Source organism: Leuresthes tenuis, unplaced genomic scaffold (assembly GCF_036924035.1).
Source record: "Leuresthes tenuis unplaced genomic scaffold, fLeuTen1.0.hap1 SCAF_22, whole genome shotgun sequence".
Lineage (NCBI taxonomy): Eukaryota > Metazoa > Chordata > Actinopteri > Atheriniformes > Atherinopsidae > Leuresthes > Leuresthes tenuis.
Genome location: NW_027325376.1, coordinates 1141591 through 1211396, shown reverse-complemented (window position 1 = coordinate 1211396; position 69806 = coordinate 1141591). Strand labels below are relative to the sequence as shown.

The 69806-nt window shown below is 49.9% G+C and overlaps 2 protein-coding genes and 1 pseudogene across 5 annotated transcripts; all 3 read left to right on the top strand.

The window, feature by feature from the left end:
* Nucleotides 1-8840: 8840 nt before the first annotated feature.
* LOC140282319 (alpha-tectorin-like) lies at nt 8841-18806 on the top strand (annotated as a pseudogene).
* A 6585-nt stretch (nt 18807-25391) lies between these two features.
* Nucleotides 25392-38794, top strand: cnga1b (cyclic nucleotide gated channel subunit alpha 1b). The gene is made up of 12 exons (XM_072376900.1): nt 25392-25459; nt 25586-25729; nt 25810-25914; nt 28603-28709; nt 31498-31672; nt 33371-33507; nt 34519-34691; nt 35498-35623; nt 35709-35861; nt 35942-36173; nt 38256-38431; nt 38514-38794. The coding sequence occupies exons 1-12, from the start codon at nt 25392-25394 to the stop codon at nt 38739-38741; spliced, it is 1824 nt and encodes a 607-aa protein (XP_072233001.1). The 3' UTR covers nt 38742-38794.
* A 1658-nt stretch (nt 38795-40452) lies between these two features.
* nfxl1 (nuclear transcription factor, X-box binding-like 1) lies at nt 40453-68529 on the top strand. 4 transcript variants are annotated; one of them, XM_072376465.1, is made up of 26 exons: nt 40453-40515; nt 40666-40762; nt 41070-41239; nt 41316-41501; nt 44007-44116; nt 44912-45042; nt 47906-47950; nt 48212-48345; nt 48442-48527; nt 48605-48680; nt 48753-48850; nt 50234-50348; nt 50556-50680; nt 50754-50876; nt 52708-52798; nt 57220-57340; nt 57418-57574; nt 57791-57882; nt 60419-60440; nt 60865-60987; nt 62214-62368; nt 62452-62521; nt 66340-66444; nt 67697-67777; nt 67893-67946; nt 68063-68529. In XM_072376465.1, exons 3-26 carry the CDS (start codon nt 41089-41091, stop codon nt 68249-68251), a joined length of 2640 nt encoding a protein of 879 aa, XP_072232566.1. In that variant the 5' UTR covers nt 40453-40515; nt 40666-40762; nt 41070-41088; the 3' UTR covers nt 68252-68529. The 4 variants fall into 4 exon arrangements, with proteins under 4 accessions (XP_072232566.1, XP_072232569.1, XP_072232567.1 ...); XM_072376466.1 differs by having other exon boundaries at nt 40482-40538; nt 40678-40762; XM_072376468.1 differs by lacking the exon at nt 40666-40762 and having other exon boundaries at nt 40472-40538.
* The last annotated feature ends 1277 nt before the right edge of the window (nt 68530-69806 follow it).

Here is a 69806-nt window from a genome sequence, read left to right as displayed (position 1 = left end):
ATAAAAGTGTTTTACCTTTTGTCAGGGTGAGGCCACGTCCCAGCCTGGAGCCCTGAGGCGCCCCTGAGTGTGTTGGACTCTTTCCCCTCACCATCCTGGACACATGCCTGAAGTCTCTGAAGGACAATGTCTCCATTTCTAACATTCAGTCACAAAACAAAAGAAACTCCTTAAGGCTAAAATAACTTTAATGATCTGTGGAGGTCTGCTCGGGGCCCAAATGCGAATTATTCCTTTCAACGGAGGCATTCCTCATCAACTGTGACAAACAGGCATTTGTAAAGTCATTAATAAAGATGTAGGAGGATCTCCGGGTAGGAAGGAGCAGGAGCAACGAGGGCAAAAGGTGATGGAACAGAGTCGGTGACCTCCAGGTGAACTCTGAGTGATGGCAGAGCATCTCACAATGTTTTCTTGTCCAGTTACATTCCACAGCACATGATAACCATCCTTTAACCATCTACAAACAACCTGCTGACGTTTCTGTAGATTTACACACTTTGCCTGAGTATTGATAAGCCACTTGTCTTCTGCCACACCTGCTGCTGTCACACAGGTGTTGTGTCCTGAGGAAATTCACCCTGTTCCCATCGGGTGGCTCCAGCGTGACTCCACCTCCTCTGCTGCAGGGAGGAGGTGGAGGAGGTGGTGGTGGAGGTGGAGTATAAAGAGGCAGATGGAGAAGGACAGACACAGCGGCGTCCTCCTCACCGAGATCAGTCCAACATCTGCTCAGAACAGCAACCCCCTCCATCAGAGGGTAAGATCCAGAACAGCACCCCCTCCATCAGAGGGTAAGATCCAGAACAGCACCCCCTCCAACAGAGGGTAAGATCCAGAACAGCACCCCCTCCAACAGAGGGTAAGATCCAGAACAGCACCTCCTCCATCAGAGGGTAAGATCCAGAACAGCACCTCCTCCATCAGAGGGTAAGATCCAGAACAGCACCTCCTCCATCAGAGGGTAAGATCCAGAACAGCACCTCCTCCATCAGAGGGTAAGATCCAGAACAGCACCCCCTCCATCAGAGGGTAAGATCCAGAACAGCACCTCCTCCATCAGAGGGTAAGATCCAGAACAGCACCTCCTCCATCAGACCACTGATTTTAAACTGCTGCCATTAGTGTTTAAAGCTTTATCAGTCTGTCTCAGCACAGCTTTTCACTGACCTGAACTCATCACTGCGAGTGCTGAGAGGGAACAGCTGAGGTCAGCTGAGGTCAGACGGCTGAAAGTCTGTCAGCTTAAAGTTCCTGCTTCCTTCCAGCACTGCTGTAGTTATTTAAAACATTTAAAGGTTGAACTTCACTGAGCTGAATCCAACACATCAGCCATGTGGCTGGTGTTAAATGGATGAATAACGTCAGAGAGTCTTCGTCCTCGCTCTGATTATCTGAGCTGAAGCAAACTTTGGTTCCTCCGTTTGGGAAACAATCACAGACTGTAGGAGGATCAGATCTCTGATTCACAGACTGTAGGAGGATCAGATCTCTGATTTACAGACTGTAGGAGGATCAGATCTCTGATTCACAGACTGTAGGAGGATCAGATCTCTGATTCACAGACTGTAGGAGGATCAGATCTCTGATTCACAGACTGTAGGAGGATCAGATCTCTGATTTACAGACTGTAGGAGGATCAGATCTCTGATTCACAGACTGTAGGAGGATCAGATCTCTGATTTACAGACTGTAGGAGGATCAGATCTCTGATTTACAGACTGTAGGAGGATCAGATCTCTGATTTACAGACTGTAGGAGGATCAGATCTCTGATTTACAGACTGTAGGAGGATCAGATCTCTGATTTACAGACTGTAGGAGGATCAGATCTCTGATTTACAGACTGTAGGAGGATCAGATCTCTGATTCACAGACTGTAGGAGGATCAGATCTCTGATTTACAGACTGTAGGAGGATCAGATCTCTGATTTACAGACTGTAGGAGGATCAGATCTCTGATTTACAGACTGTAGGAGGATCAGATCTCTGATTCACAGACTGTAGGAGGATCAGATCTCTGATTTACAGACTGTAGGAGGGTCAGATCTCTGATTTACAGACTGTAGGAGGATCAGATCTCTGATTCACAGACTGTAGGAGGATCAGATCTCTGATTCACAGACTGTAGGAGGATCAGATCTCTGATTCACAGACTGTAGGAGGATCAGATCTCTGATTCACAGACTGTAGGAGGATCAGATCTCTGATTCACAGACTGTAGGAGGATCAGATCTCTGATTCACAGACTGTAGGAGGATCAGATCTCTGATTCACAGACTGTAGGAGGATCAGATCTCTGATTCACAGACTGTAGGAGGATCATATCTCTGATTTACAGACTGTAGGAGGATCAGATCTCTGATTTACAGACTGTAGGAGGATCAGATCTCTGATTTACAGACTGTAGGAGGATCAGATCTCTGATTTACAGACTGTAGGAGGATCAGATCTCTGATTTACAGACTGTAGGAGGATCTCTGCCTCTCTGCTGATTCACAGACTATTACAGACTCGCCGTTTTTAGGTCACACTTCAGATGTTTTTGGGGTAACTTGAACATCTGTGTGATTATTGTCCTGATATTCTGATATTCTACATGTGCTGCCTTCACGCTTTCTGACAGTGGAGCATCGGGCTTTACCTGAAACGGTGTGACTCTTCTTCTGTTGTTTATTAAATGATGAGCCACAAACACATCGGCTCATCTCAGAGGTTAACGTCTGCTTAAAGAAAGCCTGAAAATCAAAACATTCACAGCTTTGGTGAGTTTTAAATCGCTTTCAGATCTATTTCTACATTATTTATTGGCAACAACTCGTTGTTGTTGTCCTAGTTTCGTCCAAATTACTGTGCCGGGCGTAGACGCCGCCGTGCCATTTGAAGCGTGTTTGAGCTCCGCCCCGTCAGTGCAGCGCTGATGTCATCATTACTGACTCTGACTTTCTGTCCAATCAAACATTTCCACCTGTGTCCTCCAGCCTCCAGCATGCTCCGCCCCCTGCTCTACCTGTCTGCCCTCGTCACTCTGGCAGGTGAGTTCACACCCATCAGTGTCCCGAAAGACCAGAACCAAGCCCTCGCTGTCTGATGATGTCACAGCAGAAGACCTATCGTCCCTCAGCTCACACGTCTCCGTGTCCTCAGGTGCTCGGCAGACGTTTACGGCTTCCTCAGAGTTCGACATCAGCTCGTGTCCCGTCACATTTTATGGACAGGAGTATGAACAAGTCTATGTGAGTCAGATGAGATCTGCTTGGTCTCCACAGTGTGAGCTCTGAGAGGCCGAAGCTGTTGTTTGACTCGCCGTCTTTGGTCTGAACAGGTGAACTTCACCGGGGAAAACTTTGTGGTTTGTTTCACTCATTTCTCCAACGCTGAACCCCAGAACGACTGCCTGGTGGGGACTCCACCCGACTCAGAGAAGGCCGGATTTGAGATATTTCCACGTTTAGCCATCCTGGAAAAGCTCGTCCTGAACAACGTGCCGACCATCGGGACCAGAATGGAGTGCTTTGTTGGACTTTCTTTGGAACAGAACGGGGCCTATGTGAGTACAGTGAAATACAACCAAGTTATCCTCACAAACAGAAAACAGTTTAAGTACTGTCACTTCTCTAAAATGGAGGTCCGAACACTCTTCACAGGCAACCTTGGCTCTGATCAAGTTTGGGACGCAGTCAGCCGTGTACGTTTACTCTCCTGGTGTCGGCACAGTGGTGAGTGATGATGGGACACTTTGACCTGTTAGAAAAGGACAGCAAGTTAAAAGTGACGGTTATCGGGAAATAAAGGATGATGTGGAGGCCAGAATCCGCTGATCTGCAGCCATAATTCAGATTATTATGACTATGATAAGATAAGATGGAGGGGAGTTTAAAGGAGGGCCAGTTAGGTGCATGATGAGGTTATAACTTTACATTTTCTGTGACGGCTGGAGCTCACTGATTCAAGAGTAGACACTTTGTGTTTATAGGTAATCGCACTTCCTCAGGGTTCAGTTACACGCTCTAAATATACCACCATATAGTTCTGAGTTAGACCAGAATATCCAGTGGATCATATCCCTCCTTTCTGAGGTCTCTAGGTCTGAGGTGTAAAGCTTTAAATGGTTTCACCTCAGATCTTCTGCTACGTTTAGGTTTAGGGATCATATCCCTCCTTCCTGAGGTCTCTACACTGGCTTCCTGTCCATCAGACCGTTGGTTTTAAACTGCTGCCGTTAGACTTTAAAGCTTTAAATGGTTTCACCTCAGATCTTCTGCTACGTTTAGGTTTAGGGATCATATCCCTCCTTTCTGAGGTCTCTACACTGGCTTCCTGTCCATCAGACCGTTGGTTTTAAACTGCTGCCGTTAGTCTTTAAAGCTTTAAATGGTTTCACCTCAGATCTTCTGCTACGTTTAGGTTTAGGGATCATATCCCTCCTTCCTGAGGTCTCTACACTGGCTTCCTGTCCATCAGACCGTTGGTTTTAAACTGCTGCCGTTAGTCTTTAAAGCTTTAAATGGTTTCACCTCAAATCTTCTGCTACGTTTAGGTTTAGGGATCATATCCCTCCTTTCTGAGGTCTCTACACTGGCTTCCTGTCCATCAGACCATTGGTTTTAAACTGCTGCTGTTATACTTTAAAGCTTTAAATGGTTTCACCTCAGATCTTCTGCTACGTTTAGGTTTAGGGATCATATCCCTCCTTTCTGAGGTCTCTAGGTCTGAGGTGTAAAGCTTTAAATGGTTTCACCTCAGATCTTCTGCTACGTTTAGGTTTAGGGATCATATCCCTGTGTCATCATTACTGACTCTGACTTTCTGTCCAATCAAACATTTCCACCTGTGTCCTCCAGCCTCCAGCATGCTCCGCCCCCTGCTCTACCTGTCTGCCCTCGTCACTCTGGCAGGTGAGTTCACACCCATCAGTGTCCCGAAAGACCAGAACCAAGCCCTCGCTGTCTGATGATGTCACAGCAGAAGACCTATCGACCTATCCCTGTGACCCTCTGTTCAGCTTTAAGACTATCTGGGCAGACAGAGACTGCAGACAGAGCGCTAACAGTAAAGGAGGAGGATCACAGAGCTGGTTAACAACAGATGGTGGAATCCTGGACCTGGCTGCAGGAACAACTCTAACAGCTCTCTGCTCAGCTTTAAGACTATCCGGGCAGACAGAGACTGCAGACAGAGCGCTAAAAGTAAAGGAGGAGGATCACAGAGCTGGTTAACAACAGATGGTGGAATCCTGGACCTGGCTGCAGGAACAACTCTAACAGCTCTCTGCTCAGCTTTAAGACTATCCGGGCAGACAGAGACTGCAGACAGAGCGCTAACAGTAAAGGAGGAGGATCACAGAGCTGGTTAACAACAGATGGTGGAATCCTGGACCTGGCTGCAGGAACAACTCTAACAGCTCTCTGCTCAGCTTTAAGACTATCCGGGCAGACAGAGACTGCAGACAGAGCGCTAACAGTAAAGGAGGAGGATCACAGAGCTGGTTAACAACAGATGGTGGAATCCTGGACCTGGCTGCAGGAACAACTCTAACAGCTCTCTGCTCAGCTTTAAGACTATCCGGGCAGACAGAGACTGCAGACAGAGCGCTAACAGTCTTTAATAACATTTTTTTAATAATTAAAACTGCAGGGAAATAATTTACCTTCAGGATTAATGAGTACTTTTGAGTTGAATTCAACTGACCACATTTACGAAACAGATTTTGTTTGATTAATTTAAATTTTGATTAAAAGTTTAGCATAAAAGCAGAGTCACGTCGTTAATTATAAAGTTTCACGTCTCATGGCCTCCCACCGAGATACTGTGAGGTGTGGCTGTGGTGCAGCTTTGAGTTTCTTTCTGAGGGGCAGAAACTCGGTTCATAAAAGTGTTTTACCTTTTGTCAGGGTGAGGCCTCGTCCCAGCCTGGAGCCCTGAGGCGCCCCTGAGTGTGTTGGACTCTTTCCCCTCACCATCCTGGACACATGCCTGAAGTCTCTGAAGGATAATGTCTCCATTTCTAACATTCAGTCACAAAACAAAAGAAACTCCTTAAGGCTAAAATAACTTTAATGATCTGTGGAGGTCTGCTCGGGGCCCAAATGCGAATTATTCCTTTCAACGGAGGCATTCCTCATCAACTGTGACAAACAGGCATTTGTAAAGTCATTAATAAAGATGTAGGAGGATCTCCGGGTAGGAAGGAGCAGGAGCAACGAGGGCAAAAGGTGATGGAACAGAGTCGGTGACCTCCAGGTGAACTCTGAGTGATGGCAGAGCATCTCACAATGTTTTCTTGTCCAGTTACATTCCACAGCACATGATAACCATCCTTTAACCATCTACAAACAACCTGCTGACGTTTCTGTAGATTTACACACTTTGCCTGAGTATTGATAAGCCACTTGTCTTCTGCCACACCTGCTGCTGTCACACAGGTGTTGTGTCCTGAGGAAATTCACCCTGTTCCCATCGGGTGGCTCCAGCGTGACTCCACCTCCTCTGCTGCAGGGAGGATGAAGGTATAAAGAGGCAGATGGAGAAGGACAGACACAGCGGCGTCCTCCTCACCGAGATCAGTCCAACATCTGCTCAGAACAGCAACCTGCACCTCCTCCATCAGAGGGTAAGATCCAGAACAGCACCTCCTCCATCAGAGGGTAAGATCCAGAACAGCACCTCCTCCATCAGAGGGTAAGATCCAGAACAGCACCTCCTCCATCAGAGGGTAAGATCCAGAACAGCACCTCCTCCATCAGAGGGTAAGATCCAGAACAGCACCTCCTCCATCAGAGGGTAAGATCCAGAACAGCACCCCCTCCATCAGAGGGTAAGATCCAGAACAGCACCCCCTCCATCAGAGGGTAAGATCCAGAACAGCACCCCCTCCATCAGAGGGTAAGATCCAGAACAGCACCTCCTCCATCAGAGGGTAAGATCCAGAACAGCACCTCCTCCATCAGACCACTGATTTTAAACTGCTGCCATTAGTGTTTAAAGCTTTATCAGTCTGTCTCAGCACAGCTTTTCACTGACCTGAACTCATCACTGCGAGTGCTGAGAGGGAACAGCTGAGGTCAGCTGAGGTCAGACGGCTGAAAGTCTGTCAGCTTAAAGTTCCTGCTTCCTTCCAGCACTGCTGTAGTTATTTAAAACATTTAAAGGTTGAACTTCACTGAGCTGAATCCAACACATCAGCCATGTGGCTGGTGTTAAATGGATGAATAACGTCAGAGAGTCTTCGTCCTCGCTCTGATTATCTGAGCTGAAGCAAACTTTGGTTCCTCCGTTTGGGAAACAATCACAGACTGTAGGAGGATCAGATCTCTGATTCACAGACTGTAGGAGGATCAGATCTCTGATTTACAGACTGTAGGAGGATCAGATCTCTGATTCACAGACTGTAGGAGGATCAGATCTCTGATTCACAGACTGTAGGAGGATCAGATCTCTGATTCACAGACTGTAGGAGGATCAGATCTCTGATTTACAGACTGTAGGAGGATCAGATCTCTGATTCACAGACTGTAGGAGGATCAGATCTCTGATTTACAGACTGTAGGAGGATCAGATCTCTGATTTACAGACTGTAGGAGGATCAGATCTCTGATTTACAGACTGTAGGAGGATCAGATCTCTGATTTACAGACTGTAGGAGGATCAGATCTCTGATTTACAGACTGTAGGAGGATCAGATCTCTGATTTACAGACTGTAGGAGGATCAGATCTCTGATTCACAGACTGTAGGAGGATCAGATCTCTGATTTACAGACTGTAGGAGGATCAGATCTCTGATTTACAGACTGTAGGAGGATCAGATCTCTGATTTACAGACTGTAGGAGGATCAGATCTCTGATTCACAGACTGTAGGAGGATCAGATCTCTGATTTACAGACTGTAGGAGGGTCAGATCTCTGATTTACAGACTGTAGGAGGATCAGATCTCTGATTCACAGACTGTAGGAGGATCAGATCTCTGATTCACAGACTGTAGGAGGATCAGATCTCTGATTCACAGACTGTAGGAGGATCAGATCTCTGATTCACAGACTGTAGGAGGATCAGATCTCTGATTCACAGACTGTAGGAGGATCAGATCTCTGATTCACAGACTGTAGGAGGATCAGATCTCTGATTCACAGACTGTAGGAGGATCAGATCTCTGATTCACAGACTGTAGGAGGATCATATCTCTGATTTACAGACTGTAGGAGGATCAGATCTCTGATTTACAGACTGTAGGAGGATCAGATCTCTGATTTACAGACTGTAGGAGGATCAGATCTCTGATTTACAGACTGTAGGAGGATCAGATCTCTGATTTACAGACTGTAGGAGGATCTCTGCCTCTCTGCTGATTCACAGACTATTACAGACTCGCCGTTTTTAGGTCACACTTCAGATGTTTTTGGGGTAACTTGAACATCTGTGTGATTATTGTCCTGATATTCTGATATTCTACATGTGCTGCCTTCACGCTTTCTGACAGTGGAGCATCGGGCTTTACCTGAAACGGTGTGACTCTTCTTCTGTTGTTTATTAAATGATGAGCCACAAACACATCGGCTCATCTCAGAGGTTAACGTCTGCTTAAAGAAAGCCTGAAAATCAAAACATTCACAGCTTTGGTGAGTTTTAAATCGCTTTCAGATCTATTTCTACATTATTTATTGGCAACAACTCGTTGTTGTTGTCCTAGTTTCGTCCAAATTACTGTGCCGGGCGTAGACGCCGCCGTGCCATTTGAAGCGTGTTTGAGCTCCGCCCCGTCAGTGCAGCGCTGATGTCATCATTACTGACTCTGACTTTCTGTCCAATCAAACATTTCCACCTGTGTCCTCCAGCCTCCAGCATGCTCCGCCCCCTGCTCTACCTGTCTGCCCTCGTCACTCTGGCAGGTGAGTTCACACCCATCAGTGTCCCGAAAGACCAGAACCAAGCCCTCGCTGTCTGATGATGTCACAGCAGAAGACCTATCGTCCCTCAGCTCACACGTCTCCGTGTCCTCAGGTGCTCGGCAGACGTTTACGGCTTCCTCAGAGTTCGACATCAGCTCGTGTCCCGTCACATTTTATGGACAGGAGTATGAACAAGTCTATGTGAGTCAGATGAGATCTGCTTGGTCTCCACAGTGTGAGCTCTGAGAGGCCGAAGCTGTTGTTTGACTCGCCGTCTTTGGTCTGAACAGGTGAACTTCACCGGGGAAAACTTTGTGGTTTGTTTCACTCATTTCTCCAACGCTGAACCCCAGAACGACTGCCTGGTGGGGACTCCACCCGACTCAGAGAAGGCCGGATTTGAGATATTTCCACGTTTAGCCATCCTGGAAAAGCTCGTCCTGAACAACGTGCCGACCATCGGGACCAGAATGGAGTGCTTTGTTGGACTTTCTTTGGAACAGAACGGGGCCTATGTGAGTACAGTGAAATACAACCAAGTTATCCTCACAAACAGAAAACAGTTTAATTACTGTCACTTCTCTAAAATGGAGGTCCGAACACTCTTCACAGGCAACCTTGGCTCTGATCAAGTTTGGGACGCAGTCAGCCGTGTACGTTTACTCTCCTGGTGTCGGCACAGTGGTGAGTGATGATGGGACACTTTGACCTGTTAGAAAAGGACAGCAAGTTAAAAGTGACGGTTATCGGGAAATAAAGGATGATGTGGAGGCCAGAATCGGCTGATCTGCAGCCATAATTCAGATTATTATGACTATGATAAGATAAGATGGAGGGGAGTTTAAAGGAGGCCCAGTTAGGTGCATGATGAGGTTATAACTTTACATTTTCTGTGATGTGAGAGTTTATTAGAGCAAACAGATCAACATTTAGTGTGACTTCATCAGAGACTTTCTGCCTGCGCACTAAACTGAGTAGACAGACACTTTGTGTTTATAGGTAATCGCACTTCCTCAGGGTTCAGTTACACGCTCTAAATATACCACCATATAGTTCTGAGTTAGACCAGAATATCCAGTGGATCATATCCCTCCTTCCTGAGGTCTCTAGGTCTGAGGTGTAAAGCTTTCAATAGTTTCACCTCAGATCTTCTGCTATGTTTAGGTTTAGGGATCATATCCCTCCTTCCTGAGGTCTCTAGGTCTGAGGTGTAAAGCTTTAAATGGTTTCACCTCAGATCTTCTGCTACGTTTAGGTTTAGGGATCATATCCCTCCTTTCTGAGGTCTCTAGGTCTGAGGTGTAAAGCTTTAAATGGTTTCACCTCAGATCTTCTGCTACGTTTAGGTTTAGGGATCATATCCCTCCTTCCTGAGGTCTCTACACTGGCTTCCTGTCCATCAGACCATTGGTTTTAAACTGCTGCCGTTAGACTTTAAAGCTTTAAATGGTTTCACCTCAGATCTTCTGCTACGTTTAGGTTTAGGGATCATATCATATCCCTTCTTTCTGAGGTCTCTACACTGGCTTCCTGTCCACAGACCGTTGGTTTTAAACTGCTGCCGTTAGACTTTAAAGCTTTAAATGGTTTCACCTCAGATCTTCTGCTACGTTTAGGTTTAGGGATCATATCCCTCCTTTCTGAGGTCTCTAGGTCTGAGGTGTAAAGCTTTGAATGGTTTCACCTCAGATCTTCTGCTATGTTTAGGTTTAGGGATCATATCCCTCCTTTCTGAGGTCTCTACACTGGCTTCCTGTCCATCAGACCGTTGGTTTTAAACTGCTGCCGTTAGACTTTAAAGCTTTAAATCGTTTCACCTCAGATCTTCTGCTACGTTTAGGTTTAGGGATCATATCCCTCCATCCATAGAAAATGAATGAATGCTGTAAATCACATTTTCTGTTTAATCCTGACTTTGTAGAATTGAAATCCATGTTCACAACAATAAAATACACATATGAGCTTTAAATTAAACTAACCCTAAACCTCCATTTCTTTCTCTTTTTCCTCCAACTTGTATGTTTAATATAACATAAGAGCTAAAACAACATCTTCTCTGAGCTGAAATCAGGTGTCTTTGGGTTTTTAAGGTGGTTGATGTTCAGGTCGACGGCAACTCTGTCGACTCGCTGAGCGTCACAAACACTCCTGAAAAGAAAGAAAGTCGCGGATACTTGGATATCAGCGGATGCAGACATTCAGGTTGGTTTTATTTGTGCTTTTGGTTAAAACAGTGAGTGACGTGTGTTCTTAACCTTCCTTCCCTTCTCAGGTGTTCTGTATAAGCCTGGTTCAGAGGTAAATTCCCCAGAAACCTGCCTGTTTCTTACCTGTGATGATACCGCGGTCCTCCGGTACTCTGCCTGTGGTCCCCTGGAGCGTTGTCAAGGCAACGGCAGGTAAACATGCTCACAACAGAAACTCGTTAAAGCAGTTTAGTGAAGTTATTTGTCCGTAAACAAGAAGCTTTGAACGTGTACAGCAGCAGGAAGAGTTAAGTTTATGTCAGGTGTGACCTGCTGTGACCTGATCTGACCTGATCTGACCTGATCCGACCTGATCTGACCTGCTGTGACCTGATCCGACCTGATCTGACCTGATCCGACCTGATCTGACCTGCTGTGACCTGATCCGACCCGATCCGACCTGATGGAGCTCAGATGGCAGCAGACCAGTGACACACTGAGGCTGATTGCATCATCAGGATCATGGTTTGGGTTTAACCTTTGTGGTTGTTTGGGAACCTCTCTGCCTCCACCAGCTGCATCCCTGGAACCTCGTTCAAACCCACACTGGGGACCACATTGGGCGCCATGGTGGACACCCCTCAGGAAGTCCTGTTGGAGCCCGTATCGGTCTGCACCTGCACTGTGATTGGCCCCGCCATCATCGACATCCACGGCCATGTGAACTTTGTTGGGGATAGGTGTGCGTACTCGATGCTGTCATCTCCATCCGTCCCTGACTTCCACATGTTGGCCAACTTCCAGGAGCGGCGTCGTAAAGACGTGAGCTTCCTGGACAGCGTGACGATTCAACTGGACGGACCAGGTGTTCACATTCACCTGGAACAAGGCAGAAGAGTCCGGGTGAGGTGCCTGCAGCCACAGTTGTATCAGAACAGAGTTTAATGTCAGGGCTTATTTTTGTGTGACTGCTGTTCCTCTTGCTGTTCCTCTTGCTGTTCCTCTCACTGTTCCTCTTGCTGTTCCTCTTGCTGTTCCTCTTGGTGTTCCTCTTGACGTTCCTCTTGCTTTTCCTCTTGCTGTTCCTCTTGCTGTTCCTCTCGCTGTTCCTCTTGGTGTTCCTCTTGCTGTTCCTCTCGCTGTTCCTCTTGCTGTTCCTCTTGCTGTTCCTCTTGGTGTTCCTCTTGGTGTTCCTCTTGCTGTTCCTCTTGGTGTTCCTGTTGCTGTTCCTCTCGCTGTTCCTCTTGGTGTTCTTCTTGCTGTTCCTCTTGCTGTTCCTCTTGCTGTTCCTCTTGCTGTTCCTCTTGGTGTTCCTCTTGACGTTCCTCTTGCTGTTCCTCTTGCTGTTCCTCTTGGTGTTCCTCTTGCTGTTCCTCTCGCTGTTCCTCTTGACGTTCCTCTTGCTGTTCATCTTGGTGTTCCTCTGGCTGTTCCTCTAGGTGTTCCTCTTGCTTTTCCTCTTGCTGTTCCTCTTGGTGTTCTTCTTGCTGTTCCTCTCGCTGTTCCTCTTGGTGTTCCTCTTGCTGTTCCTCTTGCTGTTCCTCTTGGTGTTCTTCTTGCTGTTCCTCTTGCTTTTCCTCTTGCTGTTCCTCTTGCTGTTCCTCTCGCTGTTCCTCTCGCTGTTCCTCTCGCTGTTCCTCTCGCTGTTCCTCTCGCTGTTCCTCTCGGTTTTCTTCTTGCTGTTCCTCTTGCTGTTCCTCTTGGTGTTCCTCTTGCTGTTCCTCTTGGTGTTCCTCTCGCTGTTCCTCTCGCTGTTCCTCTTGGTGTTCCTCTGGCTGTTCCTCTTGGTGTTCCTCTTGGTGTTCCTGTTGCTGTTCCTCTTGCTGTTCCTCTTGCTGTTCCTCTTGCTGTTCCTCTTGGTGTTCTTCTTGCTGTTCCTCTTGCTTTTCCTCTTGCTGTTCCTCTCGCTGTTCCTCTTGGTGTTCTTCTTGCTGTTCCTCTTGCTTTTCCTCTTGCTGTTCCTCTCGCTGTTCCTCTTGGTGTTCCTCTCGCTGTTCCTCTCGCTGTTCCTCTTGGTGTTGCTCTTGGTGTTCCTCTTGGTGTTCCTCTTGCTGTTCCTCTTGGTGTTCCTGTTCCTGTTCCTCTCGCTGTTCCTCTTGGTGTTCCTCTTGCTGTTCCTCTTGGTGTTCCTCTTGCTGTTCCTCTTGCTGTTCCTCTTGGTGTTCCTGTTGCTGTTCCTGTTGCTGTTCCTCTCGCTGTTCCTCTTGGTGTTCCTCTCGCTGTTCCTCTCGCTGTTCCTCTTGGTGTTCCTCTTGCTGTTCCTCTTGCTGTTCCTCTCGCTGTTCCTCTCGCTGTTCCTCTCGCTGTTCCTCTCGCTGTTCCTCTCGGTTTTCTTCTTGCTGTTCCTCTTGCTGTTCCTCTTGGTGTTCCTCTTGCTGTTCCTCTTGCTGTTCCTCTTGCTGTTCCTCTTGGTGTTCCTCTTGGTGTTCCTCTTGCTGTTCCTCTTGCTGTTCCTCTTGCTGTTCCTCTTGGTGTTCCTCTTGGTGTTCTTCTTGCTGTTCCTCTTGCTGTTCCTCTTGCTGTTCCTCTTGGTGTTCCTGTTGCTGTTCCTCTTGCTGTTCCTCTCGCTGTTCCTCTTGCTGTTCCTCTTGGTGTTCCTCTTGGTGTTCTTCTTGCTGTTCCTCTTGCTGTTCCTCTCGGTGTTCTTCTTGCTGTTCCTCTTGCTGTTCCTCTTGCTGTTCCTCTCGGTGTTCTTCTTGCTGTTCCTCTTGGTGTTCCTCTCGGTGTTCTTCTTGCTGTTCCTCTTGCTGTTCCTCTTGCTGTTCCTCTCGGTGTTCTTCTTGCTGTTCCTCTTGCTGTTCCTCTCGGTGTTCTTCTTGCTGTTCCTCTGGCTGTTCCTCTTGGTGTTCCTCTTGGTGTTCCTGTTGCTGTTCCTGTTGCTGTTCCTCTCGCTGTTCCTCTTGGTGTTCCTCTTGGTGTTCCTCTGGCTGTTCCTCTTGGTGTTCCTCTTGGTGTTCCTCTTGCTGTTCCTCTTGGTGTTCCTGTTCCTGTTCCTCTCGCTGTTCCTCTTGGTGTTCCTCTTGCTGTTCCTCTTGGTGTTCCTCTTGCTGTTCCTCTTGGTGTTCCTCTTGGTGTTCCTGTTGCTGTTCCTCTCGCTGTTCCTCTTGGTGTTCCTCTCGCTGTTCCTCTCGCTGTTCCTCTTGGTGTTCCTCTTGCTGTTCCTCTTGGTGTTCCTCTTGGTGTTCCTGTTGCTGTTCCTCTCGCTGTTCCTCTTGGTGTTCCTCTCGCTGTTCCTCTCGCTGTTCCTCTTGCTGTTCCTCTGGCTGTTCCTCTCGCTGTTCCTGTTGCTGTTCCTCTTGCTGTTCCTCTCGCTGTTCCTCTTGGTGTTCCTCTCGCTGTTCCTCTCGCTGTTCCTCTCGGTTTTCTTCTTGCTGTTCCTCTTGCTGTTCCTCTTGACGTTCCTCTTGGTGTTCCTCTTGGTGTTCCTCTTGCTGTTCCTCTTGGTGTTCTTCTTGCTGTTCCTCTTGGTGTTCCTCTCGGTGTTCTTCTTGCTGTTCCTCTTGCTGTTCCTCTTGCTGTTCCTCTCGGTGTTCTTCTTGCTGTTCCTCTTGCTGTTCCTCTTGCTGTTCCTCTTGGTGTTCCTCTTGCTGTTCCTCTTGCTGTTCCTCTTGCTGTTCCTCTCGGTGTTCTTCTTGCTGTTCCTCTTGCTGTTTCTCTTGGTGTTCCTCTTGGTGTTCCTCTTGGTGTTCCTCTTGCTGTTCCTCTTGCTGTTCCTCTCGGTGTTCTTCTTGCTGTTCCTCTTGCTGTTCCTCTTGCTGTTCCTCTTGGTGTTCCTCTTGGTGTTCCTCTTGGTGTTCTTCTTGCTGTTCCTCTTGCTGTTCCTCTTGCTGTTCCTCTTGGTGTTCCTCTTGCTGTTCCTCTTGCTGTTCCTCTTGCTGTTCCTCTTGCTGTTCCTCTTGCTGTTCCTCTTGGTGTTCCTCTTGACGTTCCTCTTGCTGTTCCTCTTGCTGTTCCTGTTGCTGTTCGTCTCGCTGTTCCTCTTGGTGTTCCTCTTGGTGTTCCTCTTGCTGTTCCTCTTGCTGTTCCTCTTGGTGTTCCTCTCGCTGTTCCTCTTGCTGTTCCTCTTGGTGTTCCTCTTGCTGTTCCTCTCGCTGTTCCTCTTGACGTTCCTCTTGCTGTTCCTCTTGCTGTTCATCTTGGTGTTCCTCTTGCTGTTCCTCTTGCTGTTCCTGTTGCTGTTCGTCTCGCTGTTCCTCTTGGTGTTCTTCTTGCTGTTCCTCTTGCTTTTCCTCTTGCTGTTCCTCTCGCTGTTCCTCTTGCTGTTCCTCTCGCTGTTCCTCTTGGTGTTCCTCTTGCTGTTCCTCTTGCTGTTCCTCTCGGTGTTCTTCTTGCTGTTCCTCTTGCTGTTTCTCTTGGTGTTCCTCTTGGTGTTCCTCTTGCTGTTCCTCTTGCTGTTCCTCTCGGTGTTCTTCTTGCTGTTCCTCTTGCTGTTCCTCTTGCTGTTCCTCTTGGTGTTCCTCTTGGTGTTCCTCTTGGTGTTCTTCTTGCTGTTCCTCTTGCTGTTCCTCTTGCTGTTCCTCTTGGTGTTCCTCTTGCTGTTCCTCTTGCTGTTCCTCTTGCTGTTCCTCTTGCTGTTCCTCTTGGTGTTCCTCTTGACGTTCCTCTTGCTGTTCCTCTTGCTGTTCCTGTTGCTGTTCGTCTCGCTGTTCCTCTTGCTGTTCCTCTTGCTGTTCCTCTTGCTGTTCCTCTTGGTGTTCCTCTTGCTGTTCCTCTCGCTGTTCCTCTTGACGTTCCTCTTGCTGTTCCTCTTGCTGTTCATCTTGGTGTTCCTCTTGCTGTTCCTCTTGCTGTTCCTGTTGCTGTTCGTCTCGCTGTTCCTCTTGCTGTTCCTCTTGCTGTTCCTCTTGGTGTTCCTCTTGCTGTTCCTCTTGCTGTTCCTCTTGCTGTTCCTCTTGCTGTTCCTCTTGGTGTTCCTCTTGACGTTCCTCTTGCTGTTCCTCTTGCTGTTCCTGTTGCTGTTCGTCTCGCTGTTCCTCTAGGTGTTCCTCTTGACGTTCCTCTTGCTGTTCCTCTCGCTGTTCCTCTCGCTGTTCCTCTTGCTGTTCCTCTTGCTGTTCCTCTTGCTGTTCCTCTTGCTGTTCCTCTTGCTGTTCCTCTTAATGTTCCTCTTGCTGTTCCTCTTGCTGTTCCTCTCATTGTTCCACTTGCTGTTCCACTTGCTGTTCCTCTTAATGTTCCACTTGCTGTTCCTCTTGACGTTCCTCTTGCTGTTCCTCTCGCTGTTCCTCTTGGTGTTCCTCTTGGTGTTCCTCTTGGTGTTCCTCTTGGTGTTCCTCTTGCTGTTCCTCTTGCTGTTCCTCTTGCTGTTCCTCTTGCTGTTCCTCTTGCTGTTCCTCTCACTGTTCCACTTGCTGTTCCTCTTGCTGTTCCTCTTAATGTTCCTCTTGCTGTTCCTCTTAATGTTCCTCTTGCTGTTCCTCTTGCTGTTCCTCTCACTGTTCCACTTGCTGTTCCACTTGCTGTTCCTCTTAATGTTCCACTTGCTGTTCCTCTTAATGTTCCTCTTGCTGTTCCTCTTGACGTTCCTCTGTGATGCAGGTGAATGAGTCGACGCTGATACTCAACAGCTCTGCTCAGCTTGTTCATGGTGTGGAACTCTCTCAGGATCAGACCGGACTCAGAGCCAAGCTGTCGCTCACCAACCTCACCGCCTCTGTCTTCTTTGATGGCAACATGGTACAGATCCACCTGGAAGGTAAAGTAAATACGTTGCTGCCTTCAGGTCACGTTCACCTGGTCTGACTGCGGATCGAACTCTAATTCCCACCTGAACCTGTCCAGGACCGGCTGCTTCGTCTCTTCGGGGTCTGTGTGGAAACTCCAGCGGGTCTTTGGGTGAGCTGAGGCTGTCCGAGTTCAGCTCCACCAGGTAAGACCCCTCAGTGCTGCTGCTGTGATGTCAGAGAAGGTCAGGGCTGACCCTGTGTTGTGTCGCCCCCTAGCTGTGAGGCGCAGCACAGCGACGCCGCTGACAGCACGATCAACTGCACCAGGATGAGCAGACGGTGAGCAGACCTCTGCCTGTGTTACCGCTGCCATTAGCACGGATCATCAGTGCATTTTCTCCCTGTGTGCACCAGCTGCCGCCTCCTGGAGGGGGCGCCCTTCTCCTCCTGCAGCGTTGACCCGGAGCCCTACATCACCGCCTGCAGCCACACTTTGTGCAGATATCCTGCGCTGGACGGCCTGAGCTGTCAGTTCCTGGAGGCCTACAGCAGAGCCTGCAGCCTGCACAGCGCCCCCCCGGAGGGCTGGAGGTCCAAGGCTGAGTGCTGTAGGCCCTGCTTCACTCGCCATCTTATTCCAGAGAGCTGAGATGTGTCAGAATGACATGTCTGTGTTTCACTGCAGCCTCCGAGGCCCTCTGCCAGAGTACGACCTGCAGCGCTCATGAGTTCTGCGGACAGGAAGCAGCCGGCGGTGAAGCTCGCTGCTTCTGTCGGGCGCTTTATGCCTCCACGCACACCGGGGCCCACTCTTTGGGTACGACAGCAGTTACAACATGAAGCTTTCCCTCCAGCATCTGCTGTGACTTCCTGTTTCTTTTCAGTCTGCCGGCGGAACTCTGCTTCTCTCACGCTGGCTGTTTGTCTGCTGGAGGACAAAGGCGTCGCCTACACCGACTTACACCTGCAGGACCGCGCCTGCCGGGGTCAGCTGGACGAGCCGACCCACACCGTGGCTTTCAGCTTCAGCAGCAGCAGCTGCGGGACGCACACCACGGTGGGTCGGCCCCTCCAGCTTTATCTCGCTGGGATCGTTCTGATTAATCTGAATGTGCAACTCTTCAGACCAACAGCACCCACATAATCCACAAGAACGCCCTCATGGTCCAGACCAGCTCCTCCGACCACGACCGGGTCTTCATGGACTTCTCCTGCGTCTACGATCGGGATGACAGCGAGACCGTGATGATCAGAAACAGGTGGGGGGGGCAGCTCTTGCTGCTCTGAGGTTTCCAGTCAAACGCTGACGGTGGATCTGTTCTGCAGCTCTGTTATCCACGTGGTCACATCTGGAGTTTGGGACTACACTCTGACCCTGAAGGCCTTCCTCGACGCTGAGCGCACACAAGCTGTGGAGTCCGACACCGAGGTGCGGCTGAACCAGAGGGTCTGGGTGGAACTGGACGCCGACGGGCTGGACGGAGACACGGTCGCCGTGGTGATGGACTCCTGCTGGGCGACCGAGGAGGCATCGCAGGACGGAAGTAGGAGATACGACCTGATCAGGAACGGGTGAGATGTGCTCAGAGCTGCTGCTCAGGGCTGCTGCTCAGAGCTGCTGCTCAGAGCTGCTCCTCAGGGCTGCTGCTCAGGGCTGCTGCTCAGAGCTGCTGCTCAGAGCTGCTGCTCAGGGCTGCTGCTCAGAGCTGCTGCTCAGAGCTGCTCGGAGCTGCTCATTCATCTGCTGGACTGCTGTTGGACGTGTTTTCCTCTGTGAACAGCTGCCCAAACCCTGGAGACGCGGCGGTGAAGGTGGAGGGAAACGGCCTGGGAACCTCCAACTTCTTCTCCTTCGACATGTTTGAGTTCTCCGAGAGCTCCGAGGACATTTACCTGCACTGCAAACTGCTGCTGTGTTTCAAACAGGAGGACAGCTGCGTCCCGGTAAGCTTCAGACGCCAAGCAGCTCAGAAAGAAAGGCACAGAGAAAAGATTTCTGTCAGACTGCTGAATGCAAAGCGTTTAGAGTCAGCAACAAGCTCATTTTTCTTATTCCATCCAGTTCTGAAGTAAAGCTGAATGAGTGGAAGTGGTAACATTTCCCTTTAGAGCCTCATGTGGCATCAAACAGCTGCATCCTATAATAATATAGATATAATATATATATAAGAATAAAGAAAGGACTGAAGGGTTAAACTTTAAATTCTGCTCTCTTTAGAGGCTGAGAAATGAAAGGTTTTGGTGTTAAATATGTACAGAAACTGTGTTTTAGGGCTTCTCCTGCAGTACGATGTGACTGATTAAAGCTCAGCATGGACTCATCTGGCCTCTCTGACCCGTTCAGCAGTGCAACAAAGCTGGGAGACGCAGGTCTGTGGGGTCCAGACATGAAGCTGGAACCTTCCTCAGCTTGAGATGGACCAACCAGGTGAGACCTGTGTGTTTATGATGGGATGGTCTCCAGAGGTGTTACAGCAGCACTCACCCTTCTGATGTCCTCTCAGGTGGTTTCCACGGTGACGCAGACTGACTGACGGCGGCTGTGTGGCAGCTGGAGGAAGCAGATGTTTACCGTGAGAGTAAAGCCCTGAAACTGCTCTGTGTCTAATCCTCAGAGTCAAAGGAAGGCGTTTCCTAACTGTGTTTAAGCTTCTTTATAAGGAAAAGGATGATTCCAGGTGGGCGGGGGAAGGCTTCTCTTATGAATAAAAGGCAGATGAAAACGTGTGACGGCGTGTTATTTCTGGGGAGGGAACATGAGGAAGGAGTTACGCTGAAGCGCAGTCACATGTCCTCTGAGGCGGGCCGGCACCATCCACCTGTTTGACCTCACGGCGCCCCCAGAGGACGCCGCTGGGCCCGTTCTGTGTCAGAAACTGAGCTGCTGAAGGCTGTTCAGGGGAAGCAGGAGGCTGGTGAGCTTCAGCTGAAAGATGAGCAACACAACATGATCATGACACAGCTCAGCTGTCGTTCTGTCAGACTACCACCAGGGGGCGTGAGAGTGTTTCCACCACACAGAGCGGCCCAGCTGAGGTATTAACTCAGAACCGGGCCGGGTGACGTTCTGCAGAACTCTCCCTGGACTGTCAGGGAAATACTGCTGCAGATGGATTCAGTCCGACCATGTTCCCACAGCTAAGCCCTCCTAAGCCAATCAAAGCTGCCTGTGTGTGTGTGTGTGTGCATGTGTGTGCATGTGTGTGAGTGTGCATGTGTGTGAGTGTGTGTTATTAGGGTAACGCTGCTGACTCAGGAGGATCAGAGGAAAACCAGCACCACTGTTTATAATCTGCTCCTCCTCACTTTTCACCGTCTCCTCCCTTCTCACATTTGGACCTTTCCTCCTCCCCCACCTTCCTTCCTCCTCTGCTCATTATGTTTCCTCCTCCTTTATTGTTCTGTTTCCCTCTTAACGCAGACTTTCAGCTGTTCCTCCATACTTTACTCCCTCCCTCCCCCTTTATCTTCCTGTGATGTCACTAAAACACAGTCTGTGACACCTTTTCTGGTTTTCAGCCGCTCAGACCTGTAGAATTGGCTGAATTCACCTGCAGATTTGGCTGAATTCACCTGCAGATTTGGATGAATTCACCTGCAGAATTGGCCGAACACACCTGCAGAGTTGGGTGAAACCCACCTGTAGAGTTAGTTGAATTCACCTGTAGAGTTAGCTGAATTCACCTGTAGAGTTAGTTGAATTCACCTGTAGAGTTGGCTGAATTCACCTGCAGAATTAATTGAATTCACCTGCAGAATTAGTTGAATTCACCTGTAGAGTTAGTTGAATTCACCTGTAGAGTTAGTTGAATTCACCTGTAGAGTTGGCTGAATTCACCTGCAGAGTTAGCTGAATTCACCTGCAGAGTTGGCTGAATTCACCTGTAGAGTTAGCTGAATTCACCTGCAGAGTTGGCTGAATTCACCTGTAGAATTAGCTGAATTCACCTGCAGAATTAGCTGAATTCACCTGCAGAATCAGCTGAATTCACCTGCAGAATTGGCTGAATTCACCTGCAGAGTTGGCTGAATTCACCTGTAGAATTGGCTGAATTCACCTGTAGAATTGGCTGAATTCACCTGTAGAGTTGGGTGAAACCCACCTGCAGAATTAGCTGAATTCACCTGCAGAATAGGTTGAACCCACCTGCAGAATTGGCTGAATTCACCTGCAGAGTTGGGTGAATTCACCTGCAGAGTTAGCTGAATTCACCTACAGAATAGGCTGAATTCACCTACAGAATAGGTTGAATTCACCTGCAGAATTGGCTGAATTCACCTGCAGAATAGGTTGAACCCACCTGCAGAGTTGGCTGAATTCACCTGTAGAGTTGGGTGAATTCACCTGCAGAGTTAGCTGAATTCACCTACAGAATAGGTTGAATTCATCTGCAGATTTGGCTGAATTCACCTGCAGAGTTGGGTGAAACCCACCTGCAGTGATGCCTTTAACCTCCACCTGGAGCAGGTGAACGTGGCTGAGGGTGAAGGCTCTGAGTGCAGCTGTGAGACAGACGGTATCATCCCTCCTCTAATCTCTTTATCCTTGTCAGGGTGACAGAGGAGACTCTTCTGCTGGGAACCTCCGAACGCTCCAGTCATCTCTCCTTCCCTACATCCCTCCATTTCCTCCTCTTTCCTCCAAACCGTGAGGGATTTTAGGGCCCCGGGGCAGTTTATGAGTGTGTGCAGGGGGGGCTACTCCTCATTTTCCACAGTGATGAGTTTGGGGGGCAGTTGGTGGATCTAGGCCACGTAACCCAGGCTGACGGATTATCAGCTGACAGGTAAGGAGATAATGGAGACGGGGCAGAGTGCATTATACAAGAGGTATTCATATCCGTATGTGCAGCACGATAGATTTAATGTAGATGTTGGATGGATGATAGAAATCTGGGATACAAACACAGATAAACTCCATCTTGTATGAAATCTTTAACTTGTCTGTGAGATTTGATCTAAAAGCACATTTCCCTGTGGTCACATGTTGGAATCTCAAAAGATTCACAATCTAACATGTTATATGTGCAAAAGCTGGAAAAACCTTCGTCGAATGTGTTCAAAATGGCTGTTTTTATGTGTTTCTGTTGTGGCTCAAAGACAGACGTGTTGGACCTGCCTCGGTTATATTTGCATGTGGCACCGCAGAACCAGGAATATCCACCGTCTGACTCGTTTTATGAGGTTTTATGAGGTTTTAACCATCCTCCCAAACACCAGTTCACAGCTTTGTGTGAGTTTCCTGCTTTAGATGAGGAAGCATCGGTAGATCAAACTTAGACTGAGGACACGGCTTTGTTTTCCATCAGAGATCCTGACGCTGTTGTCTGTTAGTTCAGGTTCTTTATTTCAGGTGATTGTTGATCACTTGCTGATTGGATGGATCAGCACACAAACACACTTGGTTAGGTTTAGGAAGGACAGGTTTTCATTCATCCATGCAGTCACTCTGTGGTGTTAACCTTTAGGCTGTTCCTTTGTCTTTAACTGACCGGCTTCCTCTGTCCGTTGGTCAGTTTCTTCCTTTTTACCTGACATCTGCACTTTAATGATGATGAAATCATCAGCAGCTCCAGTTCTGCTGAGACACTCACAGAAGTGTAACTCTTTGCTTCGGTGGTAAACTACGGTTTATATAATTTACAGAGAAGACTTTTATCTGATTTACTATTGAAGATGAAGATATTCTCTCTGAGAACTGGTTCTGCTAACGGAAACTACTTTGTGTGTTTTGGTCATCTTTAACTGGTTTCATCTCAGACCTTCTACTGGTTTCTGAAGCTTTAACTGGTTTCTGAAGCTTTAACTGGTTTCTGAAGCTTTAACTGGTTTCATCTCAGATCTTCGGCTGGTTTCTGAAGCTTTAACTGGTTTCATCTCAGATCTTCGGCTGGTTTCTGAAGCTTTAACTGGTTTCATCTCAGTCCTTCTGCTGGTTTATGAAGCTTTAACTGGTTTCTGAAGCTTTAACTGGTTTCTGAAGCTTTAACTGGTTTCATCTCAGACCTTCTGCTGGTTTCTGAAGCTTTAACTGGTTTCTGAAGCTTTAACTGGTTTCTGAAGCTTTAACTGGTTTCATCTCAGATCTTCGGCTGGTTTCTGAAGCTTTAACTGGTTTCATCTCAGATCTTCGGCTGGTTTCTGAAGCTTTAACTGGTTTCTGAAGCTTTAACTGGTTTCATCTCAGTCCTTCTGCTGGTTTCTGAAGCTTTAACTGGTTTCTGAAGCTTTAACTGGTTTCTGAAGCTTTAACTGGTTTCTGAAGCTTTAACTGGTTTCATCTCAGACCTTCTGCTGGTTTCTGAAGCTTTAACTGGTTTCTGAAGCTTTAACTGGTTTCTGAAGCTTTAACTGGTTCCATCTCAGACCTTCTGCTGGTTTCTGAAGCTTTAATTGGTTTCATCTCAGACCTTCTGCTGGTTTCTGAAGCTTTAACTGGTTTCATCTCAGATCTTCTACTGGATTTTGAAGCTGTAACTGGTTTCATCTCAGACCTTCTGCTGGTTTCTGAAGCTTTAACTGGTTTCTGAAGCTTTAACTGGTTTCTGAAGCTTTAACTGGTTTCTGAAGCTTTAACTGGTTTCATCTCAGACCTTCTGCTGGTTTCTGAAGCTTTAACTGGTTTCTGAAGCTTTAACTGGTTTCATCTCAGACCTTCTACTGGTTTCTGAAGCTTTAACTGGTTTCTGAAGCTTTAACTGGTTTCTGAAGCTTTAACTGGTTTCATCTCAGACCTTCTACTGGTTTCTGAAGCTTTAACTGGTTTCATCTCAGACCTTCTACTGGTTTCTGAAGCTTTAATTGGATTCATCTCAGACCTTCTGCTGGTTTCTGAAGCTTTAACTGGTTTCTGAAGCTTTAACTGGTTTCTGAAGCTTTAACTGGTTTCTGAAGCTTTAACTGGTTTCTGAAGCTTTAACTGGTTTCATCTCAGATCTTCTACTGGATTTTGAAGCTGTAACTGGTTTCATCTCAGACCTTCTACTGGTTTCTGAAACTTTAACTGGTTTCTGAAGCTTTAACTGGTTTCTGAAGCTTTAACTGGTTTCATCTCAGATCTTCGGCTGGTTTCTGAAGCTTTAACTGGTTTCTGAAGCTTTAACTGGTTTCTGAAGCTTTAACTGGTTTCATCTCAGATCTTTCATTCCAGATCAGTTAGAACCAAACATGCAGAAGCTGCTTTCAGGTTTAATGGATCATATATGAGGAACTTCTATGTAGTTTATTGTTAGCTTTTTATATAGCTTGTTATATCTTCATTTGTACATCGCTTTGGATAAAAACATCTGCTAAATACAGAAACATAAACATAAACAAACTCCATATAACTGCAGGTCTGTTAGCTCTTCTTCTTTTAAACCAAACCTGAAGACTTTCCTGTTCACCACTGTATTTATCAGCTGATTTAATTGAACTGAAGGACTTTGATTAGTAACTGCGCTGTTGTTTTAATGCCTTTATGTTCTATGTAAAAAAGCTCTTTGAATTTCCTCGTTGTTGAAGCCGAAAGAATTAACAAACTGCATGATGCAATATTTCTTTATATATATGTCTTTGTAAAGTTGCTCTGAATTTATCACCAGGAAATAAACCACAAAGGAGCTGAAATCTACCAAAAGTCCATTTAAACAGCTTTAATGTTTACCTCGTTATGACTTTGAGAACCAGTGCCAGTGGGCTATAAGCGGCGTGTTGGATCAGTTGAAATGTGCAGTCCCAGCAGAGTCATTGTGATCCTTTCTGTGGGACACCAGCCGAGCCGGTACCACCAGGTTCTACTCAGTGTTCAACACAGTATTGTTTCTCTCTGACCACAGACAGCCGGAGGAACTGTGTCACCATGGCTAAAGTGGCGCCATTAGTCTCACCTGCTGCCTCAGGGTTAACTTCACCCACCATCATTCTACCAGATATGGAGGAGGAGCCAGGTGACATCAGGTGAGTCCTCTGGTTTCATTGGCTTCGGAAGAGACTCATCTTATCGATAGCAATGTTTATACCAATGGGCCAAAACAGCACTTCATCAGGGCTCCCTCAGGGCTTTAGACTCTTTTATAAGCCGAACTCTTGGGTCAGACTGGGCCACTCTGGGATGCCAAAGGTTCAGCAGCTAAGTGATTCTTTTTCTCAGCTACAACAGTTTGAAAGAAACGACAGCAGTGGACAGGGTGAACTGAGGAACCCAGCGCTGGACTGTAGAACATAATGTCCTCTGACATCAACCTGCAGTCAGCAGAGGAACCGGCAGGACGGCCCGGTTCTGCTGCAGAACCAAATGATTCAGCCAAAAGACAAAAATGTCTGTCTGAAGCTCATGAAGCTGCCCTGCAGTTTGTGTCACCCTCATTTCCTGAGGTCATCCTCCATGTGTATTACCTGGATGCCGTCCTCCGGCTGGTTTAAGTCGGGTAAAGGTGGTCATAAGGTGGTGAAGTTTACTCACGTCATCTTCTGCTTGTTTGTTCCAGACGGACTCAAAGAGCTGGACCAGGGGCTCTGTTCAACGTCAATAACAGCAACAACAATGAGGAAGACGAGTAAGACACTGTCAACCATGTCAGCTGAGACATCTGTAACCACATCTGTCGAGTGTGATGGTTCAACCAGACCATGAACGGCATTAACTGAGAGTTTGTGGCTTCAAAGTGTTTTTATGTTTTCTTCCAGGGAGGAAAAGAAGAGAAAGAAGAAAGAGAAGAAGGAGAAAAAAGAGAAGAAGGAGTATGTTTGGCGCCTCTTTTCCATCAGCTACTGAACACTAAAATCAGTGTTTTTCTGTTTTTATCCTCTGGAATCGAACCGATTCCAATCAGAGATCATTAATCTGTCGTCTGTTTGTCTCCCCAGGAAGGAAAAACAGGAGAAAAAGGAGAGGAAAGAGAAAAGGCAGAGGGAGAAAGAGGAGAAGCAAAAGGAGAAAGAGGAGAAAGAGAAGGAAAAACAGAAAGAGAAAGAAAAACTGGAAAAAGAAAAGAAGGCCAAAGAGGAGGCGTGAGTTCAGACATGAGATGCGAATGACTACGATCCATGATGAGAAATCTCATTCTAATCAGCTCATTATGTGTGTGCAGAGCTAAAGAGATCACAGTGATTGATCCGGCAGGAAACACTTACTACCACTGGCTCTTCATCATAACCATCCCTGTCATGTACAACTGGACCCTGATCATAGCCAGGTAACATGAATGCATGAACAACAACGTGCCAAATCCAAACTACACTGGTTCTTTTTCTCTTTGTTCAAAGAAAATATTCCATTAGGTCCCATTTTGGTTCTGATACTGAAGTTATTGATCCCATCGTACTGAGAAACATCTGATACCAGTACCAACCTTGGTATTGATACAATCGGTATTTAGATCTATTCAGCCACCTCTACTTCACTCTGTCAGTGAGGGGCCGGTGTTGGCGCCCATCAGGCGTTGGGGTCCTTCAGGTGTTGGGGTCTTTCAAGTGTTGGGTCCATCAGGTGTTGGGGTCTTTCAGGCATTGGGGTCCTTCAGGCGTTGGGGTCCTTCAGATGTTGGAGTCTTTCAAGTGTTGGGTCCATCAGGTGTTGGGGTCTTTCAGGCGTTGGGGTCCTTCAGGTGTTGGAGTCTTTCAAGTGTTGGGTCCATCAGGTGTTGGGGTCTTTCAGGCGTTGGGGTCCATCAGGTGTTGGGGTCTTTCAGGCGTTGGGGTCCATCAGATGTTTGAGTCTTTCAAGTGTTGGGTCCATCAGGTGTTGGGGTCTTTCAGGCGTTGGGGTCCTTCAGGTGTTGGGGCCCACCAGGTATTCTGGTCATTCAGGTGTTGGGGTCTTTCAAGTGTTGGGGTCATTCAGGTGTTGGGGTCCATCAGGTGTTGGGGTCTTTCAGGTGTTGGGGTCATTCAGGTGTTGGGTCCATCAGGTGTTGGGGTCTTTCAGGTGTTGGGGTCCTTCAGGTGTTGGAGTCTTTCAAGTGTTGGGTCCATCAGGTGTTGGGGTCTTTCAGGTGTTGGGGTCCTTCAGGTGTTGGAGTCTTTCAAGTGTTGGGTCCATCAGGTGTTGGGGTCTTTCAGGCGTTGGGGTCCTTCAGGTGTTGGGGTCTTTCGGGCGTTGGGGTCCTTCAGGTGTTGGGGTCCTTCAGATGTTGGGGTCCTTCAGATGTTGGGGTCTTTCAAGTGTTGGGTCCATCAGGTGTTGGGGTCTTTCAAGTGTTGGGGTCCTTCAGGTGTTGGGGCCCACCAGGTATTCTGGTCATTCAGGTGTTGGGGTCTTTCAAGTGTTGGGGTCATTCAGGTGTTGGGGTCCATCAGGTGTTGGGGTCTTTCAGGTGTTGGGGTCATTCAGGTGTTGGGGTCCATCAGGTGTTGGAGTCTTTCAAGTGTTGGGTCCATCAGGTGTTGGGGTCTTTCAGGCGTTGGGGTCCTTCAGGTGTTGGAGTCTTTCAAGTGTTGGGTCCATCAGGTATTCTGGTCATTCAGGTGTTGGGGTCTTTCAAGTGTTGGGGTCCATCAGGTGTTGGGGTCCATCAGGTGTTGGGGTCTTTCAGGTGTTGGGGTCATTCAGGTGTTGGGGTCCATCAGGTGTTGGAGTCTTTCAAGTGTTGGGTCCATCAGGTGTTGGGGTCTTTCAGGCGTTGGGGTCCTTCAGGTGTTGGAGTCCTTCAAGTGTTGGGGTCATTCAGGTGTTGGGGTCATTCAGGTGTTGGGGTCCTTCAGGTGTTGGGGTCCTTCAGGTGTTGGGGTCCATCAGATGTTGGGGTCCATCAGGTGTTGGGGTCCTTCAGATGTTGGGGTCTTTCAAGTGTTGGTGTCCTTCAGGTGTTGGGGTCCATCAGATGTTGGGGTCCATCAGGTGTTGGGGTCCTTCAGGTGTTGGGGTCCTTCAGGTGTTGGGGTCCATCAGGTGTTGGGGTCCTTCAGATGTTGGGGTCTTTCAAGTTTTGGGGTCCTTCAGATGTTGGGGTCCTTCCGGTGTTGGGGCCCATCAGGTATTGGGGTCATTCAGGTGTTGGGGCCCATCAGATGTTGGGGTCCTTCAGATGTTGGGGTCTTTCAGGCGTTGGGGTCCATCAGGTGTTGGGGTCCTTCAGATGTTGGGGTCTTTCAAATGTTGGGGTCTTTCAAATGTTGGGGTCCATCAGGTGTTGAGGCCCATCAGATGTTGGGGTCCTTCAGATGTTGGGGTCTTTCAAATGTTGGGGTCCATCAGGTGTTGAGGCCCATCAGTGTCATTGAGCACAAGGTTGGTCCAGTGGAAACGGATACAATGACATCACCGAGCTTTTAACGTTTTACTTCAAGCAGAACGTAGGATTTTAGACCCACAAACACTGTATAAGTAGTGTGGCACCGGTAATGTCTGCAGGGCCATGTTCTGGAAGCTCTAGTGTCTCTCTGTCAGTTCCTGGTCCCTGTGTGCCAGTGGTTATTGGGTCGGGTCTGGTCCCTGTGTGCTAGTGGTTATTGGGTCGGGTCTGGTCCCTGTGTGCCAGTGGTTATTGGGTCGAGTCTGGTCCCTGTGTGCCAGTGGTTATTGGGTCGGTTCTGGTCCCTGTGTGCCAGTGGTTATTGGGTCGGTTCTGGTCCCTGTATGCTAGTGGTTATTGGGTCGGGTCTGGTCCCTGTGTGCCAGTGGTTATTGGGTCGGGTCTGGTCCCTGTGTGCCAGTGGTTATTGGGTCGGTTCTGGTCCCTGTGTGCCAGTGGTTATTGGGTCGGTTCTGGTCCCTGTATGCCAGTGGTTATTGGGTCGGTTCTGGTGCCAGTGGTTATTGGGTCGTGTCTGGTGCCAGTGGTTATTGGGTCGGTTCTGGTGCCAGTGGTTATTGGGTCGGGTCTCACAGAGGACTGAATTCACAGTTAAAGCTCCTTTTAAAGTAACATTTCTTACTCTTTCAGGGCGTGTTTTGAGGAGCTGCAGACCGACTATTTGATCTTCTGGTTCATCATCGACTTCATCTCTGACGCTGTCTATATTTTGGACATGGTCTTCAGAACCAGAACCGGTCTGTAGATGCACAGATAGGTGTACACACTCATCAGGGCCAGATGCATTCGTAACATGGAAGATATTTAATGTCTGAGTTTGAGAAACAACCAGGGCGACAAAACCCAGAAACATTTTATCTTATAATAGAGATCATTTAGGTACATTTAGTCAATTTAAATGTTAAATTCCACTAAAGTTTTGTCACCTGCTGACATAAAGTGGGATAAAATGCAGAAACATTACAGTTCAGACTAAGAAAACAGCTGATGCAGGGTTTTAAGACATATTATCACTGATCCAAGCATACATTTTTCTATCTGTTGATGACGGCTAAGATGGAAGGTCCCCTCAGATCTGTGTGTTCAGATGGATCTCACACTGCTTCTGTTCATGTGTTCTGGCCTTTATGCACCTGTTTACACACCTGTTTACACACCTGTTTACGCACCTGTTTACGCACCTGTTTACGCACCTGTTTACACACCTGTTTACACACCTGTTTACACACCTGTTTACGCACCTGTTTACACACCTGTTTACACACCTGTTATAACCCCATCGTGTGCTTACAGGTTACCTGGAGCTGGCCTTTACACACCTGTTTACGCACCTGTTTACACACCTGTTTACACACCTGTTTACGCACCTGTTTACACACCTGTTTACACACCTGTTTACACACCTGTTTACGCATCTGTTTACACACCTGTTTACACACCTGTTATAACCCCATCGTGTGCTTACAGGTTACCTGGAGCTGGCCTTTACACACCTGTTTACACACCTGTTTACACACCTGTTTACACACCTGTTTACGCACCTGTTTACACACCTGTTTACACACCTGTTATAACCCCATCGTGTGCTTACAGGTTACCTGGAGCTGGCCTTTACACACCTGTTTACGCACCTGTTTACGCACCTGTTTACACACCTGTTTACGCACCTGTTTACGCACCTGTTTACACACCTGTTTACACACCTGTTTACGCACCTGTTTACGCACCTGTTTACACACCTGTTTACGCACCTGTTATAACCCCATCGTGTGCTTACAGGTTACCTGGAGCTGGCCTTTACACACCTGTTTACACACCTGTTTACGCACCTGTTTACGCACCTGTTTACACACCTGTTTACACACCTGTTTACGCACCTGTTTACACACCTGTTTACACACCTGTTTACGCACCTGTTATAACCCCATCGTGTGCTTACAGGTTACCTGGAGCTGGCCTTTACAGACCTGTTTACACACCTGTTTACGCACCTGTTTACGCACCTGTTTACGCACCTGTTTACACACCTGTTTACGCACCTGTTATAACCCCATCGTGTGCTTACAGGTTACCTGGAGCTGGCCTTTACACACCTGTTTACACACCTGTTTACGCACCTGTTTACACACCTGTTTACACACCTGTTTACACACCTGTTATAACCCCATCGTGTGCTCACAGGTTACCTGGAGCTGGCCTTTACACACCTGTTTACACACCTGTTTACGCACCTGTTTACGCACCTGTTTACACACCTGTTTACACACCTGTTATAACCCCATCGTGTGCTCACAGGTTACCTGGAGCTGGCCTTTACACACCTGTTTACACACCTGTTTACGCACCTGTTTACGCACCTGTTTACACACCTGTTTACACACCTGTTATAACCCCATCGTGTGCTCACAGGTTACCTGGAGCTGGCCTTTACACACCTGTTTACACACCTGTTTACACACCTATTTACACACCTGTTATAATCCCATCGTGTGCTCACAGGTTACCTGGAGCTGGCCTTTACACACCTGTTTACACACCTGTTTACACACCTGTTTACGCACCTGTTTACACACCTATTTACACACCTGTTATAACCCCATCGTGTGCTCACAGGTTATATGGAGCTGGCCTTTACACACCTGTTTACACACCTGTTTACACACCTGTTTACGCACCTGTTTACGCACCTGTTTACACACCTGTTTACACACCTGTTTACACACCTGTTATAACCCCATCGTGTGCTTACAGGTTACCTGGAGCTGGCCTTTACACCCCTGTTTACACACCTGTTTACACACCTGTTTACACACCTGTTTACACACCTCTTTACACACCTGTTTACACACCTGTTTACACACCTGTTTACACACCTGTTTACGCACCTGTTTACACACCTGTTTATACACCTGTTTACACACCTGTTTACACACCTGTTATAACCCCATCGTGTGCTTACAGGTTACCTGGAGCTGGCCTTTACACACCTGTTTACACACCTGTTTACACACCTGTTTACGCACCTGTTTACACACCTGTTTACACACCTGTTATAACCCCATCGTGTGCTTACAGGTTACCTGGAGCTGGCCTTTACACACCTGTTTACACACCTGTTTACGCACCTGTTTACACACCTGTTTATACACCTGTTTACACACCTGTTTACACACCTGTTATAACCCCATCGTGTGCTTACAGGTTACCTGGAGCTGGCCTTTACACACCTGTTTACACACCTGTTTACACACCTGTTTACGCACCTGTTTACACACCTGTTTACACACCTGTTATAACCCCATCGTGTGCTTACAGGTTACCTGGAGCTGGCCTTTACACACCTGTTTACACACCTGTTTACGCACCTGTTTACACACCTGTTTACGCACCTGTTTACACACCTGTTTACACACCTGTTTACACACCTGTTTACACACCTGTTTACGCACCTGTTTACGCACCTGTTTACGCACCTGTTTACACACCTATTTACACACCTGTTATAACCCCATCGTGTGCTCACAGGTTACCTGGAGCAGGGACTGCTGGTGAAGGATGAGCAGAAGCTCCGTGAGCGGTACATGAAGAGTTTCCAGTTCAAACTGGACATGGTCTCCATGATTCCCACCGATTTGCTGTACTTTGTTTTTGGTGTCACCTTCCCTGAGATCCGGCTCAACAAACTGTTCAGGTTCAACAGGTATGCAGAGCTGATCTATCGTTCCCTTTTGTTCTCCGGTGAGAGGATTACAAACTGGAGCCCACCAGAGTCATCTTTAAAGGAAATGTTAATATGAAGTATCAGTCATCTTTACAGACACCGAGAAAAGGGAAAAAACTAATGAAAAACTACGATTCCAACGTTTTCTTTCACTTTTATTTCATGAACCCAAATATTTCAGGTTTTGATGAACTTCATTTCATTTGAGGCCTGCAACAAGTTCCAAAACATGTCCGGATCAGAGCAATTTATGGCTAATATTGAGAAAAAAGTTATTTCAAACAGCTGATATGTTTGTAACCCTGATCTGGTCCTGAAGCAGCCTCCAGGACAGTCTGAGCAGCAAAGATGTTCAGAGGAGCTCAGTGATGATGTCACAGCGAGGCCCGATTCTGAGTTTAATTCTTTTTATCATGAGAATAAGATTATTTTAAAGCTGCTGAGAAGATCATCCTGATAAAAAGTTTCTTTCTTTGTTCATCTTAAAACCCTGAATCATGAGAAGTTGGTTGGATAAGAGTTCATTTAAGTCAATATTTAATCCTTCGGTTCTGTGTTGAAATGCATCAGTTTTTACATTTCAGGCTGCAACACATTCAAGTGAAGATGCTAACATTTAGGGTTTGTTACTGAGTCTGATGCTAACATGCTAACATGCTAACAACACCGACTGTGACCCTGCTCTGGTCCTAAAGCAGCCTCCAGGACAGTCTGAGCAGCAAAGATGTTCAGAGGAGCTCCAGTTTGAGTTTAAAACAATGTTCCTCAGAGAAAGACTGGAAGGGATCTGCATATTTCTGCCTCTACAGAGCAGAAAATCATTAAAGCATTCAGGGAACCTGGAGGAGTTTCAGTGCAAAGGACGAGGGAGCAAGCCTAAGCTGGACCCCGTGACCTCTGACCCCTCAGACGCTGCATCAAGAACCGTCATTCATCAGCAGCTGATAGAAGCACATGGACAAGGGATTACTGTGGAAACCTTTGTCCAGCACCACAATACAGAGTTCCATTCACAAGCTTTACTGTGCAGGAAAGAAGCCTGATGTTAACCTCGTCCACTTCTCTGGGCTCGGAGGCGTCTGGGATGGACCGTCACACGGTGGAAACGTGTGCTGTGGTCAGACCCATCAGTATTCCACATCTTTGTTGGAAGAAATGGAGCAAAGAGCAAAAGCAGCATCCAGCCTGCTGTCAGCAGCCAGTCCCTGCAGCCAGGCTCTGTGATGGTATGGGGTTGGATCAGGGGGCAAAGCTCATTTCCACTTCTGTGACGGCAGCATTAATGCAGAAAAGCTCACATTTTGAACAGGGTGACAGTCTTTAACAGTCAGAGACTCACCAAACTGTGTGTAGAGGAATATCTGAAGTGTTTTAGTTCATTTCACAGACTGTTCCTCTGAACTCACGTAGCTGAACTGGACTGATTGAGGCTAAATGTGGTTCCCCCAGATGTGCTGTGGCTCACTTCAGCTGAGGTCCTGTGATGGTTGTCGGTATTAGCTACCTAAGAAACTGCTCCTTTGTCCACTTTCAGATCCAGATGTGTGCAGCTGTGTGGGTGTAAAGCCCCTACAGGCCCAAACCGTTTAGACTGCTTTCATATTCCATGTGAAAAAACTGCAGCGTATTCTTCAAATGTGTCTCTAACGTGACTTCACGGTTCCTCCTTTGCTTCAGAATGATGGAGTTCTTCCAGAGGACGGAGACCAGAACAAATTACCCCAACGCTCTTCGTATCTCCAACCTCGTCATGTACATCCTCATCATCATCCACTGGAACGCCTGCCTCTACTACTCCTTCTCCAAGGCCATCGGTGAGCTGGAAACACCTGTGGTTGGATGTTTCAGCTCAGATCAGCTTATTCTTGCTCCAGTTCAGCTCAGATCAGTTTATTCTTGCTCCAGTTCAGCTCAGATCGGTTCATTCTTGCTCCAGTTCAGCTCAGATCGGTTTATTCTTGCTCCAGTTCAGCTCAGATCGGTTTATTCTTGCTCCAGTTCAGCTCAGATCAGTTTATTCTTGCTCCAGTTCAGCTCAGATCACTTTATTCTTGCTCCAGTTCAGCTCAGATGAGTTTATTCTTGCTCCAGTTCAGCTCAGATCGGTTTATTCTTGCTCCAGTTCAGCTCAGATGAGTTTATTCTTGCTCCAGTTCAGCTCAGATCAGTTTATTCTTGCTCCAGTTCAGCTCAGATCGGTTTATTCTTGCTCCAGTTCAGCTCAGATCAGTTTATTCTTGCTCCAGTTCAGCTCAGATCACTTTATTCTTGCTCCAGTTCAGCTCAGATCAGTTCATTCTTTCAGATCAGTTTATTCTTGCTCCAGTTCAGCTCAGATCGGTTTATTCTTGCTCCAGTTCAGCTCAGATCAGTTTATTCTTGCTCCAGTTCAGCTCAGATGAGCTTATTCTTGCTCCAGTTCAGCTCAGATCAGTTTATTCTTGCTCCAGTTCAGCTCAGATCAGTTTATTCTTGCTCCAGTTCAGCTCAGATCAGTTTATTCTTGCTCCAGTTCAGCTCAGATGAGTTTATTCTTGCTCCAGTTCAGCTCAGATGAGTTTATTCTTGCTCCAGTTCAGCTCAGATCAGTTTATTCTTGCTCCAGTTCAGCTCAGATCACTTTATTCTTGCTCCAGTTCAGCTCAGATCACTTTATTCTTGCTCCAGTTCAGCTCAGATCGGTTTATTCTTGCTCCAGTTCAGCTCAGATCACTTTATTCTTGCTCCAGTTCAGCTCAGATCAGTTTATTCTTGCTCCAGTTCAGCTCAGATCAGTTTATTCTTGCTCCAGATCAATCTGAGCCCATAACATCTTGTGCTTCCAGGCTTCGGTGCCGACAGGTTCGTGTATCCCGACCCGGCGGATCCAGAGTTCGGCCGGCTGGTGAGGAAGTACGCCTACAGCATGTACTGGTCCACGCTGACGCTCACCACCATCGGGGAGACGCCGCCCCCTGTGGAGAACTCCGAGTACTTCTTCGTCGTGACTGACTTCCTGGTGGGTGTGGCCTGTTGTCTCAGTCTTAGGTGCATCTGAAATGCTGCTAAAGATTCTGAAGTCTCTGAGGTTTAACCTTGAACTGCGTCACCCAGACATGAACCTGCAGAACAAAGTGAGAGTTTCAGGGCTTCACATACGCTGCACACTGAAACAAGAGGAGGCGACTCTTCACAGAAGGCTCAAAAACAACCAGAGGCTCTGCAGGAGGGCATCAGTTTCAGAGAAAAGAACCCCTGGAGCCTCTGAATGATGAAATCAGAGGAATGAAAAGGTGTTTCAGTGACACCTGGTGTCCTGTGTGTCAGCAGGGCGGCGACCTGAAGCCGAAAGGATGGTTGGAAAGGAAAAGACTTTTAAACTTTTAAAAAGTGTCCTGAGGCCTGAAATCTGCTGCTGAAAGAGTTAGAAACCAGCAGCAGATTCATATCTCCTGAAGCTTCTGTCAGCAAAGGCTTATTAAGAACATCTTTTATTCTGAGAATCTGTTTATTTGCATTTATTTCTGAGGAGATTCAGAAGTTCTTCTTGCTCATGTTTGCCTTTATTTCTGAGGAGATTCAGAAGTTCTTCTTGCTCATGTTTGCCTTTATTTCTGAGGAGATTCAGAAGTTCTTCTTGCTCATGTTTGCCTTTATTTCTGAGGAGATTCAGAAGTTCTTCTTGCTCATGTTTGCCTTTATTTCTGAGGAGATTCAGAAGTTCTTCTTGCTCATGTTTGCCTTTATTTCTGAGGAGACGTTGGAACAGATTCGGTGAGCTGACAGGACAGCAGAGTTTCTCATGTTTCTTCCTCTTCTCTCCAGGTCGGCGTGTTGATTTTTGCCACCATCGTCGGTAACGTCGGCTCGATGATCACCAACATGAACGCAGCCAGAGCCGACTTCCAGGCCCGCATCGACGCCATCAAACAGTACATGAGCTTCCGAAAGGTCAGCTGCCCTGTGATTGGTTGGGTTTCTGACCCTGACCGGTCTCAGCTGGAGGCCCCCACTCACCTCTCTGCTCCCACTGCAGGTCACAAAGGACCTGGAGAAGCGAGTGATCAAGTGGTTCGACTTCCTGTGGACCAATAAGAAGGCGGTGGATGAGCGGGAGGTGCTGAAGTACCTGCCGGACAAACTGAGAGCAGAGATCGCCATCAACGTGCACCTTGACACCCTGAAGAAGGTCAGCACTCGCTTCAAAGCGCTCCTGACTGGGTGAAAGCAATGAACGCACCCCATCAGGCCTCCTTTTTGCTCCTGCAGGTGCGGATCTTTGCGGACTGCGAGGCCGGCCTGTTGGTGGAGCTGGTGCTGAAGCTGCAGCCGCAGGTCTACAGCCCCGGAGACTACATCTGCAAGAAGGGAGACATCGGCAGGGAGATGTACATCATCAAGGAGGGAAAGCTCGCCGTTGTCGCCGACGACGGCGTCACGCAGTTCGTGGTCCTCAGCGACGGAAGCTACTTTGGCGAGATCAGCATCCTGGCTATCAAAGGTTGGAGTTGATCACATGACTTGGAGCAGACGGCAGCTCCTGTAAAGATGATTTCTGCTGAAATAGAGCAACCCAACATGATGTTTTCTATCTTCTCTCACATGAACTGATATCTCTTCATGTGTTCACTGGAGGTGTTTCCTCTGGAGTCTGCTGGAGGTTGTGTTTGCTTTAGAACTGATTTACAGCCGGTGAGATGCTCCTGCTGTGGACAGAAGGTCAAAGGAAGATGTTTTCTGCTGAAATGCACTTCATGGGTTCACTGGAGGTGTTTCCTCTGGAGTCTGCTGGAGGTTGTGTTTGCTTTAGAACTGATTTACAGCCGGTGAGATGCTCCTGCTGTGGACAGAAGGTCAAAGGAAGATGGTTTCTGCTGAAATGCACTTCATGGGTTCACTGGAGGTGTTTCATCTAAATCAGGGGTCGGGAACCTTTTTGACTAAGAGAGCCATGAAAGCAAAAAATTTGGAAATTTATTTCAATGAGAGCCATATAATATATTTTAAAAGTGAATTCAACTAAATGTCAGTATAATAAGCCTCTGAATTTATTAGCATATTATATTAGCATATTATTTATTAGCATACTCGCCATCTGTGAATGGTTTTCCGTTCCTCACTATTGCTAAAGATCCAGCAAAGCTAGCAGAATTATAGTCACCTTGCCGGGTTGCTGCTGGCTGCTTGTACCCTGCTCAGTAGCTCTAGCTTGTACCCTGCTCAGTAGCTCTAGCTTGTACCCTGCTCAGTAGCTCTAGCTTGTACCCTGCTCAGTAGCTCTAGCTTGTACCCTGCTCAGTAGCTCTAGCTTGTACCCTGCTCAGTAGCTCTAGCTTGTACCCTGCTCAGTAGCTCTAGCTTGTACCCTGCTCAGTAGCTCTAGCTTGTACCCTGCTCAGTAGCTGTAGCTTGTACCCTGCTCAGTAGCTCTAGCTTGTACCCTGCTCAGTAGCTCTAGCTTGTACGCTGCTCAGTAGCCCTAGCTTGTACCCTGCTCAGTAGCTCTAGCTTGTACCCTGCTCAGTAGCTCTAGCTTGTACCCTGCTCAGTAGCTCTAGCTTGTACCCTGCTCAGTAGCTCTAGCTTGTATCCTGCTCGGTAGCTCTAGCTTGTACCCTGCTCAGTAGCTCTAGCTTGTACCCTGCTCAGTAGCTCTAGCTTGTACCCTGCTCAGTAGCTCTAGCTTGTACCCTGCTCAGTAGCTCTAGCTTGTACCCTGCTCAGTAGCTCTAGCTTGTACCCTGCTCAGTAGCTCTAGCTTGTACCCTGCTCAGTAGCTCTAGCTTGTACCCTGCTCAGTAGCTGTAGCTTGTACCCTGCTCAGTAGCTGTAGCTTGTACCCTGCTCAGTAGCTCTAGCTTGTACCCTGCTCAGTAGCCCTAGCTTGTACCCTGCTCAGTAGCTCTAGCTTGTACCCTGCTCAGTAGCTCTAGCTTGTACCCTGCTCAGTAGCTCTTGCTTGTACCCTGCTCAGTAGCTCTTGGCACGCTTTCTTTCTGCTGTCTCCTGCCGGGTATTTTGATGCAAAGGTAGCATGGCGCGTGTCGAAGTGCCGCTTTACATTCGACCGTTTCATCGATGTAATTTTGTCTTTGCAAATTAGACACACCGCAGAATTTGCTCTCTCCACAAAGGCGAATTCTTCAGTCCATTCGGCCTGAAATGTACGATACTCGTCATCTTTTTTTCTTTTCGCCATCTTCTTCGTCGAAGGGTTAGCTTTGAGCTAATGACCGAGCCGACTGATTCAAAAGGGGGCGTTTACCTGTTTTACGCTGCCAACGTAGTCCAGTATCATCCGATTAAAATAATGGACAGTTGCTCCTGCAGCCCTGAACAGGACATGAAAAATCGATGGATGGATTAAAACAAGTGAGAATATTTAGTTTTATCTGCGAGCCATAGGTTCCCGACCCCTGATCTAGAGTCTGCTGGAGGTTGTGTTTGCTTTAGAACTGATTTAAGTCCTGACAGCCGGTGAGATGCTCCTGCTGTGGACAGAAGGTCAAAGGAAGATGGTTTAAGGCAGCAGGGAAACACTTCAATGATTCATTCAGGGTTTCTTCTGCTTCTTCTCCAACAGGCAGTAAGGCAGGAAACAGGAGGACAGCGAACATCAGGAGTATCGGATACTCCGATCTCTTCTGTCTGTCCAAAGATGACCTGATGGAGGCTCTGACGGAGTATCCTGATGCCAAAGCTCTGCTGGAGGAGAAAGGAAGGCAGATTCTGATGAAGGACGGGCTGCTGGACCTGGAGGTACTGCCCCGTTGTCTCATGCAGGAGAGTAAACCAACAACCAGCCTGCTAAAATAAAGCAATGACTCGTCTCGTCCCCCAGGTGGCAGCACAGGGCCCGGACCCCAAGGAGATAGAGGAGAAGGTGGACCGGATGACGACCTCGCTGGACGCCCTGCAGACCCGGTACGCCCGGCTGCTGGCTGAGCACGAAGCCACTCACAGCAAACTCAAGCACAGAGTCACCCGGCTGGAGAAAAAGGTGGTGCTGCCCCCCCGGGCCGACCAGCCCGGCGATGCCCCGCCCCCCCCGACACCTGAGACCAAATAAGGAGCCAAGGAACAAGGAGGAGGGGCGCATGAGAGGAAGGACAGAGGGAGTTACCCAGCTGGGTCTGAAGGAGACGTGGACGGAAACAAGTTCATCAAATTTATCTCAGATTTAAAGATTTTCAAATGAATTCAGATTTATGTCCCAAAGCATCGAGTCGCGTCTGTTCTGCTGAGTTCTGAAAGTGTTGCTGCTGGAGGGGCGTTTGGGTCCGAGCTGAAGGTGGCGAGGTGACTCTGGATCACCCTCAGAGCGGCAGGAAGGACCAGGGAAGGTTTTCTTACGCATGTAGGCATTTTCCTCACGTTGTCACTCTCTGTAAGAGTATTAAACTATAAATGCGCAGCATGCTTCTGTGTCAGTAGCAAAGCTTGTTTATAGATGATTTGCAGCGTGTTCCTGAGTCTGAAGCTTAATGTACAGATGTATATATGAGAGTAGCTGAGACTCAGTGTTTCCGTGCTGTTCAGGACTCACACATCAGTAGATTTATCTCTTCCTCTGGACGTAACGAGCTCAGGTCATAGTTCAAGCTTTAAGTTCCTGTAATGACTGACAGAACATGTACATCCAGCATCAGTTCTGCTTTGCTAAGGCTGACGCTTTTAAAGGTTCCAGCAAAAGATCCAGATGATGGAAGCTCTGCGCTGAAATAAAGATATTTTATAAGGAAAACCTTCTTTTTGTTTCATTTTTAAGAACTATTTAAAGAGATGAACAATGACCAGAAAGAGTCTGAGCATGTGTGACCATATAAGGTGTGTTGGGCACTCTGGGGCGGAGCCAAAGGGTGGCCGGGGTGCTCTCAGCCCCCCCACTCAACATCGAGTGCTCCTATAGAACTGGAGTACGATGGGAAATCACCTTTTTGTGAGGCAACCAATGGCACTTTTAGTGAAAACTGAATGAAACACAGCTGCAGAATCCATAAAAAAGTTTATTTTTGAACATTTAATGAATAAAAACAGAAAAATAAGATGGAGCTGAGTAAAGCGTTCCTGCAGTTTGGTCATTGACTTCTCCTGGCAGCTCAGGAGGCTGAGCAATAAAAACAGCAATAAAAACAGTTAACCACACACCTTACAGCCCCACGGGAAGCATGAACATCAGTTCATACGCAGTGACATCACGGCTCGCCCCAACAGTGACGCGGCGCCGCTGCTGTCGCCATCAGACTTGTTGTATTCAACTCAGATTTGGTTATCTTGCTGCAGAAACACTTAGCACTGAGTCAGCAGCTTCTTCTTCTGCCTCTTAAAGCAGCAGAACGTTATTCACTCACATCTCCGTTCAGACAGACATCTTCTGCCTCCCCTCACATCTCACGTTCACTTTTATTCATTCAGTCATCGCCTGCTGAAGGTCGTTCTGCTTTTAACTGAGTAAAACAAGTCGTTTTCTGTTAAAAAAGAAAAGACCGTGAAGGAATTAACGCTCAGAAGCTAATAATAAACTCTTAATATTACTTTATATGAAGGCAGGTGCGTCACAGTGCGGGAAGAAGGTCCTTTGAACTACAAATAAACTGGTGTTATATATATAAATATATATATATATATATATATGTCTGTGGTTAACGGCACCCGAAGGTTGACACGTCAGTTTTTTGTGCGTCTGTGCGTGAGTGTATTTTGGTGGAGTTGTGGGAATTGAAGTTCTAAAGTCCGAAAGCTTCAAAAGCCGCCTTCGCCACCGACTACACCTCCCAGCATGCATCGCGGTCCACTGCGCATGTCAACTAGAGCTCGGACTCCACTCTCCGCTCGGCGCTGAGGTGTGTTTAACTTCAAACTGTCGGTAACTCCGAAATAACTCCTCTCTGCGGTGTACTTCAAACGTTAAACAGAAAGCAGCTCGTGCGGACATTTCTTTGTCTTTGATAAATGTTGTTTACAGGATGTAACGTTTGTTTTCTCTGAATTAGTCTGCCCATTAGCTCGTCGTAGCTAGCCGGCTACAAGCGGAGTGAGCTGAATCTGACGTTAACTTCGCCGATCTCGGCTCTGCTGGACGGAACTCAGGTGAAACGACAACCTACACGAGTGTGTTATGAGGCATGCAGTGTGACATAATGATGGTGTGTCGTCATGTTCGCTGTGGCAGCTTTGAAGCCTGACACACAGCTGCACTGAGGTCAGTGGAAGCTGCATCAGCACCTGTGTCTGACCTGTAACAGTTGGAGCATGCGCACTGCGAACAGAGCGGACTGCTCGGTCCGGTGATCAGGACCCGTGCATTAAAAAGCTCTGCTGGTTTACTGCTGCGGTGTTCATGTGACATCACAGACCACACGAAGAGCTCAAGTTGTTCTTAATCCTTGTTGTGCAGAGTCTGGGAGGCGGTTGCCATGGAGCCGGCCTGGCGGCAGCAGGGCAGGGGGCGTGGCCGGGGTCAGGATGCTCAGGGTGAAAGGTCACGTCCCCTGCAGAAGGAGAGGCCGGGCGCTGCAGGGCGAGGACTGAGAACGAAGACCGGATCGCCTCCTGAGCCGCCACACGGTGATGATGGGAATGATGTCATCAGGGTGAGTCTGAGCCCGAAGGCTGTCTGTAACGCTGCTTTGTGAATCCACAGGGGAGTCGGTCCAGTCCAAGTTCGAGCAGATCCAAAAGTCCAACCAGGCTGCTGCCAAGCGACTGGTGGAGAGCCAGGTCAGCTCCTCCTCCTCCTCCGAGGAAGACGAGGAAGAGGGCGACCACAGGGACGGACAGAGGGGGAAGATCCTGGCGTCCACCTTCACGACTTACACCGACCAGACAGGTGGGCCCGCCGCCGCCGCCGCCGCCGCCGCCGCCGCCGCTCAGGTTCCTGCCAGTTTCTGGGGTTTTTCCAAGGCTAAAAGGAACTTATTCAGGTTCAAAACGGTCAGACTCAGAGTGTTGGACCTCGGGTTCAGGAGGAGGCTCCGACCGGACCGGACCTCGGGTTCAGGGGGAGGCTCCGACCGGACCGGACCTCGGGTTCAGGGGGAGGCTCCGACCGGACCGGACCTCGGGTTCAGGGGGAGGCTCCGACGGGACCGGACCTCGGGTTCAGGAGGAGGCTCCGACCGGACCTCGGGTTCAGGGGGAGGCTCCGACCGGACCGGACCTCGGGTTCAGGGGGAGCAGAGTCTGGACCAGATCTTTACTCTCAGAGTTACTGAGGGATCATGGGAGTTTGACCTTCCAGTCTCCATGTGTTTGTGGTTCTCTGAGGGGTTCTGTAGGAGTTACTGTGAGGGCAGGAAGTACCAGAGTTACTCGGTCCCTGCTTAACACAGTCAGAGCTGTGTCCTTATACAGGTCCAAAGTGGTTCTGGTTCACAGAGCATGTTGGACTCCAGCAGGGCTGCCCCTCGTCTCCGGTCCTGTTCAGGTTCTCATGGACAGGATCTGGAGGTGCAGTCGGGGGGAGGAGGGCGTCTGGTTCTGAACCTCAGGGTTACAGCTCTGCTTTCTGCAGATGATGTGGTTCTGTTGGGTTCTTCAGGCCATGGCCTTCAGTTCACAGCTGAGTGTGGAGTAGACGGGATGAATCTGAGGTCCTGGTTCTGAGCCTCCGGGTTCCTACCAGTTTCTGGTGTTTTTCTCCTTTGAATGAGGACAAAAAAGGAAGAGTTTGTAAAAGCTTTGGTTTGTGAACTAAAAGCCTTCTCCTCCTGGGAGGAGGCCCCGGGTCAGAACCAGAACTCTCTGGAGGGATTATTTATCCCATCTGGGAACACCTCAGGATCCTGTTTTCCTCTCAGTGCTGACAGGTAGCAGTTTGATGCAGAACTGAGACTCTGTATGAAAGCAAACACAGATCCAACACCTGTTTTCTCTGAAGGTTACCTTCGACTTTAACATGTGTCGTTCTGTGTTTCTGTAACTGTGGACAGAACCTCAGCTGCCTGCTCCGTTAACCCAACAAAACGTTTGACCTTCAACTGTGGTCCTGATGAAGGTCGTTTTACAGGCAGCACTGAAGCTGACAAAACAAATGTTATTAAGATGTCCGACGGGACCTCGGGTTCAGGGGGAGGCTCCGACCGGACCGGACCTCGGGTTCAGGAGGAGCAGAGTCTGGACCAGATCTTTACTCTGAGTTACTGAGGGATCATGGGAGTTTGACCTTCCAGTCTCCATGTGTTAGTGGACCTGGAGAAGGTTCTGTAGGAGTTACTGTGAGGGCAGGAAGTACCAGAGTGTCTCGGTTCGATGGAGAGGACCCAGATGCAGCTCTTTTAGTTCAACAAAAAGGTTTATTGCAAAAACAAGACAAGGAGCAAGAACCAAACGAGACTTATCGCTGCAGCGAGGCATGAAGGGTTGGTGAGGATTCTGCAGTGACTGAAAGGAAACCAGGAGACTAAATGCTGTGGAGGGAGTGATCAGTGAATGAGGAGCAGCTGTGAAACAGCTGGAAAACGGCAGGAAAAACATGACCAGAACCTGAAAACAGGACGATTAAAACATAAACTGTGACATAGAGTTGTGCACAGATCTGGGTTCTGACCCACAGAATGAGGTCGTGGTTTCCTTCAGAGGGGGGCGGGGCTCCACAATCAAGGGGAGGAGCTCCATCATCCGGTCAGCTGAGGTGGTTCCTCTGTTAGGATGCCTCCTGGGAGGAGGCCCCGGGTCAGAACCAGAACCCACTGGAGGGATTATTTATCCCATCTGGGAACACCTCGGGATCCTGTTTTCCTCTCAGTGCTGACAGGTAGCAGTAAATAAATCATAAATCTTCTGATTTCATGAAAGCAAACACAGATCCAACACCTGTTTTCTCTGAAGGTTACCTTCGACTTTAACATGTGTCGTTCTGTGTTTCTGTAACTGTGGACAGAACCTCAGCTGCCTGCTCCGTTAACCCAACAAAACGTTTGACCTTCAACTGTGGTCCTGATGAAGGTCGTTTTACAGGCAGCACTGAAGCTGACAAAACAAATGCAGACTGCTGTGATTTATATATATATTTATATATATATATAAATCACAGGTTCAGGTTGAATCGTATTCATTTCATTACAAATACAGAATGTTTAGAGAAAGTCCTAAATGGGGAAATAAAAGGTTCTGAGAACACTTTGTTTCTGCTGAAGAGGAGATTTCTTCTTCTTCTTCTTCTTCTTCTTCTTCTTCTTCTTCTGCTCTTATTGATGACGTATGAAATGTTCTTCAGCAGCTGCTTTCATCACTGTGCAGTTTGAAGTTCTCCTTTATGCTTCCAAGCGCCTCATTCTTCTTCTGTGGTGTCGCTGAGTGACGCTCAGCGCTGTAACTCGCTCTGTGTGTCCAGGTGGAGACGCCACCGGCCTGGCCAGGACCGGCCAGTACGTCAGCGACCTGTTCCAGTCCGGAGCGCTCACCTGTCTGATCTGCATCGCCTCCGTCAAGAGGACGCAGCCGGTGAGGCGCCCGTGTCCGACTTCCTGTCTGTGCATTCTGATGAAACTTTAATGCTAATTAACAGCAGATCATTAGAGTCACATAAAAGATCTTCAGCAGTCAGAGTAACGTCTGAAACGTGTAAATAAACGAATGAAAGGTGTCAGATGTGAACGTTTGAGATCTACAGAATTAACTTGATTAATTAATTAACTTGATTAATTAATTAACTTGATTAATTAATTAATGATTAATTAATTAACTTGATTAATTAATTAATGATTAATTAATTAACTTGATTATTCGTAGATCACAGGGTTGAACAGCAGTGACTGAAACCCGCGGGACGAGCTGACAGATGAACTAAATGCTCGTTGGTTCTGTTGCCTGCAAAGGCCTGAACACCTGAAACTCTACGATCAATAACCGTGATCAGCTTGGTTATTGATCAGCGTGCGCCTCTTCTTTTTCAGTGCTGTGAAATATAAAACTTTATTTGGGAGTTCTTGTTGCTGGATTTCTTCTCCAGAACCTCCTGACGTCTTTCTAAATCCTGATTGGTCGACAGGAGCTGAACGCAGTCTGTGATTGGTGGACGGTTTAGGTTCAGAAAACTAAACTAAAGCTTGTTTTCTTTCATTTGGCTGATCGGAGAACCCGGTTCTGTTAACATGAAACCTGCTGATGAAGAGTTTCCCTTTCCTCGGTTCATCCATGTTCACCGGTTTACTGTAAAAGGTTTTTTCGCCCTTTTATGTGGCTTTAAAGCGGCCCGAGCTGGAAATGTGTCCTGTTCTGAAGCACCTTTCTGTGCAGGTGTGGAGCTGCTCCGGCTGCTTCTCCCTCTTCCACCTCCCCTGCATCCAGAAATGGGCCAGAGACTCGGTCTTCCTCGTCTCCTCCGTCACGGACGAAGACTTCGGGCAGAAGCAGCATCCCTGGCCCTGGTGGGTTTCACTTTGTCACACGTGCACTGCAGCGCTGACGTTCACGTGAACAGTGATGATGTCAGACTGTGAAACCTGGCACAGAACGCTTTGCTTTGTTGCTGTCATTTAGCACGTCGCTACGGCGACCGCTGTTTAATGAGCCACATGACTCCCCTCTGCCTCGTATTCATGTATTCATGAAAAAGAGGAGAAATGTCTGAAGTTTGGGAGCATTTCAAAGAAAAGAGAAAATACTGTACAGTGTGTCCACGTAAAAGCCAGTTAGCTTAGCACGATAGCACAACCTCAGTGCTACAGCTTTGAAGCAAGCAGTTCACATATCGAGTCCACTGAGCGGAACAGACACAAGGGAACATTTCACGTTAGCATTTTAATGGAAATCAGTCGGCTTGTTAGCTGAAAAGGAAGCTAGCAGAGAACAAAAGGAAGCTAGCAGAGAACAAAAGGAAGCTAGCAGAGAACAAAAGGAAGCTAGCAGAGAACAAAAGGAAGCTAGCAGAGAACAGAAGGAAGATAGCAGAGAACAAAAGGAAGCTAGCAGAGAACAGAAGGAAGTTAGCAGAGAACAAAAGGAAGCTAGCAGAGAACAAAAGGAAGTTAGCAGAGAGCAGAAGGAAGCTAGCAGAGAACAAAGGAAGTTAGCAGAGAACAGAAGGAAGATAGCAGAGAACAAAAGGAAGCTAGCAGAGAACAAAAGGAAGCTAGCAGAGAACAAAAGGAAGTTAGCAGAGAGCAGAAGGAAGCTAGCAGAGAACAGAAGGAAGCTAGCAGAGAACAGAAGGAGGCTAGCCGAGAACGGAAGGAAGCTAGCCGAGAACGGAAGGAAGCTAGCCGAGAACGGAAGGAAGCTAGCAGAGAACAGAAGGAAGCTAGCAGAGAACAAAAGGAAGCTAGGAGAGAGCAGAAGGAAGCTAGGAGAGAGCAGAAGGAAGCTAGCAGAGAGCAGAAGGATGCTAGCAGAGAGCAGAAGGATGCTAGGAGAGAGCAGAAGGAAGCTAGCAGAGAGCAGAAGGAAGTTAGCAGAGAACAAAAGGAAGTTAGCAGAGAACAAAAGGAAGTTAGCAGAGAACAGAAGGAAGATAGCAGAGAACAAAAGGAAGCTAGCAGAGAACAGAAGGAAGTTAGCAGAGAACAAAAGGAAGCTAGCAGAGAACAAAAGGAAGTTAGCAGAGAGCAGAAGGAAGCTAGCAGAGAACAAAGGAAGTTAGCAGAGAACAGAAGGAAGATAGCAGAGAACAAAAGGAAGCTAGCAGAGAACAAAAGGAAGCTAGCAGAGAACAAAAGGAAGTTAGCAGAGAGCAGAAGGAAGCTAGCAGAGAACAGAAGGAAGCTAGCAGAGAACAGAAGGAGGCTAGCCGAGAACGGAAGGAAGCTAGCCGAGAACGGAAGGAAGCTAGCCGAGAACGGAAGGAAGCTAGCAGAGAACGGAAGGAAGCTAGCAGAGAGCAAAAGGAAGCTAGGAGAGAGCAGAAGGAAGCTAGGAGAGAGCAGAAGGAAGCTAGCAGAGAGCAGAAGGATGCTAGCAGAGAGCAGAAGGATGCTAGCAGAGAGCAGAAGGATGCTAGGAGAGAGCAGAAGGAAGCTAGCAGAGAGCAGAAGGAAGTTAGCAGAGAACAAAAGGAAGTTAGCAGAGAACAAAAGGAAGTTAGCAGAGAGCAGAAGGAAGCTAGCAGAGAACGGAAGGAAGCTAGCCGAGAACGGAAGGAAGCTAGCCGAGAACGGAAGGAAGCTAGCCGAGAACGGAAGGAAGCTAGCCGAAAACGGAAGGAAGCTAGCAGAGAACAGAAGGAAGCTAGCAGAGAACAAAAGGAAGCTAGGAGAGAGCTGAAGGAAGCTAGGAGAGAGCAGAAGGAAGCTAGGAGAGAGCAGAAGGAAGCTAGCAGAGAGCAGAAGGAAGCGAGCAGAGAGCAGAAGGAAGCTAGCAGAGAGCAGAAGGAAGCTAGCAGAGAGCAGAAGGAAGCTAGCAGAGAGCAGAAGGACGCTAGGAGAGAGCAGAAGGACGCTAGGAGAGAGCAGAAGGACGCTAGGAGAGAGCAGAAGGACGCTAGGAGAGAGCAGAAGGGAGCTAGCAGAGAGCAGAAGGGAGCTAGCAGAGAGCAGAAGGAAGCTAGCAGAGAGCAGAAGGAAGCTAGCAGAGAGCAGAAGGAAGCTAGCAGAGAGCAGAAGGATGCTAGCAGAGAGCAGAAGGAAGCTAGCAGTGAGCAGAAGGAAGCTAGCAGAGAGCAGAAGGAAGCTAGCAGAGAGCAGAAGGAAGCTAGCAGAGAGCAGAAGGATGCTAGGAGAGAGCAGAAGGATGCTAGGAGAGAGCAGAATGATGCTAGGAGAGAGCAGAAGGAAGCTAGGAGAGAGCAGAAGGACGCTAGGAGAGAGCAGAAGGACGCTAGGAGAGAGCAGAAGGACGCTAGGAGAGAGCAGAAGGGAGCTAGCAGAGAGCAGAAGGGAGCTAGCAGAGAGCAGAAGGAAGCTAGCAGAGAGCAGAAGGAAGCTAGCAGAGAGCAGAAGGAAGCTAGCAGAGAGCAGAAGGAAGCTAGCAGTGAGCAGAAGGAAGCTAGCAGAGAGCAGAAGGAAGCTAGCAGAGAGCAGAAGGAAGCTAGCAGAGAGCAGAAGGAAGCTAGCAGAGAGCAGAAGGAAGCTAGCAGAGAGCAGAAGGAAGCTAGCAGAGAGCAGAAGGATGCTAGGAGAGAGCAGAAGGATGCTAGGAGAGAGCAGAAGGAAGCTAGGAGAGAGCTGAAGGATGCTAGCAGAGAGCAGAAGGAAGCTCGGTAAATGATGGTTTGCTGCAGGGCTACTTTAATGTTTAATGAGTCAGATTTATGAAAGGAATCGGCAGCTAATTATGTTTCTGGTCTTCTCTCCTCAGTCCAAAGTGTCGGACAGAATATCCTCCCAGCGCCACACCCAACAGGTACGTTTGGCTGGCTGCAGTGTGTTGTACTGCTGAACAGAACCTCTTCAGAACCACATCTATAGAAAAAGCACAGCTTTAAACCAGCTCCTGCAAGTGTCCTCCAGCAGGGGGCACCACACTGCTGCCTTCCACTGATGTCTCTGTTGAACAAAGCAGGATGAGTTGAGGACGTGTTTGGTGCATTTCAGAGAGTCCAACATGGATTACAGGTGAATTATTTCAGTAAAACAGCCGTTACTTTGTTTGTGTTGCGTTCAGGTACACGTGTTACTGTGGGAAGCTGCAGGATCCTCCGGCTGACCCCTGGTTGGTTCCTCACTCCTGCGGCTCCATTTGCCAGAAGGAGCTCAAACCCAGCTGTGGCCACACCTGTCTGCTGCTCTGTCACCCCGGTAACCACAGCTCTTTCCTCCTAACACCACCTGAGGTAGTTTTATGTCGCCTGTGCACGGTAACGCAGTGAAATGAGGCGCCGCTTGTGTTCTCAGGTCCGTGCCCTCCGTGCCCAAAGATGGTGTCGGTGTCATGCATGTGCGGGAAAGCTAAGCCCCTCCCCCGTCGCTGCAGCAACAAGGTACGCACCTGTCTGGTTGACAGATGAGTTGTGCTGGTGTTTCTCTGCGTTTGGTGATGTGAGCGCTCTGTCCTCAGACCTGGTCGTGTCAGCAGCAGTGCGGCAAGTTGTTGGCCTGCAGGCAGCACACCTGCTCACAGCCGTGCCACACAGGTGAGCGCACACACACAGGTGAGCAGGTCGCCCTTCCGCCCCCACGCTGACCGTTTCTTCTTCTGTGTTCAGAGTGCTCTCCCTGTCCCAGAGTCAGCGTTCAGAGCTGTGTGTGCGGCCAGGAGAAGGCGGAGAGGCCGTGCGCCAGCCCCCGCTGGAACTGTGAGCAGGTAAAACGCCTCCAACACCTGCAGCTGACAATCTGCCGCCATGTCGGGCTTTGGGCTCAGAAGTGACCGTATTTGGAGTCTTTGGACCTAAAATCTATTGAATTAGGAGATGATTTAGATGATTATCAGCAGCACAGTGAATCCTCCTGAAATGAAACCCCATCAGTTCAGAGGGGTCAAACATGTTTAATGCCTCTGAGAAACAGCCGGACTCTCTGTCCCAGAACAGAACCAGAACAGAACCAGAAGCAGAACAGAAGCAGAACCAGAACAGAACCAGAACAGAACCAGAAAGGTTGATGAGGTTGTTTCATGTTTCCTGTAACTCAGGTGTGTGGGTCTCTGGGAAACAGCCGGACTGTCTGTCCCAGAACCAGAACAGAAACAGAACCAGAACAGAACCAGAACAGAACCAGAACAGAACCAGAACATAACCAGAACAGAACCAGAACAGAACCAGAAAGGTTGATGAGGTTGTTCCATGTTTCCAGTAACTCAGGTGTGTGGGTCTCTGGAAAACAGCCGGACTCTCTGTCCCAGAACCAGAACAGAACCAGAACAGAATCAGAACAGAAGCAGAACCAGAACAGAACCAGAAAGGTTGATGAGGTTGTTTCATGTTTCCTGTAACTCAGGTGTGTGGGTCTCTGGGAAACAGCCGGACTGTCTGTCCCAGAACCAGAACAGAAACGGAACCAGAACAGAAGCAGAACAGAAGCAGAACAGAACCAGAACAGAACCAGAACAGAAGCAGAAGCAGAACAGAAACAGAACCAGAACAGAACCAGAACAGAAGCAGAAAGGTTGATGAGGTTGTTCCATGTTTCCTGTAACTCAGGTGTGTGGGTCTCTGGGAAACAGCCGGACTCTCTGTCCCAGAACAGAACCAGAACAGAAGCAGAACAGAACAGAAACAGAACCAGAACAGAACCAGAACAGAACCAGAACAGAAGCAGAACAGAAGCAGAACAGAAGCAGAACAGAACCAGAACAGAACCAGAACAGAACCAGAACAGAACCAGAACAGAAGCAGAACAGAAGCAGAACAGAAGCAGAAAGGTTGATGAGGTTGTTCCATGTTTCCAGTAACTCAGGTGTGTGGGTCTCTGAGAAACAGCCGGACTCTCTGTCCCAGAACCAGAACAGAACCAGAACAGAACCAGAACAGAATCAGAACAGAACCGGAACAGAACCAGAACCAGAACAGAACCAGAACAGAACCAGAACAGAACCAGAACAGAAGCAGAACAGAACCAGAACAGAACCAGAACCAGAACCAGAACAGAACCAGAACAGAAACGGAACCAGAACAGAACCAGAACAGAACCAGAACAGAAGCAGAACAGAAGCAGAAAGGTTGATGAGGTTGTTCCATGTCTCCAGGTGTGTGGGTCTCTGCTGTCCTGTGGGAATCACACCTGTGAGGAGGTGTGTCACGATGGAGTGTGTCCCCCGTGTCCTCGGTCCGTCAGCAGATCCTGTCCCTGCGGCAGGACCAGTGAGACACGCACACATGCACACGCACACACATGCACACACACATGCACGCACATGCACACACACATGGACACACACATGCACGCACACATGCACACGTGCACACACACACACACGCTGTTGCTCTGACTTTCTGCTCTGGTTTTAAAGGGAAAAACAACACGTTGGAGGCTAAATGTCGTCACACTAACTCCTCTGATCTGCACAGAGTCTTCGCTGCCGTGCACCGAGGAGGTGCCGCCATGCGGCGACACCTGCGACCGCCGTCTGTCCTGTTTGAAGCACACCTGTTCGATGAGGTGTCACCGGGGGAGCTGCGAGACCTGCAGACAGGTGACGCACACTCTGACACTCTGACACTCGGTGAAGTGCAGCGACGCCACTCTGAGACGCCGTCTCTCTGCAGGAGGTGGAGAAGGAGTGCAGGTGTGGGCGATACAGGAAGCTGATGCCGTGCCACAAAGAATACCTGTGTGACACCAAGTGTCCGAAGACCAGAAACTGTCAGAGACACCAGTGCAGGAGGAAGGTGAGTGAAACCCGCTGTGTGTTTCAGTGTCTGCACACCTGGATCCACACCTGGATCTGAGCCTTTCAGTGTGGGCACACCTGGATCCACACCTGGATCCACACCTGGATCCACACCTGGATCCACACCTGGATCTGAGCCGATTCAGTGTGGACACACCTGGATCCACACCTGGATCTGAGCCAATTCAGTGTGGACACACCTGGATCTACACCTGGATCTGAGCCGTTCCACTCAGTGCGGTTACATGAGTGCCATCGGATCAGATTAATGCTTAAATTACTATCAGATTGAGTTATTCAGTTCATGTTTACACCTTAATCTGACAAGAAATCGGATCAAATTAAAACCCCGAGATAAGAGTTATCTGGGGTTTTAATTCGATCACGAGTAACCCAATCCAATCCGATTTGTTGTCAGATTAAGGTGTCTACATGAAGCTTTCTGAGCGCTCCAAGGAGACGATATTCCTGTTGCTGCCGTCAGAAAGAAAGAAACAAGGCGATGGAGAACGTTGTGCATCTCTGTTCCATAACCAGCTCATCACAGATGGAGAGGGACGCAGCTTCATCTCGCTCTGCGTTCGCCATCTTTCTGAATGCCTGAGTTTGTTGTTGTTGGCGGTGAAGACGCCAACAGGAAGTGGCTCTATTAGCGATAGCTGAAATGGGGACAGCGCCACCTATGGTACCGGGGTATGACCTGCTTTGTGCCAGTGATTCCATTCATTCACCACCATATATCCAAGGATAATTACCCTTAGATAAGGAGCAGAACCCAACTGTAGCTGGAATCCAGTTAATCTCAGCATGTGGACACACCTGGATCCACACCTGGATCCACACCTGGATCTGAGCCGATTCAGTGTGGACACACCTGGATCCACACCTGGATCCACACCTGGATCTGAGCCGTTCACAAACAACATTAAAACATGAAACTTAAGTACTCATAAGAGCTTGAGGGAAACTGGACTTCTTCTTGGATCTTGAAGAGGTTTCTCTTCTTCTTCTTCAGTTTCTCATCGTTTGTCTGAGCTGCAGCTTCCAACATAAAGAGCTCAGGTCTTCAGTGAAGCTCGGCCACGCCCACACCTCTGCCAGGTGGTGAGATGACTCAGAGGAGGACAACAGCCTGCTGATCTGGAGCCAGATTTACTGATTCTTCATCTTATCTGGGTTAAAACTGTGGCCTCAGACAGCAGCGGGAGGCAGGCTTAATGGATGATTCTCTGTTGGTGCCGTCTGAATGTCAGCCTGATGCCATCTGACGCGTTTGAGCTGATAGGAAAAGGCCGTTTGTCTGCGTCCGTCTCAGATCCAGGTTTCAGTTTTTAACATTTTCACAGATTTTAAACCTGCCCTGAACAGGCGAAGGGAACAGATTTCATCGAGGCTTCCTATCAGTCCGTTTCTGTGATGGATTCCCATCGAAGCTGCTCTCAGGCACATGTTTTTCTGTTTCTGTTTCATAAACTGCATCCATGTTCTGACCTCATGTGAAAAACACGCCATTCAGACACGTTAACGGCGCCGTTCGTCTCCTCTTTATGCGTCACGGCGCCGTTCGTCTCCTCTTTATGCGTCACGGCGCCGTTCGTCTCCTCTTTATGCGTCACGGCGCCGTTCGTCTCCTCTTTATGCGTCACGGCGCCGTTCGTCTCCTCTTTATGCGTCACGGCGCCGTTCGTCTCCTCTTTATGCGTCACGGCGCCGCTGCGGACCTCAGAGTGTTGATGCTGTACGTTTATAATCCAGAACCCGGAGTCGAAGGCAGCAGATGGAGCAGAGTTCCTTTTTTAAAAAGTTTCCCACGATGCTTTGTGTTTCAGTGTTGCCCGGGCAACTGCCCCCCCTGTGACCAGAGCTGCGGTCGAAGTCTGGGATGCCGGAACCACAAGTGTCCGTCCGTCTGTCACCAAGGTAAGGTCTGAGTCACCAGTGGCTGAAAGTGTCTCTAAACGACACCAGTTCAGTTCAGTTCAGTTCAGATCCAGCTTCGGGTCGTTTTATGGCCCACATTAAGAGGTCAGCGAGCTAAACCGCCTCAGTCCTGCATCCAGTGAGGCCGGGTGTCTGCAGCAGAGCTGGGCCTCAGTCCTGCTTCCAGTGAGGCCGGATCTCTGCAGCAGAGCTGGGCCTCAGTCCTGCTTCCAGTGAGGCCGGGTGTCTGCAGCAGAGCTGGGCCTCAGTCCTGCTTCCAGTGAGGCCGGGTGTCTGCAGCAGAGCTGGACCTCAGTCCTGCTTCCAGTGAGGCCGGATCTCTGCAGCAGAGCTGGGCCTCAGTCCTGCTTCCAGTGAGGCCGGGTGTCTGCGGCAGAGCTGGGCCTCAGTCCTGCTTCCAGTGAGGCCGGGTGTCTGCAGCAGAGCTGGGCCTCAGTCCTGCTTCCAGTGAGGCCGGGTGTCTGCAGCAGAGCTGGGCCTCAGTCCTGCTTCCAGTGAGGCCGGGTGTCTGCAGCAGAGCTGGGCCTCAGTCCTGCTTCCAGTGAGGCCGGGTGTCTGCAGCAGAGCTGGGCCTCAGTCCTGCTTCCAGTGAGGCCGGGTGTCTGCGGCAGAGCTGGGCCTCAGTCCTGCTTCCAGTGAGGCCGGGTGTCTGCAGCAGAGCTGGACCTCAGTCCTGCTTCCAGTGAGGCCGGGTGTCTGCAGCAGAGCTGGGCCTCAGTCCTGCTTCCAGTGAGGCCGGGTGTCTGCAGCAGAGCTGGGCCTCAGTCCTGCTTCCAGTGAGGCCGGGTGTCTGCAGCAGAGCCCGGCCTCAGTCCTGCTTCCAGTGAGGCCGGGTGTCTGCAGCAGAGCTGGGCCTCAGTCCTGCTTCCAGTGAGGCCGGGTGTCTGCAGCAGAGCTGGGCCTCAGTCCTGCTTCCAGTGAGGCCGGGTGTCTGCAGCAGAGCTGGGCCTCAGTCCTGCTTCCAGTGAGGCCGGGTGTCTGCAGCAGAGCTGGGCCTCAGTCCTGCTTCCAGTGAGGCCGGGTGTCTGCAGCAGAGCTGGACCTCAGTCCTGCTTCCAGTGAGGCCGGGTGTCTGCAGCAGAGCCCGGCCTCAGTCCTGCTTCCAGTGAGGCCGGGTGTCTGCAGCAGAGCTGGGCCTCAGTCCTGCTTCCAGTGAGGCCGGGTGTCTGCAGCAGAGCCCGGCCTCAGTCCTGCTTCCAGTGAGGCCGGATCTCTGCAGCAGAGCTGGGCCTCAGTCCTGCTTCCAGTGAGGCCGGGTGTCTGCAGCAGAGCTGGGCCTCAGTCCTGCTTCCAGTGAGGCCGGATCTCTGCAGCAGAGCTGGGCCTCAGTCCTGCTTCCAGTGAGGCCGGGTGTCTGCAGCAGAGCTGGGCCTCAGTCCTGCTTCCAGTGAGGCCGGGTGTCTGCAGCAGAGCTGGACCTCAGTCCTGCTTCCAGTGAGGCCGGGTGTCTGCAGCAGAGCTGGGCCTCAGTCCTGCTTCCAGTGAGGCCGGGTGTCTGCAGCAGAGCTCGGCCTCATACCGAGGAGCTGGCGTGGGAGCCGGTGTGAGATCAGCTGACACACACAGGATGTCACATCACATCCACGTCGGTCAGATAGGTTGTGATTTGTGTCACAGCTGGAAGGTCAAAGATTGAAAGCAGGAAAAATGTGACCCGTAACGCCTTGTAAAGTGTGTGTTGATGCTGACATTTCCTCTGGCTGACAGCTCTGAACACACACACTGTGTTTGGGAACATGTTGCCCTCCGCTTCCTGCTGAACGTCATTAATCCCCTTTAATAAGTGTGTGTTTGCAGAGTGACTGACAGCTTCCTGTGCCCAGTGTTCCTGATGGGACGATAAACGCTGCTCTGTGATTGGCTGAGCACGGTGAAGTTAATGTGTCTGCGTGCTGATTGGCTGCTCTGACCTTTCAGGGGGAGCTGATAGAAGGTCGCGCTGCCACCGGCACGTCACCTGGCAGATAACAGCGCCTCTGAGGCCTGTGTTTGTTGCCTCGTGCAGCAGGTCCCCACAAAGCTGGAAACACCTGCTGAGACTGAGCAAACCTCCCCAGGGGGCCGAGAACGTCTTTTTATTTACCTTCTGAACTGAGCAGATTCCACGTGGAAACATCACGTTTTAGAGCTTTTTTAGTTTATTCTGAGTCTAGATGAAGCGGTCTGGTCCCACCCGTCATCACTCTGACTCAGTTATCTGGTCTCAGGACTCTGGACCTCTGGACCTCTGGTCTCAGGACTCTGGACTCTGGACCTCTGGTCTCAGGACTCTGGACTCTGGTCCTCTGGACCTCTGGTCTCAGGACTCTGGACCTCTGGTCTCAGGACTCTGGACTCTGGACCTCTGGACCTCTGGACCTCAGGACTCTGGACTCTGATCTCAGGACTCTGGACTCTGGTCCTTTGGCCTCTGGTCTCAGGACTCTGGACCTCTGGTCTCAGGACTCTGGACCTCAGGACTCTGGTCCTTTGGCCTCTGGTCTCAGGACTCTGGACCTCTGGTCTCAGGACTCTGGTCTCAGAACTCTGGACCTCTGGTCCTTTGGTCTCAGGACTCTGGACCTCTGGTCTCAGGACTCTGGACCTCAGGACTCTGGTCTCAGGACTCTGGACTCTGGTCCTTTGGCCTCTGGTCTCAGGACTCAGTTCCTCTGGTCTCAGGACTCTGGTCTCAGAACTCTGGACCTCTGGTCCTTTGGTCTCAGGACTCTGGACCTCTGGTCTCAGGACTCTGGTCTCAGGACTCTGGACTCTGGTCCTTTGGCCTCTGGTCTCAGGACTCTGGACCTCTGGTCTCAGGACTCTGGACCTCAGGACTCTGGTCTCAGGACTCTGGACTCTGGTCCTTTGGCCTCTGGTCTCAGGACTCAGTTCCTCTGGTCTCAGGACTCTGGTCTCAGGACTCTGGTCTCAGAACTCTGGACCTCTGGTCTCTGGACTCTGGACCTCTGGACTCTGGTCCTCTGGTCTCAGAACTCTGGACTCTGGTCCTTTGGCCTCTGGACCTCTGGTCTCTGGACCTCTGGTCTCAGGACGGTCCAGTAAAACTGTAACGGTGCCGATGCTTGATCTAACAGATCTCTGTGCCGTCTGTGGGGTTTTTAAACTGTCCTTTCCTCTTAATATGTTGCATGAAATGAAACTCAAAAGTAAAAAAGCCTTGTCATAACTCACCAGATGACTCGGCTGTGCAATAACTACGTTTCATGGGACCAGGCTGGTCTTGGTAGCAGCTCTCTTCGTGTGTGGCAGAGCAGTCCGTGCAGCTGGACTCAGTCAGACCGTCTCCTCAGACATCAGATTTAAACCAGACTTACCAGGTGCCGCCCGACCTGATCTGTGTGAATTCAGTTAAAGAAACCTTCGGTTTCATGATGGTTCGGTGGTCAGGACCTTGTTTTTAATGGTGGGAAAGCTGGTGATGGAGGCAGCCAGACTGTTTTAAATAAGAAGAACTGATGATGTCATCAGGAAAACTGTCCAATCGGTGAGTTTCTACAACTGGATCCAGACTGGAGCTAAAAGCAGCAGGACTGTGGCTCAGACCCTACAGGTTTATCTGAAGGAGCTGACACACCGGCTGCGTCCCATCAGCCGGGAACGCCGGCTGCGTCCTATCAGCCGGGAACGCTGGCTGAGTCCCATCAGCCGGGAACGCTGGCTGCGTCCGGGAACACTGGCTGCGTCCTATCAGCCGGGAACGCTGGCTGCGTCCGGGAACACTGGCTGCGTCCTATCAGCCGGGAACGCTGGCTGCGTCCCATCAGCCGGGAACGCCGGCTGCGTCCTATCAGCCGGGAACGCCGGCTGCGTCCCATCAGCCGGGAACGCCGGCTGCGTCCCATCAGCCGGGAACGCCGGCTGCGTCCCATCAGCCGGGAACGCCGGCTGCGTCCCATCAGCCGGGAACGCCGGCTGCGTCCCATCAGCCGGGAACGCCGGCTGCGTCCCATCAGCCGGGAACGCCGGCTGCGTCCCATCAGCCGGGAACGCCGGCTGCGTCCCATCAGACGGGAACGCCGGCTGCGTCTTATCAGACGGGAACGCCGGCTGCGTCCCATCAGCCGGGAACGCCGGCTGCGTCCCATCAGCCGGGAACGCCGGCTGCGTCCCATCAGCCGGGAACGCCGGCTGCGTTATTTTAACGGGCCGCAGCAGTGTGGGCTGACACAGTCCATGATGTTTATTTAGAGAGGAAACCGCAGATTCCTCTGAAAGGCAGGACAAACAAACCGGAGACAGCTTTGTTTGTCTGGTGTTGCTTCAGATGGTTTTATAGGATGCACACACTGAATGAGCTGAGCTCCATTTTCAGGGAAAACACTGAGAAAGTCGGCTTTCTAAGACAAAAATGAGCTTCCTGGAGTGTGATGGGTGCTGCGGGTGTCACCTGTCCGCAGGTAGCTGTTATCCCTGCCCGGAGACGGTGGATCTGCGCTGTACGTGCGGAGCAGCGGTTTTGGTTGTTCCTTGTGGCCGAGAGAGAAGCACCAAACCGCCTCGCTGCAAAGAGGCCTGCAGGTAAACGCACCCACTGTCTGAAGATGCTACAGCTAGCAGCAAGATGCTAATGTGGATTCTCTCCGTTGTGTGGTCAGGTGTCCGCCCTCCTGCCACCACCCCAGCAGGGAGCCTCACCGGTGCCACCCGGGCGCCTGCCCCCCCTGCAGGCAGCCCTGCCTGCTGCCGCTGCCCAGCTGCAGCCACGCCTGTCCACAGCCCTGCCACGACCTGGTGCTGGTCAAGTCCCAGCAGGTAGGAGTCCTGATCCCTGTCAGGAAGTGTGATTCAGTCGTGAGCATCAGTGTCTGTGACATGTTGTGTAATATTATTAGGAAGGTGGGAGTGCAGGAAAGACTCCACCATCAGCCTCTTATCACTTCTTATCTTAAGTTATGTTTCCTGTTTCCCATCAGAAAGCAACAACCGGTCTCACACACACGCTGTTTGTCCGTTTGTGTGTGTGTTTAGGTTCAGCTGGCGGGTCCGTGGGAGCAGCCGTCTGAACCGGCCTTCATGAAGAAAGCTCTGCCGTGTGCACCGTGCCGAGTACCGATACCAACGTAGGTCACACTGCTGCGCTGAGCTGAAAATATGCCACAAACTGACCTCAGAACTGCAGTAAAACCGATCAAACTGACCTCAGAACAGCTCAAACTGATCAAACTGACCTCAGAACAGCAGTAAAACTGATCAAACTGACCTCAGAACAGCAGTAAAACTGATCAAACTGACCTCAGAACAGGTCAAACGGCAGTAAAACTGACCTCAGAACAGGTCAAACGGCAGTAAAACTGACCTCAGAACAGGTCAAACGGCAGTAAAACTGACCTCAGAACAGCTCAAACTGATCAAACTGACCTCAGAACAGCTCAAACTGACCTCAGAACAGCTCAAACTGCAGTAAAACTGATCTCAGAACAACAGTAAAACCCATCAAACTGACCTCAGAACAGCAGTAAAACCCATCAAACTGACCTCAGAACAGCAGTAAAACTGACCTCAGAACAGCAGTAAAACTGACCTCAGAACAGCTCTGCCATCGTTAGAGAAGTCGAACGTCTTTGTATCAAAGCTGATCCAACGTGACGAGGAGCTGGAGGCAGAACCAGAACCGCTCCCTCACACGCTCACAGGTGCTGTGGTCAGGAGTCATTAGGCCTGAGCAGAACAACACCGGGCCTGCCGGGCCTGCCGGGCCTGCTGCGCAGGTGATGGTCATTAGTGTTTGCCGGAGGCCTGCAGCTGTGACGCACTCAGCAACCATCTGTTCTGTCACAACACGGTTCACTCAATCGGGCGCCGCCCTGGACACGCCAGCTGTTCAGCAGCCATGAACGTTAGCATCTGAGGCGTCCCACTGCACGTCCTCAGAGCTGCAGTCAGACCCTGAGGGTACCAATATTCCACGAGCCCACTTTCAATCGAGTGCTGGATCTCTTTTGAGCTTCGGTTTGAATGTGGAGCAACTTTAGATCCCCGTTTGAGACCAACTCATCAGGCTGAATTCAGCGTGACCGAACTCAGGCTGGTAACCAGCTAGTAACCAGCTGGTTACCAGCTGATGAAGCTAGCGCTGGAGTAAACAGAACGGCTAACCGCCTCCGGATGAGGTCACAGTGATGCATTAAAACACATCAGATCAAACAAGTCAAGTTTCAGTGGAACTGACAAATAAAGTGGTTAAAGTTAAGAATGAATGGGAGTGAGCTGTATAATGATGAGTAAAGAATGAATGGGAGTGAGCTGTATAATGATGAGTAAAGAATGAATGGGAGTGAGCTGTATAATGATGATTAAAGTAAAGAATGAATGGGAGTGAGCTGTATAATGAGTAAAGAATGAATGGGAGTGAGCTGTATGATGATGAGTAAAGAATGAATGGGAGTGAGCTGTATGATGATGAGTAAAGAATGAATGGGAGTGAGCTGTATGATGATGAGTAAAGAATGAATGGGAGTGAGCTGTATAATGATGATTAAAGTAAAGAATGAATGGGAGTGAGCTGTATAATGATGATTAAAGTAAAGAATGAATGGGAGTGAGCTGTATAATGATGAGTAAAGAATGAATGGGAGTGAGCTGTATAATGATGAGTAAAGAATGAATGGGAGTGAGCTGTATAATGAGTAAAGAATGAATGGGAGTGAGCTGTATGATGATGAGTAAAGAATGAATGGGAGTGAGCTGTATGAATGATGATTAAAGAATGAATGGGAGTGAGCTGTATAAATGAATGGGAGTGAGCTGTATAATGATGAGTAAAGTTAAGAATGAATGGGAGTGAGCTGTATAATGATGATTAAAGTTAAGAATGAATGGGAGTGAGCTGTATAATGATGATTAAAGTTAAGAATGAATGGGAGTGAGCCGTATGAATGAATGGGAGTGAGCTGTATGAATGAATGGGAGTGAGCCGTATGAATGAATGGGAGTGAGCTGTATGAATGATGATTAAAGAATGAATGGGAGTGAGCTGTATAAATGAATGGGAGTGAGCTGTATGAATGAATGGGAGTGAGCTGTATAATGATGATTAAAGTAAAGAATGAATGGGAGTGAGCCGTATGAATGAATGGGAGTGAGCTGTATGAATGATGATTAAAGAATGAATGGGAGTGAGCTGTATAAATGAATGGGAGTGAGCTGTATAATGATGAGTAAAGAATGAATGGGAGTGAGCCGTATGAATGAATGGGAGTGAGCCGTATAAATGAATGGGAGTGAGCTGTATGATGAGTAAAGAATGAATGGGAGTGAGCCGTATGAATGAATGGGAGTGAGCTGTATGATGAGTAAAGAATGAATGGGAGTGAGCCGTATGATGAGTAAAGAATGAATGGGAGTGAGCCGTATGAATGAATGGGAGTGAGCCGTATGAATGAATGGGAGTGAGCTGTAAGAATGAATGGGAGTGAGCCGTATGAATGAATGGGAGTGAGCCGTATGATGAGTAAAGAATGAATGGGAGTGAGCCGTATGAATGAATGGGAGTGAGCCGTATGAATGAATGGGAGTGAGCTGTAAGAATGAATGGGAGTGAGCTGTATAAATGAATGGGAGTGAGCTGTATAACAATGAGTCTGATTTGTCTTTCAGGGCCTGTTTTGGAGAACATGAGGTAAGAAGCGACCTCCTTGCTGCCCCCCCCCCTCTTCTTCTTCTGTTGTCTGACACATGGAGTTGTGGTGGGGGTCGGGGCCACAGCCTGGTCCCAGTGTGGGGAACCGCCGGCCTGACAGAGGTCCCATTAAGGCCTGCTGATGGTGCAGCTGAACAGAAGCAGCCTCAGCCTTTGTCTGCGCTCATTAACATTCAGCTAATGACTCATGGCCGCCGCCCCTCAGTCCCTCCCGTCTGCCGGATGTTTTCTTCTCCGTCTTGTTCTGTTGTTCCAAATGTCATCCGTTATTAGTTTGTCCTCCGACCTCCTCTATCTGTCCATCTGCTTTGCCCTTCTCTGTCGCCCCCCCTTCATTTCATTTGCCTGCTTTGTATTCAGCACCCCCCTCCAGACGAGGTCCTTAAACACTCTGTGTGTGCAGGTCAGCCCGGTGCCGTGCCACCAGAGGGGCCGGTTCTCCTGCCAGAGGCCGTGTGGACGGCCGCTGACATGTGGGAACCACAGCTGCAGCAGGGACTGTCACCTGGTTACCAGCGGCAACAAGGTGAGGGCTTTGCTGCTTCTCTGTGGAGTCGATGCTGACTGCTGTTCACGGCTGGGACTGTGTGCACAGTTCTGTTCACGGTTCTCCTGTGAGGCGTCACGCCACTGTCTCTGCCGTGTTTTAGCGCCACCTTTGGAACAGGAAGCTGATCCTATAGCTAAAACTATGGCTGCTGCTTGACTCCTTAAAACACGCTGATGCGTAACACTCCGTGACCTTCAGTCAGAAGTGTGTCTGAGACAGAAACAGAACCTCCCAGAACCTCCAGAGCTCGGATGATTGCAGCAGCGGCCTGGCAGCTCCAGAGTTCACCTTTAAAGCTTTGTGCCCACATCTCTCTGCAGTACAGAACCTCAAATCGAGAGTAAATGATCTCATAAAGTGAGACCAGTTTAAAGAAAACTAGCACAGAAAAATTAGCACAAACTCCTGAAGTTTCAGCGGCGTTTCTGACCCGTTTTAGTGAAAGTACCACAGAAAGATGGGTCAGATTCAGAGCTGCATTCAGGCTGGCTTCTCTCAGGGTGTGGAGTGAGCCCTCGCTGTACTGCAGGCTCTACAGCAAACAGTAGATGGCGCTCACACTAGCACACAGCTAGCTGATTCTAAGACACTTCCATTTTGGCCCGACCCAAGGTGTGGGTCTATGGCAAAACTTTGTGTTTCAAACCCTGAGGCTTGGCAGGTTAATCCTGAACTGTGAACGGAGTCAGAAGTAAATCTGTCAAGTTGTTGTTGGGTGGAGGTAAAGAGGTGAGACACTGGACTGGATGGTGATGAAAGGTATTACCTCCAGTAGGGGTCCTTAGGCAGGCCCCCCTTACCCTATCTGCCTACCTGTAGGTCGCTTTGGATAAAAGTAAAATGCATAAACATAAAGATACTCTGAGCCGGGTTCAGTTTGTTTTCTCACGTTCCCATCAAACGCTGTTTTTGTTTGGTTTTTAAATAAAGTTCTGCTTTTGAAATACATTTCCGATGTAGCACACCGGCCCTTTAAGGGTCAGGACATCTGTATTCGGTCTGTTAGCGAATGAGTTCAGTTTCCCGGAACATTTTGGATTTAAAGTGACTTCTATGAATAACTGAACCTCCTTCAGTAACTGCACCTCCTCCTTCAGCGCCTCCTCATTCTGATTATTCCAGACTTGAACTGTGAACAACTTCATCAAGCTGGACGTCTCCTGGATTGTCCGTCGACCAATTAAATCGTTCTCTCTCTGCAGTGTCAGGTGTGCGAGGAGGGCTGCAGCAAGCCCCGCCCCCCTGGCTGCCCCCACCTCTGCCCCCGCCCCTGTCACTCCGGCAACTGCCCTCCCTGCAGTCAGATGATCCGCCAACGCTGCCACTGCAAGATCAGCATGCTCTACGTGGAGTGCACGTGAGTACGCATGTTCACGTGTTCGTTTTATTTGAATGAAAATATTATTGATGAGGAGACCGTTGATCGATGCATCTCTGCAGGAAGCTGACGTCAGCTGATGAACAGACGAAGGAGAAGCTGGGTTCCTGCAACAACCAGTGTCCTAAAGAGGTAACAAACTCCTGATTGGTTCATAGAAAGGGGAGGCCACGCCTCCTCCCGCCATCACTGTGACAGTGATCCACCATTCTGTTGCTTCCTCTCCTGTCCTGATCAGTAATCAATACATGTCAGTATCTCTGCAGTAGTAACACAGCACCGACACTGCGCCGACACAACGCCGACATTACGCCGACACAACGCCGACACAACACCAACATTAGGCCGACACTGCGCCGACACAACGCCGACACAGCACCGACACTGCACCGACACAACACCAACACTGCGCCGACACAGCACCAACATTAGGCCGACACTGCGCCGACACTGCGCCGACACAGCACCGACACTGCGCCGACACAGCACCGACACAACACCAACACTGCACCGACACTGCGCCGACATTAGGCCGACACTGCGCCGACACAACGCCGACACTGCACCGACACAACGCCGACACTGCGCCGACATTAGGCCGACACAGCGCCGACACAGCACCAACACTGCGCCGACACAGCACCGACACTGCGCCGACATTAGGCCGACACAGCACCGACACTGCGCCGACACAGCACCGACACTGCGCCGACACAACGCCGACACTGCACCGACACTGCGCCGACACAGCACCGACACTGCGCCGACACAGCACCGACACTGCGCCGACACAACGCCGACACTGCGCCGACACAGCACCGACACAGCACCAACACAACGCCGACACAGCACCAACACTGCGCCGACATTAGGCCGACACAGCACCGACACTGCGCCGACACAGCACCGACACTGCGCCGACACAACGCCGACACTGCGCCGACACAGCACCGACACAGCACCAACACTGCGCCGACACAGCACCGACACTGCGCCGACATTAGGCCGACACAGCACCGACACTGCGCCGACACTGCACCGACACTGCGCCGACACTGCGCCGACACAGCACCAACACTGCGCCGACACAGCACCGACACTGCGCCGACACAGCACCGACACTGCGCCGACACAACGCCGACACTGCACCGACACAGCACCAACACAACGCCGACACAGCACCGACACTGCGCCGACATTAGGCCGACACAGCACCGACACTGCGCCGACACTGCACCGACACTGCGCCGACACTGCACCGACACAGCACCGACATTAGGCCGACACAGCACCGACACTGCGCCGACACAGCACCGACACTGCGCCGACACAGCACCGACACTGCGCCGACACTGCACCGACACTGCGCCGACACAGCACCGACACTGCGCCGACACTGCGCCGACACAGCACCGACACTGCGCCGACACTGCGCCGACACAGCACCGACACAGCACCAACACAGCACCGACACAGCACCAACATTAGGCCGACACTGCGCCGACACAGCACCGACACTGCACCAACACTGCACCGACACAGCACCAACACTGCGCCGACACAGCACCGACACAGCACCGACACAGCACCAACACTGCGCCGACACTGCACCGACACAGCACCAACACAGCACCGACACAGCACCAACACTGCGCCGACATTAGGCCGACACTGCGCCGACATTAGGCCGACACAGCGCCGACACAGCACCAACACTGCGCCGACACAGCACCGACACTGCGCCGACATTAGGCCGACACAGCACCGACACTGCGCCGACACAGCACCGACACTGCGCCGACACTGCGCCGACACTGCACCGACACTGCGCCGACACAGCACCGACACTGCGCCGACACAGCACCGACACTGCGCCGACACAACGCCGACACTGCGCCGACACAGCACCGACACAGCACCAACACAACGACGACACAGCACCAACACTGCGCCGACATTAGGCCGACACAGCACCGACACTGCGCCGACACAGCACCGACACTGCGCCGACACAACGCCGACACTGCGCCGACACAGCACCGACACAGCACCAACACTGCGCCGACACAGCACCGACACTGCGCCGACACAGCACCGACACTGCGCCGACACTGCACCGACACTGCGCCGACACTGCGCCGACACAGCACCAACACTGCGCCGACACTGCACCGACACTGCGCCGACACTGCGCCGACACAGCACCAACACTGCGCCGACACAGCACCGACACTGCGCCGACACAACACCAACACTGCACCGACACAGCACCGACACTGCGCCGACACTGCGCCGACACAGCACCAACACAACGCCGACACAGCACCGACACTGCGCCGACACAGCACCGACACTGCGCCGACATTAGGCCGACACAGCACCGACACAGCACCGACACTGCGCCGACACTGCGCCGACACAGCACCAACACAACGCCGACACAGCACCGACACTGCGCCGACACAGCACCGACACTGCGCCGACATTAGGCCGACACAGCACCGACACTGCGCCGACATTAGGCCGACACAGCACCGACACTGCGCCGACACAGCACTGACACTGCGCCGACACAGCACCGACACAGCACCAACACAACGACGACACAGCACCAACACTGCGCCGACATTAGGCCGACACAGCACCGACACTGCGCCGACACAGCACCGACACTGCGCCGACACAACGCCGACACTGCGCCGACACAGCACCGACACAGCACCAACACTGCGCCGACACAGCACCGACACTGCGCCGACATTAGGCCGACACAGCACCGACACTGCGCCGACACTGCACCGACACTGCGCCGACACAGCACCGACACAACACCGACACTGCGCCGACACAGCACCGACACTGCGCCGACACAACACCAACACTGCGCCGACACTGCGCCAGCACAACACCAACACTGTGCCGACACTGCGCCGACACTAGGCCAACACTGCGCCGACACTGCGCTGAGACTACGCCAACACTGCGCCGACACTGCGCCAGCACAGCCCTAACACTGCGCCGACACCAGGCCAACAGTAGGCCGACACTGCGCCAGCACAGCACCAACACTGCGTGAACACAGCACCAGCACAACACCAGCACTAGGCCAACACTGCGCTGAGACTACGCCAACACAGCACCAACACTACGCCAGCACAGCACCAGCACTGCGCGAACACGACATCGACACCGCGCCAGCACTACATCATCTGCCGCTGTGGCCACACCAACACTGTGTCTTTGTTTCCTCATGTTTTACTTTCACCTGGAAATGATTATGCTTTTTCAGGCTGTCATTTACTGGCACTGACACACACACTTGGTCAAATGTTTAAACAGTGTGTTGGTTTGTGTGTCATTCTGTCAGAAGACTGCTGTAACTTAAGCTCCTGAAGGCCACACACACACACATGGTGTAGGAATAACAAACTCTCAGCACCGTAATGTTTACACGCACAATCCAACTCGTTTCTTGAGGGGTTTTCAATGTTTTTCCACTTTATGTGACGACTGGATGGAGAGATTTGGAATATATTTAAATAATCTGATCGGAGGTGGAAAAGGAAAACACTCGCTATCAGAGACGTGTTTGAGGCACATCTGGGACATCTGGGACAGAGTGTGTTTTATCCCGACTGCAAGGCACTGATTACATCACAGCCACAGGGTGTGTTTTACTTCACATGCTGCTTTTTGTTCCATCAGATCTGTTTCATCTCTCTGTAACTTTGGATTCACTGTGTTTCTACCAAGCTTTCAGAATAGAGTAAAGGCAGCCATCAGGTGGTCACAATGAGCTGCGCAGAGCTACGTTAGTCCTCCGGAGAGAATCAAAGATCTGCTCGACCTCAGAGAAACCAGAGAGTTCCCGTTTGCTTCTCAGCCCCATTAAGACACTTTGTGAAGGATCTTTACTCTGTGTGTCTGTGTGTGTGTGTCTGTGTGTTCAGCTGAGCTGCGGCCATCGCTGTAAGCAGGTGTGTCATCCAGGTGCATGTGAGGAGAAATGTCAGCAGAAGGTGAAGCTCAGGTGCCCCTGCAAGAGGATCAAGAAGGTAAACAGATGAACACATTAACACTCCAGCCTGAGGGGTGTATCCGAGGGGTGTATCCGAGGGGTGTATCTGAAGGGGTTGTATCGGAGGGGGAGTATCGGAAGGGGTTGTATGGGAAGGGGTGTATCGGAAGGGGGTGTATCGGAAGGGGTGTATCGGAAGGGGTTGTATGGGAAGGGGTGTATCGGAGGGAGTGTATCGGAGGGAGTGTATCGGAGGGAGTGTATCGGAGGGAGTGTATCGGAGGGAGTGTATCGAAGGGTGTATCCGAGGGGTGTATCCGAGGGGTGTATCTGAAGGGGTTGTATCGGAGGGGGAGTATCGGAGGGGTGTATCGGAGGGAGTGTATCGGAGGGGTTGTATGGGAAGGGGTGTATCGGAAGGGGTTGTATCGGAGGGGGAGTATGGGAAGGGGTGTATCGGAAGGGGTTGTATCGGAGGGGGAGTATCGGAGGGGTGTATCGGAAGGGTTGTATGGGAAGGGGTGTATCGGAAGGGGTGTATGGGAAGGGGTTGTATCGGAGGGAGTGTATCGGAGGGAGTGTATCGGAGGGAGTGTATCGGAGGGAGTGTATCGGAAGGGGAGTATCGGAGGGAGTGTATCGGAGGGAGTGTATCGGAGGGAGTGTATCGGAGGGGTTGTATGGGAAGGGGTGTATCGGAAGGGGTTGTATCGGAGGGGGAGTATCGGAGGGGTGTATCGGAAGGGTTGTATGGGAAGGGGTGTATCGGAAGGGGTTGTATGGGAAGGGGTGTATCGGAAGGGGTGTATCTGAAGGGGTGTATCGGAGGGGGTGTATCTGAAGGGGTGTATCTGAAGGGGTGTATCGGAGGGGGTGTATCTGAAGGGGTGTATCTGAAGGGGTGTATCGGAGGGGGTGTATCGGAAGGGGTGTATCTGAAGGGGTGTATCTGAAGGGGTGTATCGGAGGGAGTGTATCGGAGGGAGTGTATCGGAGGGAGTGTATCGGAGGGAGTGTATCGGAGGGAGTGTATCGGAGGGAGTGTATCGGAGGGAGTGTATCGGAGGGAGTGTATCGGAGGGAGTGTATCGGAGGGAGTGTATCGGAGGGAGTGTATGGGAAGGGGTGTAATTACAGATTCTGCCTCTACTCTTGGTGTTTTTCATGTAAATGTGGTGATGGTGGTACCGTATGCGCTCAGGCTCTGGAACAATCATTGGGTTCCTGTAAAGGCCCTGAGCCTGCTGGGTGCTTCCTTCACACCTGAACACCTGTTTTAATCTGTGCAGGAGTTCCCCTGCTCCCTGTCGGCTCAGTCTGATGTTCAGTGTGACGACGTCTGCAGAGACCAGCAGAAGAAAGTCAGCCAGGTAAAGGCACACCTGTGCAGTACCACACTGATTCCCACCTGTTACACACTGATTCCCACCTGTTACACACTGATTCCCACCTGTTGCACTGTGACTGATCTGTGTGTGCGTTCAGGTGAAGGAGGCGGAGCAGCGAGCGGCGCAGGAAGAGGAGCAGAGGAAGCTTCAGGTCAGTCAGAAAGCAGCACTGCTCCAATCTGGGCCTGGTGTCCCTGACCCGAAACCTTCACAAATGATCTGTGATGGAGCTCAGCTCAGCTGATCAGAGCTGCTGTCTGTCCTCAGGAGGAGCTGGAGGCCTTCGAGAAGCGACAGCAGCGAGGAGGCCGGAGGAGCAAGAGGCGCGGCCGGAGGGAGGAGGTGGACGACGAGCGGGGGAGGGTGGGGTGGAGGAGGTGCGCCGCCTTCATCCTGGTCCCGCTGGGCGGCGCTCTGCTGGCCGCCGCCGCCTACTACCTGCTGAGCGCGGCCTGAGGGAAGCCGTGAGCGCCGCGGCTCGGCCCGCCGCTCGGCCCGCCGAGCCGTTCTGTAGTTTCAGTTCAGAGGGACGGGATCTGAGTGTAACCCACAGTGATGCTCATGGTTTATCTGAATATTCTTCATGTTTTCTCCTCAGTTCCTGAGTGAAATCGGACGAGTTCTGGAGCCTCGGTTCCACACGTTCGTGCTCACATGCTGAAATGTTTCAGCCTTTTGGATCATTTCTTTTGTCATTTTGGAAAATTTGAAAAATAAATCGTGTAAAACCAACTGTTGGATGTTTTCCTGACAACATGTTTCACACAGAAACACTTCGGTGGTTAATGAGGTCCCACCGGGCGGCGTCTCAGCCGCCAGCAGACGGGGCGCCGCTGAGCGCCGACACCTGAAGCCACACATCAAACCTCACTGGCAGTAAAGTCCAGAGGCTGCCAGGTAAAAGGTGGAGCTCTCTGTAAGGTGGAGTTCTCTGTAAGGTGGAGAGCTCTCTGTAAGGTGGAGAGTTCTGTCAGGTGGAGAGTTCTGTAAGGTGGAGAGTTCTGTAAGGTGGAGAGTTCTGTAAGGTGGAGAGTTCTCTTTCAGGTGGAGAGTTCTGTAAGGTGGAGAGTTCTGTCAGGTGGAGAGTTCTCTGTAAGGTGGAGAGTTCTTTCGGGTGGAGAGTTCTTTCGGGTGGAGAGTTATTTCGGGTGGAGAGTTCTGTAAGGTGGAGAGTTCTGTAAGGTGGAGAGTTCTGTAAGGTGGAGAGTTCTCTTTCAGGTGGAGAGTTCTTTAGGGTGGAGAGTTCTGTCAGGTGGAGAGTTCTCTTTCAGGTGGAGAGTTCTGTAAGGTGGAGAGTTCTGTCAGGTGGAGAGTTCTCTGTAAGGTGGAGAGTTCTTTCGGGTGGAGAGTTCTTTCGGGTGGAGAGTTATTTCGGGTGGAGAGTTCTGTAAGGTGGAGAGTTCTCTGTAAGGTGGAGAGTTCTGTAAGGTGGAGAGTTCTTTCGGGTGGAGAGTTCTTTCGGGTGGAGAGTTATTTCGGGTGGAGAGTTCTGTAAGGTGGAGAGTTCTCTGTAAGGTGGAGAGTTCTTTCGGGTGGAGAGTTCTTTCGGGTGGAGAGTTCTGTAAGGTGGAGAGTTCTTTCGGGTGGAGAGTTATTTCGGGTGGAGAGTTCTGTAAGGTGGAGAGTTCTGTAAGGTGGAGAGTTCTGTCAGGTGGAGAGTTCTGTCAGGTGGAGAGTTCTCTGTAAGGTGGAGAGTTCTGTCAGGTGGAGAGTTCTCTGTAAGGTGGAGAGTTCTTTCGGGTGGAGAGTTCTGTAAGGTGGAGAGTTCTGTAAGGTGGAGAGTTCTCTGTAAGGTGGAGAGTTCTTTCGGGTGGAGAGTTCTTTCGGGTGGAGAGTTCTGTAAGGTGGAGAGTTCTCTGTAAGGTGGAGAGTTCTGTCAGGTGGAGAGTTCTCTGTAAGGTGGAGAGTTCTTTCGGGTGGAGAGTTCTTTCGGGTGGAGAGTTCTGTAAGGTGGAGAGTTCTGTAAGGTGGAGAGTTCTCTGTAAGGTGGAGAGTTCTGTAAGGTGGAGAG

Excerpts from the sequence above, each read along its gene's own strand:
- cnga1b (XM_072376900.1), top strand. The coding sequence starts at position 25,392 with ATGTTTTCTTCCAGGGAGGAAAAGAAGAGAAAGAAGAAAGAGAAGAAG. Across the intron at positions 25,460-25,585 it reads GAGAAAAAAGAGAAGAAGGA|GAAGGAAAAACAGGAGAAAA; the intron begins GTATGTTTGGCG and ends TTGTCTCCCCAG. Across the intron at positions 28,710-31,497 it reads GGTCTTCAGAACCAGAACCG|GTTACCTGGAGCAGGGACTG; the intron begins GTCTGTAGATGC and ends GTGTGCTCACAG.
- nfxl1 (XM_072376465.1), top strand. The coding sequence starts at position 41,089 with ATGGAGCCGGCCTGGCGGCAGCAGGGCAGGGGGCGTGGCCGGGGTCAG. Across the intron at positions 41,502-44,006 it reads GACTTACACCGACCAGACAG|GTGGAGACGCCACCGGCCTG; the intron begins GTGGGCCCGCCG and ends CTGTGTGTCCAG. Across the intron at positions 48,681-48,752 it reads CTCACAGCCGTGCCACACAG|AGTGCTCTCCCTGTCCCAGA; the intron begins GTGAGCGCACAC and ends TTCTGTGTTCAG.